Raw genomic sequence first — 70,558 nt, 5'->3', positions numbered from 1 at the left:
AGGTGACCCTCCGCAAATTGGAACAAAACACAGGTCACCTGCTCTTGAGGAAAAAATACTTTACTTTCCCCATGAGACATATATCATCCAAATAATGCCAGCTCCTTATGGGAGGCCTGACAACACACATCTCAAAAGAGAAGCTGTATGAACTTAATATTCAATGTATTTGTGTTATTTCTCTACCAACTTGAACACACAATTGACAATTACACACAAGCGATTGCTGAGGACAATTGCCTTGCTTTACTCTAGAACACATCATATACATGATGGCATGTTGACAGGGAACAGACAAGACAGTTGCATGGAGATGTACAAGGAAGAGAAGACACTAACACAGGCACAGGCGTATTCCAGTGACAGAACTTCTTTTACACTGAGCGGCATTGGCACCACCAAAATCACAGCATGAGGTGAAGGGAGTGATCTTTCTGCCAGAAAGAGGGAAAGGAGCTCGCTGACCAGGCTGTTGATGACACCCAGGAGACCACTGCAGCCTGTGGTTCTTGTATGATCCCAGCCAGTGCTGGTTCAGGGCTCCTCAATAGGGCAGGCTGACTGCTGCCCCTCACCCCAAAGGAGAGGAGGCTGCCAAGCTGTTCCTGCCAGTGGGAATGGGGGAGCCCCAGCAAGCTGGGCTTGCTGCTCCTGTGGTTGCCACGGACAGGTACAAGTGAGGGGCAGATATCTCTCCCAGCGGCAACAGCCCCGTAGGGACTCCGTGCTCTCTCTTTGCAAGGAAAAGGTGGCTTCCCAGGATTTAGGCATGAACAAACCCTGCAGCACAAACACAACAGTTTTGTTACTCCTGCTGCCCTAAAGAGCATCCCCTGTTGCCTGTGACCTGGTTGCCTGAGGCTGATGGTCATGTCCTGTGGATCTGAACCCAGCTGCCACAGCGTTGTCCTCTTGCCTCACCTGCCTTCCCTGACACTGTGGGAGTCCCTGTGCAAAAAGGAGCAGGGTGGCAGAGATTGCCTCCTGCTGTGTAGTGACAGCGAGGTTCTTGTGCTGCACTGCAGTGGCTGCAGCATCCCTGCCTCAGTGGGTGAGTTATTCATGGGGCAGGTCCTGCAGTTGTTTGGCACAGCTCAGGGGAGGGGGAACAGAAGCACTGGGCAAGGCAAAAAGGGAGATCTTGTGCCATTGAGCAGAACAATCAAGCAACACTCTCCCTGTGAGAAATCTGAGGCTTTATAAAGCCAGACCTTATGGATAATCACTTTCACCTTCATTTTCTGGGCAGGACTTGGGTTCAGGATCCTGTTGTCCTCAAAGCAGTTGTTGCTATGTTAAGGAGCTGAGCCTCAGCCAGCAACATACCTTCTACGGCCTCTACTAGCACAAGATCAACGCTCTGAAGTGGACAGTTGCTGCTTGGATTTCTCCCACGGTACCAGACTTAGCTCTTCACAGATCAGTATCCCAAGTATTTGATATCTATGCAGTAACTCAGACTCAGGACCTCACCAAATATTCTGAGTCTCTGGGAAAGGCAGGCACTCCTTCAGAGACTTAAAAAGAGCAGCCTGTATTTTTTTTTATTTTGCAATTAGGCCTCAATAATCATAGTCTGCTATTGAGCCGGGATCCAAACCAAGGTCTTACAAACAAGTTTAAGGAAGAACCTTCCCCTGTGCCTTTCAATACGCAGAGCATCCTATTCATTAACTGCAAGGTTAAGTGTGCATTTTTCAAGCCCATTAGAGAGTACGTAGCTCCGCTGCTCATTTACAACTTAGGATATGGATTTTCTGTTTCATTAAAATTTGAAGGAAAAAAAAAAGGCTATTTCAGGAAGTTCTCCTGACATAGGCTTTTTTCTTCTGAATAAGACAATGGCTTCTGAATAAGACAATGGTAAGAAGCTCTTGTTCAATTCTGAATTCAGTGGAACTGGAGCAGCTGATGGGCAGTGAGCTGTGAGCATCCACAGCTCTTCGCTGAAATCCAAGCTCCTTGTGGGTTGGGTGACAAGGTCTCACAGCTCCTGCTGGGCTCTGGCAGCTGAATGATTCTCTGCTTCAGTTTATCAATGATATCTTGTAGCTGTGACAGCCCTGGAGCCTGGGCCATCTGGGGACAGGGCTGATCCTGAGGTCCTTCAGACATCCCCAAGGAAGCCTTTCCCCCAGAACACAGTGACATGTCCTTCTTGAAAAGGTGGCAATACAAAATGCCACTGCACAACATTCCCACTAAACCTATCACTGCACTGCACAGCACACTAAACAGTGTAGCATTAATATGATGAGTTGTTAGCAGTGGTCTGGGAGAACTCGCATTTCCGTTGCTTTAAGCCTACAGAGCCTTTTTGAGGTCAACTATTGTACAATACCAGCAATTAAGATATTTGAAATTCATTTACAGTGGTCCTGTAATAGCTGCAATAGTCTGCACCAACTGCAAGGAAAGAGAAGACTCAGCAAAGTGAAAAATGCCTGGAAAAGAAGTATTTTGCATGCGATTGAAAAAATAATGTTCATCTCATTTTCACAATATTCCTAAGCTGAAATGGTGTCAGCACCCACAACTGCAAACAAAACTGTTTCCTTGACAAAAAATGAGAAGTGTTACAACTTTGTACATAAGGTGCTGGTTTGGTGAAGTACCTAGAAATGCAATTTAAGGAGTATGAAAATAGGCAACACAAAGCGATTTCATGGTGTGAACAGCTGTGTTAGAAACCAGAGGTCTGTTCCCAAACACTCAGACCCCAGACTCTACGAGTAACAACTGCTTCTCTGTCTATGATATTTCAGGTCTCCTAACTCTCATTTTAGTTATCCGGAGTAAGGTATTGGTATTCTCTTTTCTCAGCATCTGAATCTAATGTACAGAGAGGGTTACCAAGGCATTCTGGAAAAAAACTAGAACAGAACAAAACCTCTGGTAACCAGGTACATAAATAACCAAATTTCTCTTTTCCATCTCACACTATTATATTCTTCTTGGTTTACATGATTACCACATCTTTGTCCTGCAGACAATTTTGTGTGTGTCGGGAACAAGTTGCAATGGGCCACTCTGTACATAAGTGTTCACAGAGTTCTGGGGTCTCTAGTTTTTTGGGAAAGGATAGATAAAAGGCTTTGCATCGGCCTCGGTTCAGAGGCAGATAACTAACACAATACCTGGTTCCAAACATCTGTCTGCTCTAGATATATGGGGGCCAGAAATTCTATCTCTGTTACATTACACATCATTACACTCGAGAAGAGCATTAATATCACCAGTTCCTGGTAATAGTGATATCTGCATCCAGCTGTCCTGATTTTTCTAACAGTAGGGAAACAACTGACAGTGACTTGGTACTGTTGGAGACAGACTGGGAGCACTGGGCTGTTTGCTAGAAGCACACATCAGACTGTGGTTGGGTGTTCTTGTGCAGCTGAGATCCTGTCACACTGGACCTGGGCAAGATGGAGTACACCCCATTTTGAGAAGAGCTGCTGGTCAGGTTGTTTCCCTGTACATATTCTGTTCCCCAGCTTTCTGCTTCTTCTTTTCCCAGCTGGTCTAGGCTCTGGGGGAGTAGCTCTTCCTGACTGGGTTCTTCCCCCTGTGAACCAGAAGAAAGAGTGAGCTGCACAGTTAGCAAGCTACCAAGCAGTCTAGCAACACTCCAGGAGAGAGGCAAGGTGTGCAGGATACTTAAATATCTTCCCACATTCTTCCAGAAATTAGTGCAACCTGCTTGTCTATTAAAGATCCAATATACTGTTTGCTGCAATACGCTGATTAATGTACCTTCCAGCATTAGACAGTCACCTCTTTTCACCCTCTACAAGAACATTGACAGAAATCCCACGACAAAGCAAATCTGCAAGCAAACACTCAAATAATCTTCTGGGTACAGCCACATGCAAAGCAGGACCCTCCAAACTAGTCTTTTAGATGGGAAGGGATCACAGAACTGCTCTGCGAAAGAGAGAGGCTTCTTTCTGATTCAGCTAGGTCACCGTGTGCTGTTGGACTATTTTTGTTATGAAAGCCATGAAGACATGAAGTAATGACACGGCCCCTGCATGCCTTTCTGCCTTTGACTTTAAAGCTGACGACCCAAAACATGCTGGCTGACTGAATACAGGCAGTCTGGCAAAAGCTGTAAGTCTGCAAAGAGGCGCTATGTGGGCATGTTGCTAACAATCTTCCACCTCATGTGTGATAAATAATCCACAGGCAAGATGTTAAGATCACAGTCCACAACACTATCATGAGCTGCTCTTGCTGGGAAGGACAGTATGATCTTTTCTGACATCTGAGGATAGGTAGGTGCAAAGAAACTGAAGACAAGTTAATTGCATCCACTGCCATAGGAATGAGCTTGGCCTCAAAGGAGCTGGAAGGTGTATTTAAGGGTACCGTGGTCAGCTGAGGGGAGCATGAAAGCAAGAAGCTTTTTGTCACTGTGCTTGAACAGAAGAGGCTTGATTGTACAGAACACTGACCCTGCCCAACCCTTTTTGTCATATGTCCATGGGGACTGGGAAAGCAAAGATGATACCAGGTCCATTCACACAGCAGGACTGGTCACCTACCCTGAATCTGGTTCAAATGAATGGTGGAGGGCTACCAACCTTGTTCACATTATCCAGTGCCTTGCCCAGCAGGTCGTTCTTCTTCAGCTTGTTTCTTTCCAGCACATCTAGCTTGTTCACCACTGCATCAATCTTGGAGCTAATGCTGTTTATGGACTGTTCCAGCTGCAGCACACGTTGCAGGAGGCTGAGGAAGACATGGAGAGCATTGGCAAGCTTTTTCTTGTGATAACCAACAGGCTTTGCAGCAGAAATCTTATGGACAATGGGCCAGACCTCAAACAGGAGTGAATGCTCCACACTGAAGACATAATGCCCTGCTGCACTGTTTCCATCTGTAATGAGTGATTCTGCTTAAGATGGATCCCATCCAGTCTGGATCACAATGTAATCCCATTACTAAATATTGCATCTGCCTCTCCTTTGATATGGGTCTATGTGGGTTGCTCAGTGTTTCTCAGTAACAGAATCAGGATCTCCTGATTCTCTGTGCGATACTTATCCCATACTCCTCCTATGGAAGAAACAGCCAAGTGTTATTCTCAGACCTGGAGAATGAAGGCCAACTAGGCTATAAATTAAGGATATTTATTCTCACAGGACCTTCTGTAAAGGTATCAGCTTCCCCTGGCCCAATTATCCGGGCTACCTTCCGACCTGAAACATGACAGCATATTGCTTGTGGCCAGCTGCAGAGGTTACTCAAGAGGCAGAAAGCAAAATTTCTTAACCCAATCTTTTACAGGAACAAGCAAACTGCATTACAAGAACTGTCCCAGTTCTCTCTTGACCTGCTCATTTACAAGTGTGCAAGATAAAAAGGGAGAAGATCTTACTGAAACCGCCCAGCACCAGTGTAAACAGTTACATCAGGGAAGGAAGCAGCAGGGAATCAGACCCCTCGTGCAGAGGGGTTAAACTACTGCCAGCACAAACATACACTTGGAACTCTTCTTTGGAGACCCAGCTGGCCTTATTGGCATGGTTATTCCTTGTTTCCACATAGGTCAGATTCTCATCCAGGCTGTTGTCACCATAGGATTTCCCCAAATTTTCAATCTCTGTATTCAGAGCAACCTAGAAGATAGATAAAGAAACTCCTGCAAAGCTGTACACAGTGAAGCTGACACAGAGTTAGTATAGAACAGAGCTTCACAGGCAGTGATACACTCAGCTGCCATCCAGGCAGAGTTGGAGCTGTATTTGAGTTGCCTGCTTAGTTTATACCACAAACCCAAAGACTCCCGAGGCCAGTTTGGAGTGATCTCTACCAAACAGAGTTTCTTTCCTTGCCTTTTTTTTTTTTTTACCCTTTTTGCCTCTAGGTCATGCTTCATCTGCTGTTGCTCCTCTTCATCAAGGATGTAGTTGCCATCTTTGTCGAACCTGGAGAAGGCTGCTGTGATCTCATGGTCTGCATGGCCCAGTCTGCAAAATAATGGAAAGAGAAAGCTCAAGGCACTGAATTACACTCTGTTAGTCTCTAGCAGCACGGGAGCACACCTTTTGAAATCAGTGTATTGTTTTCTCCTGCCAGGGACAAATCTAAACATCTCAAATGGGAAAGAGATAGCAACACAAATCCACTTAGAACAGGAGATTCAACATGTGAGGGAAGACTATAATTATTTTTCTGAGTCTTACGTTGCCCAGATTGCCCAGTTAACTGCTCTCCCAGTCTTGAAAACCAGATAATTTAAACTACGTGTATGACCAAGAGAAAGAGATAAACGGGCATCCCTCAACCCGATTCACTTACTCCTTCAAGCTGTTCTTGAAGTCTTCAAAGTCCAGTTCTTTTGTTCCATTCTGCAATGCTTTCTGCACATCGGAAATCCGCTCCTTCTTCAGCTTCAGCCTCATGAGCGTCCGGTTGTAGCTCTGTTACCAAAAGGTGCAAACAGACATGGAATCATGCAGGCAGAACAGTGAAAAATAGGACAGAGTGGACAGTGTAATACAGGTGAGCAGATGCAAAGTAATACAGGGAGATTTTAAGCTTTCCAGAAGCAAAAAAACAACACTGCTGAATAAGCCCCATCTCTAAACTAGGATCATGCCTTCAGAGCAACACCAACGTGATAGCCAGGGTGTCCATTACAAAGTTTGCTCTCTTGTTTTCTCCTCCTGACTCCCTTTGTCTGGGCTCCCAGTCATCTGCTGTTTAAGATAATGTCTTAAATACCATTCTTCACAGAATATTGGTCCCACAGCACAGAGCTGTGAACTTTCAGGACCTTTTCTGGAATTTGCCCATGGGAAATACAGGCATAACCCTCTAGATGTGCACCAGTGTAACATGCTCATCTTAGCAAAACAGGACCTGCCATTTTATTGATCAAAGTGCACTCTATCAAGGACTGAAAGAGCTTTGTCTAGAGACTGTCCTGGGAAAAAAAGTCTCTCAGAAACACCACTAGCATGCTCAGTTAACAGGACTCCCCCAACCCCTGTTTTCTTATCTTCCCATTTTCACAGGATCTGTGTGTTTGACTTATCCCAGAAAGGAACTGTGACTCCTATGACCACCAAGAAGGTAGATCTGAAGTTACTAACCACTGATTTTCTCTATAAAATTCCATGTATGTCAGGGACTTCCAGAAAAATGCTTCAGGATTTAGCTAGAAAGTAGCATAGCTTTTACTATTCATCACCTGCTTCAAGATGTCTGAGAGCTGCAGTTCATCCTTCTGGCTTGAAAGCTCCTCCTTGACTTCTGAGTAGGTGTCATTGATGATGGCCAGAAACATGTTCTAGAAAAAGTGGAAGAAAAGAAATTAATAAGCATGAGGTACCTTTCCTGCTTCAGCAGCTGAAGCAGCAAGAGACAGGCATAGCTGTGCAGAGTTTAGTTAAACAAGGAACTTTTTCCACATGGGGTATTCGTTGGGCAAATTAAAGTGGGTGAAGGGAAGGCCCACTTCAGCCACACAGTGCGCTCTCACTGAGGACAAGGTACTTGCAGTTAAAGCAGTGGCCAAAGGTACATTTGTTCTCAGCTCAAGTACCATTTTTGGTAGCCTCTCCTGCAAGATCTTATGTCACATTTGGATTCCTAGCACTGGGTACTTAACCTGGTCATCAGGAGCATCCCTCTGCATCCATTGCTTAGGAAGCCAAAGAGTGTCCCCAGTGCTTTGTTCACCGCCTGCTACGGAACAGCTGAACTGAGCCCCTTGAATTCAGCTACCACATCAGTGGTACTCCCAGTCAGTTTTAGTCTTCACCTTAAAGGATGTGAATATGGCCCTTAATCACCCACTGCAATGACATGCTCTTTGTCTACTTTGGTCTATTTGCACTATGAAGCTATCGTAACAGAACCTTCCTTTCTCTCTAAGCATTCCACTGCACCTAATTCAGGGATTATTTGGAAGGGTCTCTTGAACACTGCTGTAAATACAGGGGCAAGGAGGGCTTTCCTGCTTACCAGGAGCACAAAGAAAACAAAGAACACGTAGGTGACGAAGTAAATAGGCCCAAGGACCCTGTTGGCATTGTCAATGGAATTGTAGTCAAAATCACCGAGAATGATCCGAAACTGCGTGAAGCTGGAGAGGAAAAGCACAAGGTCACACAAAGGCACATCCATTTATCTTACCTCCTCAGACAGTCCTGAGGTGAATCTTGAACCTGCCCACAGCCCAGACGGTCACAGGCCAGAGCAGGGACTAAGTCGCTCAGTCTGACTGATGTCTTAAATGTACCCATAGTATTTCAGGGCTGAATGGAGCTGATCTGGTTAGAGCAAGAGCTAGCTGGGAAGTAAAAAATGGTTTCCACACAAATTTCTGGTTGTCCAAAGTGTATTTTGGTCTAAACAGGAGTTAAAAACAAAAACATGAGTTTTCCCTTATAAAGGCATTTGACTCACTGAAGCCTTCTCTGGCAAGAGTGTTCCTGAGACTGTGGAGAGGACGTTAGTACTGGACAGTGCTCTTCTTTTGCAATTCATAGCCCCTAAAATGATGCTAGTTTAAGTCTATTGATCAGAAGTTTGCTTATCTCAGTTATCTCTTGTAGACCCCTTAAAAGCAGGACCAGGATCCCAGAGGTCTGTGGAACACAGGCTGAAAACTGCTGCTCTACCAGGTACCTGGCTTAACATCACACACTGCCTGAGCAGGCCCATCAACCGAAGGGCTGTCTGAGACTGGAGATTTTAACTCACTTTCCCAGCATCCCTCTTCTGTGGGTGTTTATCCACCCACTGGTAATCCCCCATCTCAGGTATCTTGACACATTATCTGTGGGACTTCTCTGGAAACTGATCAGTGAAATGACCCTTGTAAAAAATGTATCCTCTAATTAAGAAAAAAATAAAGGAAGGAAAGGGGAAAGAAAAAAAAAAAAAAAAAAAAAAAGGCAGACAGAAAGATGAACACAGACTGTGAAGTCATGTGCAGGGAAAAGGACCTTGAGAGCCCAGAGCCTGAAAATCCTGTATGAGAAATGCAAAGCTCCACTTCTAATTCCTTGCATTTGGATTATTTAGGGAGCTGAGAAAGTTTTCCAGGTTTAAGGAAGAGGAATATGGCATTGCTTCCTCTTCTTTGGTTTAAATTGTCCCAATTCCATGATATTGAAATGTCTCCTTCTGGTAAGAAATTCTTTTTATCTCTTTTGCTTTGAACGTGTCTACTTAATCTTATTCAGATTATTATACAGCATATTTTAGAAAATTTCATGCTGAATTTGTATTAAAATTAGAATATCATACGACTACCAACTTTCAGAAATGAAGTAGAGCTGCTATCTTATAAAAATCAGATATATTTATAAATAATATAAATATGAAGCTCCTGACTTTTTCATTTCAGTGTTTAAAGGTTCCATCTTGAAAAGATAAATGCATTACTTCTGCTTTTCCCTGTGAAAACTCTGTAGCAACAAACAGTATTAATTCAAACAAAGATTTGGAAGGAAAGTGCATTATCTGATGAAAAACAGAAAAGTTTTCATGCAGCTGCTGTGCAGACACTAAAATGATGTGATCAGTAAGTGTATTTGGAAGCCAGAGAACTTCAAAATTCTGGAGCTTCTATCTGGGCCTCTTCCTTATTAAAAATATAAAACCAAACAAACAAAAACCCAACCAAATAAACAAAACATTATACTCTGAGCCTACCTTAGAACACTTATTTTGAGCTATTTAGTTCTTACTGCCAGAATTATAGAAAAGTTTAACCTAACTAACTAACCTAATGCCATCTTCTGGTGTATAAAAAAGACAAGTTTGCCAATGTTTCACTGACAGTCAGACCTACCACCTAGAACAACTGTCAGAAAGACAGTCATTCTACCACCCACAGCAGGTGAGAAGGCGACAGAAGGTCTTGCAGAACAGAAACTGAATTATCAGCTGAGCTGTGATGCTTTTCTGCAGAAAGATGTTAAACCACTCTGCATGTTGAGTACCCTTGGCATGCCTAACCACTCCACATCAAGGAAAAGCTCTTTAGGCTTCAGCAGACTGAAACTTCTCACTTAACACTCCCATGAAAAGGCTGGGCTTTCCTTTGAATTGTAGGGCTGCAAGGAGTCTCAAAGTCTGTAGGATCAGCTACTTGTGTCCCTACTGATAAACACCAGACAATCAGAAATCTGTCTGTAATCCTCAATTTTCTAGCTGCATTCTTTTGTCCCTGAAAATGTCACAGCTGGAAGTTAATGGCGACGTATTAACCATTATGGCTTTATTACAATGACATAGAACAACTGTCTGATTGACGTTCAGATTTGCAATTGGGGACAGGTTGGAAAGTAGTTAAAATTATTTTGATGAAATGGTGGAAGCTTTGTTCTGACTTACACACTTACATGCATTTAACAAAGGTACTGAAGTTTTCCACTTGTGTCCCAAAAAGAAGGTAACCCAGCTGGGCATAGGCAAAGAAGACAATGAAGAACATAATGGCAAAGCCCAGGATGTCCTTGGCACAACGTGCCAGTGTTGAGGAGAGCTGGGTCATTGTTTTGTTAAAGCTAATATACTTGAATATCTGCAAGAAGAAAGAACGAGGACAAAGTTAGGTCAAACCATCAGCTAGGTCAGTCTCTCTCATATACACACATGCTTACTAAGTCAAGAGGTTCACTATAGTACCAAAGCACCGAGAAAACAACCAGGCTAGAGGAACAGTGGCTTGGTGTTCAGGATGTTTGTCCCAGGTGTGCCACCATGTTTGTGTGGGATCATAAACATATGACTTTGTTCTCTGTGTCAAAGGAAAATATAAAGAGGGGCTTCTATAATGACAAATGTCTTGAGGCTAATGAGGAGCCCCAAGAACTGTATGGCTTTTCAGCATGCCAAGATGCTTTGCTTGAAATGCAAAGTCCATGCCAACAGCTGAGTCACTTTCAGTTGTGGGTGGCCATCATGAAAGGAAAACATGGTTTGCCAGATTATCCTCCAAAATACTAAAATAGTACAGGATGAACAAAATTACATTGTATTCAGCATTTCTAAAACCACTATTATGCCACAACGTCTGAGCTCATCTCCCTGTCTGTTATCTCTAAATAACTGGTCTCAGAATGCAGGGCAAAAAGTTTTCTGGATTTACTGCAAAACAGAGCACACGACTTTGAGGAAAACTTTTCTCTGTTATATAGCTGTTACTCTCATTCACCCAAAGGGATGGAAAAGTCAACCTCTAAGCTATCTGGAGGAAGAGATCTGAGATTGGAGGCCTGGCACCATCCAGACCCCTTACAGTACCTTGATCCAAGCAAAGAATAAGTTAACTGCATTCATATTGTTGTACTGTGTCTGCCAGAATGCCAGGAACTCAAAATCTGCGTAGGTGTCAGGGTGTTTCAACAACTCTCCCAACAATCTGTTCACCTCGATGGTGCGAAAGATGTGAAACCCAATAGCGATGATGGAGAGCTGTGAAGAGAAAGAGTCTGCAGTGGCTGCTGTGCTTATGCTTTCTGCAGAAATTAAAGTGCCACTGAATTCCTCGGTATCACACATCACAACTGCATTCTAGTGTAGGGGTTGGAAATAAGGTCTTGTCTTATCTGGACCAGTTTCCTCATTCCGTCATTTCTTTTGGCTCTTATACCTGTCTGCCATTGTTCCCCCTAAAAAAGTGTGCAAGGATCCTCACCAGAATGACGACCACATCCAGGATGTTCCAGATGCTGGTGAAGTACTGAAGCTTGTGGATACGCAGCTCCAAAATCTCCTCCACCACATAGTAGAAGATGAAGACACAGAAGACAATTTCACAGGCAACAATGAAGAAGTCCCATGTGCTGACGTATCGTATAAGCTTGACTGTCCGGATTTGCCAGGACGGAATGGCACCACCAGTGGCTGGAAACTCAACCACTAACCTTGAAGGGGACAAGAAAACTCTGATAATTACAAACAAGAGGAGGGAGGCTCTTAGATAATTTTGAAAGGCATCAAACCTGAGCATGAGCTATCTATCAAACCATGAGTGGAAGAGTTGTGCATGTGTTTATGCAGCCTTAACTCTGCTACTTCACTGCCCATGATAGGAAAAGGTGAAAGGTGAAGAGAAGTGTGACTGATTATGTCAGAAGACCAAGTCTTCTTACTAATCTATGCAACATCTACTGACACCACTCAGTCCTACTCCCCTGGTGGACCATATTAAAATATTTGCATTTTAAGAAACTGTGGCATTAAGGAAGAAGCAAGAGGCAAAAGAATATTCAGTGGGACTCAGCTTACCTCAGAACGCAGAACAGATTGATATTTGCATTATACACAGAGAAATCAATGAAGACAACTCGTGTTCCCCGATCCAGCCACAACTTCTCCTTCAAGACTCGCAGGGCTTCAGCACTCTCTTCTCTGGTCAGCTGGAGATCTATATAGTATCCTCCCCCACTGTAACTGGTTAGTCTTCCCCAGTGAGATGAGCCACCCAGCTCCTGCTCAGAATGGTATCTCCACCTGCAACAGACAAGCAGCAAACGCGTCACCATCCCAGGCTCAGATATGACCTTGTAGCCAGGAGCAAGTAGATTATATCTTCAAGGGACAGAGCAGTTTTTAATTAAAGATTTGGCACTTAATTCCTATTCCAGATCTGAGCCTACATCTGTTCTTTATTATTGATAGAGTCCTGCTCTAGTGCTTCCCAGCAGTGATACAACACAACTTATGACACTATGGAGGGAAAATTCTGCAAGTTTGTTGGCTATGCCACAGTCTTGTTTGTGTGGAGGTTACTCCCAGAATCTGCTGTATTGCCTTCTACCATGTTGCACACAACCCTCTTCTTAGAACACACTTGCACTCGTATTTCTTTATGGGCAATAGCTTCTCGTTCACAGATCAAGACTCATGCAGCAGGCAAGGAGTTATTAAACTGCAGCTGCCTCACATTATTATAGAGAATAGGTTTTTAAGATGAAAGAGATGTACTCCCTCTGGGTGCTGTAGCTCCTGAAATCCAGGAGGGAAACAGACAGCACAATCCATTTGATAGGTCTGGTCCCAAAGGTCTCTATTTATCCTCATCCTCTTAAAACCAGACAGCAATCTCTACCTAGTTCTCCACTGGATTTTTAATGACTCTCCCAGCAGGTTCCACTCTGCCACTCATTCTGTTGTGCTTTTCCTCAAAGAGACACTTGGCCTTATTGATAGACAAAAAGGACTTGCTGACACTGACTGTAAGGGGAATTCCAGCCTTATATGAAAAAATCAACTCTGGTATCTTGTGGCTCAACAGATTTTGTTTTAAGTAGAAGAGACAAATTTGAGGCAGCTAAAAAAAAAAAAAAAGGCAGTCACAGATTTTCTAATCCCGAATAGCAGAGGATGTACTTACGCCGTTCCATTGACAAGTCCAAAGGAGACCCTTTCTTCCTTGTCTTCTGAATATACATCATAGCAGCCTGAGATTTCCTCCTTGAAGTCATCATGGACCACACAGGAATTATTCTTCACCTTCAGTTGTCGCATGCGTGGGACACCCAGCAGCAGGTTCTCATAATAGATGTATGACTGGGTGCTGTGAGCTGCTAGAGACTCGTTGTTGTACCACTTTGTCCAGTAAAGATTATCCAGAAGGGGACCTTGCGCATACTGCAAGAGAAAGAGAGGAGAACAACTTCCTCACAGCCTGCACATCAAAGGAATTTTCTTGGCCTGAGCTTGAGATAGTAAGACCTGACCCACTCGCCTTTACTCCCCAAGATGGAAAGTAGTAGAAGCTTGTGTTGGATATATGCTAAGGAGGGGAAAGACCAGGGCTGGTGGAGCACACAGGATGGAGGAGGGATGCTGGGCAGCAGGGTCATTGTTGGCTTCTCACAGGCCTGTAATACAGTTGCTGCACCTTGTTGGGTTAGTAAAGAGACAAAGGCCCCGCAAGCCTCTCTGCCCCTTCACTTCAGTGAGCACAAGTCTCAAGGAATTGTCCTGGCATGAGGTGTGAATTATGAAGAGGGGGTGTGCCAGTGCCCTGGAAACAGTGAGGGAAAAACAATAATGCCATAATGCATTTTACTTTTTTAAATACAGCAGGAAAAGACAAAGCTAACTAACAAAAAAAATTTCTGGCTGACTGTCAGAGGTAAGTGGTTGTACTCTCGACAACATTCACTGTAGCTCATCTTATGCCTTCACTAGGTTGACAGAAATGTATTAGACTCTAGACACCTTTTCCCCTCGATAAAAGTCAGTGCAACTTTTAATCCAGCTTCTTCATAAAGAATCTATAAATCAAACCAGCCCAGGCATGAATTACAGGCAGGTTAAGCATGCTGTTCCCACAGTAGCCCATGAAAATGGATGTAGGCTTATTACTAAGACACCAGCATGAAGACATTGGACTGTAGGATTCAAAGCCACTTCTACCATAAGGAAACCAGAGTAAGTCACTTGGCCTCTCCAGGCTGGTACTCTCTATCTGTGCAATGGGCGTCATATTGTAGCAATTTCATTTTGCTGTGCCTGCCTATCTGGGAAGTTTCTGGCGAATGGACTCTTCTGGGCACACACGGCACTTAGCCAAGCCAGTATTCTGGCCACAGCGCTCAGAGGGATAAATTATACTTTTAATCACTGGATATTTTGCATGCAAATGATATTGTAACTATTGCTAGTAGCTGACAAAAGCTTGTGGAAGCAAAATGCCTTGCTGAAAGCACTAGGTAACACATTCAGAGGGAAATGAATATCCCAGTCTAGCTGAGATTTCCAGGGCTCCCCACGCTGGGCCAGGCTTGCACTCACCACCCAGAAGTCAGCCATGCTGCCGATGGACTGGAAGGAGACACGGCCATCTGTAGAGGTCTGCAGGAAGAGCTCAGACATCACTTTGGTGTAGTAATAGGTACTGGAACTTGTCATTCCATATGTTACTAAGAGAAGAGACAAGAGGAGGGTCCTCCCTTATACCTGAATATTGGAGCCTGACATAAATGTATGTGTGTAGTCACTTTCTGTGTAGTTTGTACTGTCACAGGTAATCTGAGAAAGGCACAAGAGAAGAAATTTTGGCAACTCTAATCATATTACTTTCTGCTTTCTTAGGGATTTACACACTTATCTGTTGTGTGTTCCAGAATTTAAACTGGCAGACTGACAGACTATAAGAGTGTAAAAGCCAGAGAAGACCACTGGATGATGCAACTGAATATCCTGGGTAACATTTTTTTTTTCCTCAGAAAAAATTTCTGAGAGAAATTTGCTTTCTCAGAACAAAGTCCATGATCTGTATTTTGAAGTTCTGATCTGAATCCATAAAGACATAAAAACCATCTCATTTCCCCAGGCAGAAAGCTCCAGTCAGGTTCTCATCTACCGAGAAACCTCAAACAGCAGCAGGCTCTAGCTTCCTTGAACATGTTTTTTCAAGTCTTCAGTGTTCCTTCCTGCGGAAAAGCATCCATCATGGTGATCATTAAGAACATGTCCTACTATTGAAAGGGCATCATGAAAATAAAGTCGCTGACATTCAAGACCCCCCCCCCACCCCCCACTTCTGCATGCGTCAGTGTGCGACTACACGTATGCCTGTGTCCTTATCTTTGCTCTTTAGGAAGAGTGGCTGAAGCACTGGGCCAATGTGATGGTAACTCAGGTTGGTACTGTCTGTCTATCTCTCCTGTCACAGGAGCCATGAAATATAGTCCTCTTCACTGTCCCATGCCACAGGTGCTCGTTTGTGATAATGAATGAATCTTCCAAAAAACAAACAGCCATTGTTTTACCCACACAAAGCCCATTAGCATTCAATACAGGGATACACTAAATCTATCCAAGAACAACAGTGTGAGCTGCCATCTGCTTTATCACCTCAGCCACTGCTCCAGTCCCAGAGGTGAAAAATCTCTCTGAATCCTGTATCTTTGATCCCAGGAAGTTTCTAGAGCTGCTCTCTGTGGTTTGAACATTTGCTGTGAAACTGAGAAAAGACCCTGGGAAGATTCTCCCAGGACTGTGGAGGTGATGGCTAGAACTGATAACACAGATCAGAAAATACTGCTTAAATATGACCAATATCAATTAGGTCTTAGTCATTTTACTTGTGTGCAGCAGCTATTCTGTAGGTTAATGACTTAATGCAGCACTTGCTTGCTGCAGTGAGTGAATGTACAATAAATTTAACACCTACAGCAGAGTGAGGAAGTCTAATAATAAAACCTCACATTATTCTCCTAACATTGCACACAGAAAAGACGCCTATGAGATGTGACTTACGTAGACAGATGTCCACCAAGAACACAATATAGACTAGCAGCTCTCGCAGTGTGGTCTTCACGTAAAGCTCTCTGTTTTCAGCTGTGTTCTCAGTCAGCGTAGTGCCCCACAGACCTGTTGAGTGTAGAGAAGAAATTGGAGAGTTTTGATGGCTGTTCTCAAAGGCCTTGTGAGACGCTGAAGTTCCATTCCCAAAGAATGCTCTTGGGAGTTGGATTTTTGTTACTTTTCAAAGCAAACCACTTTTCTTTTCAAAATTTGACTAAAGGCTGTAAAAGTGTGTTAAATAACCCCTAAAAATAACAATTCCAGTGTGAACAAAAGATTTGGAGCTGACCAAAACTGAAATATATTGTTTTTCTTATTTTGCTAAATCACTCTCCAGTCTTCTGTTTGAGTTCAATATGGACTGATCTTTTCCTGCCTGTTTTTCAGCTTACTCTTTGCAGAAATTCAGTCTTTGTCACAAGTACTCTTGAAAACACAAAATTTAATCTCAGTCATCCACATGCCAACAGCTGACCTTCTGATAGGACTTCTATAGCAGAACTGCATCTGATGTTAGCTTAATACCTATTAGGCCTTTTCGTGTATATTGAACCATCAGGCCCCAAATATTTGTCCCTTGCTTACCTAAAAACTCTTGCAGATTTCTTGTAGGTCATAAGACTCAATCAAATAACCCAACTCAATAGTTTCAGCATAAAATTTAGAGCCAAATTATCTTCAGGACATCTGTCAATCAAGCTCTGCTGACTTCAATACAGTTATGCCAATTGCACCAGCTAGTGATCCGATTTCTTCACACCGTGAAAGCAACTCATTAAATGGCACCAGGGTTGATCAAAAAGACAGAAACGCTTCCTTTAAAAGAAGCCTTGATATTTTGTGTTTGATGAACCACTTGACACCATTAGTGCCTTTGTTCTTGATGTAATGACTTTCTGTTGTGATTTCTGAAACACTCCTGAAGTTGAAAGGCATAAGAACTTCCACTTGAAAGCCTAGTGATGGAAGCCATGTCAATAACCACAGTCTTGCTGCTTTCTGCAGCTCCTAGAGAGCTCAGCCCTGATGCCCATCCCCAGTAGTAGGCAACAATTATATTCCTGCAAGCCAGCATCAAAGCTGATCAAAGGCCACACATTTGAAGTCATCTCTGGCAGAGGACGAAGAGCTTTTTTTCTTTGGAGCAAGCAACAGTAGTATAGTGATCTGTGCACATTTACTCCCGTCCTTTCGATAGCTCTTCAGCATCTTAACAGATTAGAGAGCTTTTTGCACCTTTAGCTACCGTAGTGCTTATTGCAGCATCCAGCCTCACTCCTGGACAGACAAACCAGTAGCTTGCTCTGGACAAGCCAGACCAGCAAGAGACATGAAAGCCTGGAGAAGATCGAGATTAACTCGTGCAGGAGAGAGTAGCATGTGGTCTACAGGAATCTCCACAACAGAGAAAACAGGGGACAACAACCATCCATATGTTCAGGTCACTTTTAAATAACCCCCTTCATCTCTAGATGTGACTACACCACAATCTTTTAACAAGTTTATTTGGTTTTCCATGAGGCAGAGAACCCCTACTATCCGCAGGTTGGGAACAGAGGCACAGACTTTATTTGCTTTGGGAGCAGAAGTGTACTTGGGAGCACCTAAATTCAGGGACAGTCAAATATCCTTGAAAATTTGGTTCAGAGACTTGCCTAAAATTATACCTGGAGGACCATGAGGCTGGCCCAGTACCCTTTCAGATTGCATCCAGTAGCTGTAAAACTATATCAGTTGTGGTTTGGTTTCAGCTGTTTATTTTAGGAAACCTCATACATGAAGCATGTCCCCATCTGTGTCTCCTGTGGCACCACCTATTCCCTTGGGGATGCAGCTGTTTTGGACATGACGTTTGGAGCAAAAGGACGCTTAAGACTAGAAGACATCCAGGCTTCCTTACGACAACTTGCATGAGCTTGCACTCACAAGGCAGGGCAAAGAAAAAAACTCAGAACCTTGAAAACAGGCAATCAATGCAATTTGTTTGTAATTCTTGCCTTCCTGATACTAACAAGTTACTGATAAGAATTAATGGCAACATCTAAGTTATCTTCTGAGGCTGCTTTTAAACCAGACTTGTGACTCAGGTGAGTAACTAGCTCACAGCCTCAGGTACAGCCTTCCAAAGCCAGTGGAAAGCTGGGCGCCCATCACTGGCCATCCAGATACCCAGCAAAGTCTGTCTGTAGGCTGGCCAGGAGCAGCCGAGGTGACGGGAGGTAGGCAGGAACTAGAGGACCCAGTTGCTTGGACCCAGAGTTGCTTGGACACAGTTTAGAGAAAAACAATCTTGAGCAGTGGCACAAGGTGCAGCAGCTACTCACTAGTGGTCCAGGCCAGTAGCTGGTGAGGACAAGAAAATAACTCAATAAGCCAATTATGACCAGTACCCCAAAGAGCTATGGACATGTAATCCCAAGGAATGTTTTTTAAGCAAAAAACCCCACAAACTGTCCTTGGCTAAGCAACTTATCTTTACTAGCTCCATTTTTCATGTGAGATACTAATGTGATTAAATGGGGGCGGAGGGACCAGCAATATTTGGAGAGGCAATGAAAAATAATGAGCACCTAGTGAAGATGCAAAGGAAGGATGCAAATTCTTCAAGGAAGAAGTTCCCATCTCTGTGAGGCTGATCAAGGCCTTTCTACTGGCTGCACTGGCTTTTGGATCTCATCTTCCCAGCTCTGGTCTGTCCTACAGCCCTGTTTACTACCCTCACTGTCAGGACACACGGCTGCAACAGTCACAGAAGGAGGGAATGCTGTGGTGTCCTGACAGGAATTTTCATTTGCATGCTCTGATTTGAACCCCAGCATCTAACAAATAGAATTTTGATGTTAAAGTATGGATTTGTTTTTTTTTCCTCTTTAACTCTCAAACAATGCCTAGAAGAAAGGATATCAGAATAAAACAGGTAAAGGATATACTGCCTCTAAGCAATCTGTGATCACCCACCAAGCCCATCCAGCACTGCTCCTTGGCCAGGAGAAACCTCTGAACTCTCAGCTTTGGTTTCCATGTGAATTAATAGTGTTAGACCATAACTGCAATGATAAGTAAGAAAGAATTGATCATAGAAGGGCTGTGCAATCCAGGACCAGGCTATACTGCTATTCACTCACATGTACTGTTAGAGGGCACATCTCTGAGAAAAGTTCTTGCAAGACCAGGAAGCAGAGCTCCTGGTGTTGCTTTTCTTCTAAGTCAGAAAGACACATTGTCAAGAAAATAACAGTTTCCCTGAGAAAGAGTTTATTGCCTTTTCTTCCCTGTTTTTACAGCATTAGGACTTTATGCCTTCTATAAGAAACTGTTCAGCAAATGCCCTTGCCCAGGGCTGTACCCTTACAGGAGACCTAACTTGCTCCCAAGTTTCTGATTGCCTCTGAACAAGCCTAAATAATATTTCATTCCCCTTTTTCTTTTAAATTGGAAACTAGCACCTCTTTCTTTCATGTATCTTCAAGAAAAGCCATCTTTAATACATTTCTATTAGCACCTACATTTCAGTTCTGACAGCGCTAGATTTTCTCTTGTGGGTATTTATGTCAGTTCTTAATTTACTGTAACACAGGGGCCAGTACCACTCCACCTAGAAAATGCACACAATGACAGAATAGTCTCATAATCAGAGCGATGGCTCCTGTGGATACAGGACACCTAAGCTCTGCCGACAGATTCACTGCATGACCATGAGCACATCACTAAGTCCATCTGAACCTCCTGCCTTTAGCAAAGGCAACAGGACAGACCCTGGAGCTACAGCAAGGCACACAGGATGAGGATGCTCCCTCCAGGTCAGCCACAGATGATCTCTGGGGTAATGCTGATCTATGTTGAGCAGGTTCCTGGGCTACACAGATGCTGTGGGGTTTTCTACCCTCTGCATCCTCACACACCACCACCCCCCTCCCCATACCATTGTTCTTCCCAAGGGCTAGTAAATCCTTTCAGGTGAGATATCAGAGCTTTACCTCGGATGCCTCTGAAGATGTAGAAACAGCACTTGAGGAAAGGACTTGTCTTCCTATCCACAGCTTTGCTCTGCTTTTCCTGGTAGGGCAGCGGATCCCCCACCTCTTCAAAGTTCTCATAGGGATTCTCCAGGATGGACTTGGGGTTGTAAATGGCTTGAATCTTCAAGGAGGTAGAGGGAGAGCCATTGTAAACAGGATTATCCCAAGCTTTCTTCCCCACTGCCTCCAGTTCATGCTCTTCTGAGGCTTGAAAGTGGCTCTCCGCTCTGTTGTTTAGGCGAGATGAGCTCATGGCTAGTCACCGCCAGCAGAAGAACTTTTTAACTGGAATTGTAAAGATTGCCTGCCCAGCCCGGAGTTGTAAGCTGGCAGAGAATCAGTCAATGCTGAACAGCTTGTCTGCCTCAACAGCCCCACAAAGAACCTCCCAGAGACAGCACGCGTCCTCTCTCTTTTATACCAGCCCAGCTGGTGACAGCCATCGGGGGGTGGCACTGCCCGCTGTTGGGAGCCACCGTCAGCCCGGTTATCCCAGCAATCCTGGGAACACCGTCACGTCCAGCAGACCTTCTCTGCTTCCCAACGGGGATAACAGACACCGATGCCGCCGTGGGAAGCGGAGGCTGCTAGGAGACGGCCCCTGAACCGAGGAGGAGGCGGCTGGGATTTAATTGCCCCCCCCCAGCCCTGGCTACCCGCCGCCCGGGTCAGCCCCAGGTGAAGCGGTGAGGGTGAGGAGCCGCTGCGGGGGTCGGGGGAGCCAGGGGTTTCCGGTGAGGCGGGGCGGAGCTGGGACCCTCCGGCGGGCGGGGGCACCGGCAGCTCCCCCCGGGCGGCTGCCCGCTCTCGGGCTGGGAGGCATTGCCGTTCGCGTGCCCAGCATCACCGGCACTTCAGGAAGGAGCGGGGTTTTGGCTTAAAATGTGGTGCGGGTCAGCGTTTTCCCAGCATCCTCTTTTCTATCTCATTGTTAAAAGCAGGAGTTAAAAAAAAAAAAAAAAGAAAGAAAAAGAAAAGGGAGTAAACTTCTAGTGCTGGGTTTAGAAACCAAGGGCTGGACTCTTCTGCTCTTCCAGAATTTCCACACGCCCTGCAGTGCCTGCTGGCTCTGAGCTGAACCTGAGAAAAGAACAGTGTTATACCAGGCAAAACTGGGAATAATTATAGCCAGGTGTTACCAGCATTCCCCCGCGCCACGGCCAGCAGCAAGTGGTCCCAGGTACCCCCAGAGGGGAGGATCAGGCAATGGCTTAGCCCAGGGGTGACAGGGATGACAGTTTCAGTGATGAGATGATAAATGAATGTATGGCCTGAGCCTGGTCCTTTCCCAGGTCTGAATACGAGATTTGGAAGAGATGCCTCTGCACAGGTACTGATGGTAGCTGTTTTTCTGACATTACCCAGGGATGCAACATGGCTTTTGCACCGGTAGGCAAGGGTGTTTTCTCCGGCCTATAATGTTTATACCAGTGATGTTGCCAGGCCAGCTGGGATGTGCAAGGATGTCCCCTAGGTGTAACCTGCTTGATGACGGCACTAAATAGCTGCTTGAACAGCAGTAAGGCAAGACCTAATTCGTCACAGGGCACCAAGAGGGCAGCAGCTGGTAATTTGGTTGGTAGATTGGAAGTCTGGACTGGATTCTTGGAGTGAATTTGGTATTATTAATGCCTTTTGTTTTTTATTACTCCATAGCAAAAGGAGATTAGTGGAATGGAGTCAATGGCATAGATAGGTGGAAAGCATTTGTAGAGCTCTCCTGCAGCTGGAATGTGGAGGGAGGATACCTCAGTAAAAAGTCACATACTAGGGCTGGGCGTCCAGTCACACCCCTGGGACCATACAGCTGACATCCCTGCCCCTGCAAAAGCAGCACAGCTTATGGTGCAGAGCTGCTGCTTCAGGAGATCATGCAGGGTTTTCCACAGTGCATCTCTCACTGCATGTGGCACAGCACCACTTCACATTGTATCACATTCTCCAGCGCTCAGGTACATTGCAGATCTGCTTTCTTGCTGGCTAGGGCACAGAGCAGGTGGTGAGAGGGGGGACCTTGAGCTTCTGTGCTGAATGACTGAGTCACTCACCTAGCCCAGGGGACAGGTTGTGTCTATGTCACCTGATTTTGAACAGCCTAACACAAGACAGGACAAAGAGCACCCCATAATTAAACAAATACACATAGTGTTTTGCAGGCAGGCTGGGGTGACTCATTGATTTATGCAACTCTGTAAAGGTCCCTTTCAGCCGGTAAACTTGAACTGTATTGTTAGTGCACGCTTCAGTTTTGGAGGGGAATCTAGATGGGGCTTGGGTTGTCTACCTGGCTTGCAAAAGGGTAGGATATGCATTTTCTTAGAAAGCTGCCTCATTTTAGGCTAGATGGTGCAGGGAGATATATCAGCTCAGGGAGAATATGACCCAAACCTTAGGATCTCATAAATCACCATGCTGTATGATGCTCTCTAGGGTATTTGATATAAAACCCTATGGAGCACCAGCATTTGTTGGCAAAGGAGCAACTCATCTGATAGCACCTTTCAACACTTACCTCATGTATTTTTTCCTTCCAGTGCCTTGGGCCTCATTCACCAACCTTTCATTCTTGTGAAAACCAGCCAACAGATTTCCTCTTCTCCATTCTCTTTTTACCCTCGGTGTTGAGGTCAATTTTTCAGCAGGCTTAGAAGAAAACTTTCAGAGGTAACCAGAGAGGACTGTTTCTTAAACCAGAAACCACCATCACAGTGGGATTCAGCATGTTAGGATAACACAAAGGAGCATAGCCCCCGAAGTTTTCCTGTCAATAAATTCCTTAAAATGTGATGCAGATCAGTGTAGCTCCTGGATTGATCACTCATTCACTGCACAGAGAGGTTCCCCAAGCAGGAAGACTGTCAGCAGAACTGCTCACACCCAGCCACAGAAGAACAAAAACAAAATCATATGTATTCACTGCACTTACGGTAGAGGAACTCCAGGTTTGGCACTCCTTTTTTCAGTGGCTTGTTTCTAAGTGTCAGTTCTGATACTCTGAGGGGAGCCTGGAAGTTTGTCCTGGGGCAGAAGCAAGCACAAGAAAACAACACAGTAAGTGTTCTGTGGTATAAAAAGCCACTGTGAAGAAAAAAGATAGTTTGTTGTGGCCACAAGGATGAAGATTGAATTTAGACACTGAGGGAAGCCATTGAGCAGGTGAGAGGAAGAAAGCTGTGGAAGAGTTCACCTAGGGAGCAGGATACGTTCCCTGCTGTGGAGAAAGTTGTTATGAATAGGCAGTCTCTTAGAGATGACAAGGACTGAGAGGAGGGAGATGGCCTTTTACAGATCATCTAGCTTCTTTCCATCGTGGAATTACGTGATGCTAGGGTTAGGCCTCCAGTCCCTGTGAATTGGCCAGCAGCTTCGTTAGGTAACCTGTGTGCTATTCATCCCGAGGGTCTCGAGCCTTGCAGTAGGCTCCAGCAGCACACTGCTGGAACAGCATCCTGTCAGCTGGCTTGCATTCACCCATGAATGAGAGAGTACTTCCACACTGGAGAGAATAAGGACTTTTTAAAATTAAAATATTTCATCTATTGGAAATCATGTGAAAAGAGGAGAAAGGAAGAAGAGTTACATTAAAAAAACCCAACAAATAATCTTAATCACGGTATAGTGTTTGTATAATGTTGTCAGTGCTCTGGCTTTGTTTGAATTGCTGATTCAAATGGCTAATTGAAACAACATGCTTCACATAAACAATATGAAGTTATCCTGATGTAAACATACACAAACACACCCACTACAATTTTCCATTAAGATCCCCACCAACTAAAAGCATTAGAGCCACTAATGAGCAGTGCTACATAGGGTAAAATATAAAGATACTGTCTACTAAGTAATGCTGCTATCACAAAAAAAAAAGGCAGTCTGTAAGAATACAGAATATCCTTTACTATACTGCCGTAGTTAGGAAACAACAGACCTGCTTCTGAGTGCATCAACCCTCCTTCAGTCCTTCAGGTTCCTGCAAATCTTCTCACTTAAAAAAAAAAAAAAAAGGCTTGCATTTCTAAAAATATATTTTTCCCAATGATGCCTTCTGGCCTAATAAAATATATTGCCTTTCCCCACATTCTGTGTCTTGTTTATAGCTGTAACAACTCTGTTACTATAACAAGGTTAAATTCTGCAGCACTTACACAAAAGTTAGCAGCACCAGGGTGGGTATTGCAACTCTGGAAGCTTTGCATCCTTCAGAGATAGTTCTCAAATAATCCTGTGCAAAGATCTCCAGAACATGAGAGAATGTGATGGTGGGACAAGTAACATTCGTGCCAGGTACACATCCAGCACTCATGTCTCTTTCTCCATTTGCTGTGCAAGTTTGTGAATACTGAGTGTGTATTGCCGTGAGCCTGTAACCTGTCTATTGACCTGATCTGAACCTACCCTTTTTCACCAGCTTCTTACAGGGTCATGAGATAATCTGCCTGGGTAATATATTTTTTTTCTTTCAGTGGCATAGAATCATAGAATGGTTAGAGTTGGAAGGGACCTTCAAAGGTCATCTAGTCCAACCCCCCTGCAAGGAGCAGGGACATCCCTGACTAGATCAGGTTGCTCAGAGCCTCATCCAGCCTGGCCTTGACTGGCATCACACAGTTTGTCGTACCTGTGTTTGTAGTTGTGGGGATATGCCCTCAAAGGCTCTCAGGAAAATTGACATCACAGCACATAAAGGGCGGGCATGCAGGAACCTTTGCAGTTTTTGTGTGGTTTTGTTTGATTGTTTTGGTTTTTGGTGTGTGTGTCGGGGGGGGGTTGTTGGGGTTTTTTGTTGTTATTTTGGTTTTGGTTTTTTTTTTTTTTTTAAACTGTTCCTCTATATTGCTAATCTATGGTGCTTATAGAGTATGAATAAATCTACCCTGCTTCTTCACAGGAGATGACAATTTTTCTTTAAAACAAGAGATCGAATCTGCTATAAGAAAATTCAACTACATTCATATAGCAAAGGATAAAAGAAAGTATGGATTTTTGTTGCATCTAAATAATCCAAATAACAACTTAAAAAATATATTAGCAGCAGGTTCCTTCAAATGTTCACTGTGAAGAATGTTCCTGGCATGATAATTGTATTATTATATTTGTAAATGTTTACAGGAGAAATTTAAGGCACAGCAAATTTTGCCAATAGCAAAATGATCACATCATGCATGACTGTGGTGAACTTGGCTATAAGGCCATTGTAAAGGAAGATCAGGCAGCCTATGCAGAGCCAAAAAAAAAAAATCCTTTTCAAACAATCCAATTTTAAAAAGCCACAAATAGTATAAAGCAGAGGAAAGAGAAGGGCATGTGTATAATGACAAAATACAATGTTTCTTCATTTTCATGCTGTGCTCTTTTACTAAAAAAAAACCAAAGGACGTCTGATGGAGCAGATATCTTAGATACCAAACAAGTTATGCTGAGAGTATGGTTTCTATTGTATAAGGCTTAGATGTATTCTATTTATTATTCTATTAATTGACTGTGAGGAGGATGTCAGGCCTTAAAATATACACAGTACACTGGGTGGCAATTAATCACAGTAAAATACTCCAAAATAATGAGATGGCATATTTGATTTAATTTTTATGAAAAACTACACATGGCAGTTGGCAACAGCTCCCCAGCCTCCACAGCTCCTATCGAGGAGAGCCTTGTGGCACAAAGCCTGCTCTCAGCAGGCTGGCAGCGGTCCTCCCTGGCTCGGGCTGCTCGTCTTCCTCCTCACTCTTAACTCGCAGGTCTCTCTGCTCTTGTCTCGCGGGTTCCACTGCCGTCCTCTTATTACTTGACTGCTCTTGACTTGCAGGCTCTACCACAATCCTCTTCCTTCTTGACCACTCTTGACTCGCAGGCTCCACTGCACTCCGCTTCTTTCTTCTAGATGGCTCTTGACTCGCAGGCTCCAACGCTGTCCTCTTCTTTCTTCTAGATGGCTCTTGACTCGCAGGCTCAACCGCCATCCTCTTCTCTCTTCTGGACCGCTCTTGACTCGCAGGTTCAACTGCTGTCCTCTTCTTTCCTCTAGATAGCTCTTGACTCGCAGGCTCAACCGCTGTCCTCTTCTATCTTCTAGATGACTCTTGACTTTAAGGCTCCAACGCCGTCCTCTTCTTTCTTCTTCAAGTCTCTTGACTCGCATGGTCCACCGCTGTCCTCTTCTCTCTTCTAGAATTGTCTTGACTTGCGAACTACACTGTCGTCCTATTCCCTCGTCTGGAATGCTGTTGACTCATGGGCTCCACCGTCATCCTCTTCTTGACCGCTCTTGACTCGCGAGCTCCACCGCCGTCCTCTTCTATCTTCTGGACCTCTCTTGACCTGCAGGCTCCACCATTGTCCTTTTCTCTCTTCTGGAATGCTCTTGACTCACAGGCTCCAACGCCGTCCTCTTCTTACTTGACTGCATTCTCATTCACCCCCACTTTACTGCAATGTGTTCCTGCAGAATTTTCTGTTCTGAACACATTCTTGATCCACCTGATGTGCTTCAAGGTTCCTACCCCAAAATTGCTTCCTTCAGGTACCCCAGTATTTCCCTTTAAAACTACGCCTCAGTGCCATCCTCTCCTTGAGGTTCCTCAGCATTTGCTGCTGAAGCCTCCCCTAATGCCGTCCCCTCCCTGAAGTACCTCAGCATTTACCATTGAAACCCCTTCCAATGCTGTCCTCTCCCTGAGGTCACTCAGTGCGCCCTGCTGAAGTCCCTTCGGTGCCATTCCCTCCCTAAGGTACCTCAGCGTTCCCCATAGAAGCGCCACGGCAATGCTGCCCCATCCCTAACGTACCTCAGCCTTTCCCGCTCAAGTCCTCCTACTCCCCCCGCAGTGTCGTCCCACCCCTGAGGTACCTGAGCATTTCCCACCAAAGCACCCACCCGATACTGTCCCCTCCCTGAGGTATCTCAGACTTCCCAGCCAAAGACTACCCTGGCGCTTGCCCTCCCAAAGGTACCTCAGTCATCTCCTTCATTCTTCACTGCTCTTGTCTCGCGGGTTCCACCGCCGTCCTCTTCTTACTTGACTGCACTTGACTTGCAGGCTCTACCACAATCCTCTTCTTTCTTGACCACTCTTGACTCGCTGGCTCCACCGCCGTCCTCTTCTCTCTTCTGCAATGCCCTTGACCCACAGGCTCCACCGCCATCCTCTTCTCTCTTCTAGAAGTCTCCTGACCCGCAGGCTCCACCGCCATCCTCTTCCCTCTTCTAGATGGCTCTTTACTAGCAGGCACCAGCGCTGTTCTCTTCTCTCTTCCAGATGGCTCTTGACTCACAGGCTCCACCGCAGTCCTCTTCTTTCTCCTAGATGGCTCTTGACTCGCAGGCTCCACCACCGGCCTCTTCTCTCTTCTAGAATTCTCTTGACTCGCAGGTCCCAATGCCGTCCTCTTCTCGACCCCTCTTGTCTCGTTGGCTCCACTGCCGTCCTCTTCTCTCTTCTAGAAGTCTCTTACCCGCGGGCTCCACCGCCATCCTCTTCCCTCTTCTAGATGGCTCTTTACTAGCAGGCACCAGCGCTGTTCTCTTCTCTCTTCCAGATGGCTCTTGACTCGCAGGCTGCATCACCGTCTTCTTCTCTCTTCTAGAATGCTCTTGACTCCGGGGCTCCACCGCTGTCCTCTTCTCTCTTCTGGACAGCTCTTGGCTCGCGGGCTCCACCGCCATCCTCTTCTCTCTTCTGGAATGCTCTTGACTCACAGGCTCCACCACTGTCCTCTTCTCTCTTCTGGATGGCTCTTGACTCACGGGCTCCACCGCCGTCCTCTTCTCTCTTGACCGCTCTGACTTGCAAGTCCAATCCCATCCTTTTCTTTTTTCTTGATCACTCTTGACTCACAGGTCCACTGCCAGCCTTTTCTTTCTTGATTGCTCTTGACTCGCACGTCCACTGCCGTCCTCTCCACCACCATCCTTTTCTTTCTTGATCGCTCTTGACTTGCACCTGCACTACCTACCTTTTCTTCCTTCATCGCTCTTGACTCGCAGCTTCACTTCTTTCCTCTTCTTTCTTGCTTTCCTCTTGTCAGGCTGCTCCCCCTCAAGCGAGACACACGCAGGTGTGAGCTACACCAACTCCAAACCCCTACAGGCAGCCAGGGGCTGACTTCAGGTGCCGACACCTCCCCGCACCCCTCAGAAAGGCCCCCTTACCTTCGTCCGTGCTCTTCTCAGAGGCCCTGCCCCCAACTCAGCACCTCTGCAGCAGCACAGCTGCCCAGCATGCCCCCTACAAAGGCTTTATTTGACCCCTGCTGACCCACCCACCTCCCAAACCCTAGCCAACTGCTCCCCGGCCTCCGCAGCTCCTATCGAGGAGAGCCTTGCGGCACAAAGCCTGCTCTCAGCAGGTTGGCAGCGGTCCTCCCCGGCTCGGGCTGCTCGTCTTCCTCCTCACTCTTGACTCGCAGGTCCAGCACCGTCTTCTTCTTTCTTGCTTTCTTCTCCGTGAGCTGCTGACACCCAAGAAAGACACACAGAGGTCTAAGCTGCACCAACCCCAGGCCCCTACAGCCAGACGAGAGGCTGGGTCCAGGTGCCGATACCTCCCCGCACCCCACAGCAAGGCCACCCAGCCTCGGTCCCTCCTCCTCACACAGGCTTTCACCCCAGCTCTGCCCCTCCGCTGCAGCAGGGCTTCCCTGCACACCCCTCACAAAGCAGCCCTCAGGCTGAACCCAAATTTAGTGTCTTATAGACGTCCTAGCTCAATACAAATTTCCATAGTCCTTACCTGTTGTTTGGTATTTGCGCAGGGGTTCAAGCTTGCCGTGCTCCACTCTGCAGCGCTCCTCAGCACAGACGGGCAGCAGCAAAATGTCTATAGCTGCCAGCTGGATCTTGAGTTTTAGGGTCACTTGCAAAAGCCCACTTCTCACTAGCTGTCCACACCAACTCAATTGCACCACACAAAGTCAACTGCACCCTCTACCCTACACCTAACTTGTACCTGTCCGACCAAAAACTTTCCAAAGTCCGTATTTCATCATTTCACATTAAACTGCTCTCCTACTCTCTACACCATCTCATAGACAAGCCTTCGCAAACTAATCCACTCGCCCTGCAATAATACTCTGACATCAACAAATGCCTACATGAACACTTCCACAATAACACTCCAACATCAAATAGCTCCTGCACAAAAAAATAATTTCCCTTTCTCCTTAAGATTCCGCCCTACACCAACTGCTGACAAACACACACTGTCCGCAACGAAGCCAAACAGCACAACAACTGGTGCCGAGTTAAAATTGCGTGTGCGGTGCCATATTGTAAGTGTGAGCTAATGCAGAGGTGGGCTTGGAAGTTGCAGAGTGCACACCCTATGGTGTAATATGGCACTTTGTTGTGGAATCTGTGTTCTCACTGGGAGGAGCGCATAAGCAGAGGCTGTTTAAAGGCAAGATGGAAATTGTTCTCCAGGTCTCTGAAGCTGAGAGTAACAAGTGGTATCTGGGTTTTGGCGCAGGATCTCCCTGTTCACTTGCTTCTCTATCCGACCAGGTGCTGCAAGAGAGAAACAAACAGAAGTAAGTATTTAAGACAGGACTAACAAGCTCAACATCCCTCTCCTTTAGCCTGTAGACATCCGAGGAGGCCTGATCAGATTTTTCCCACTCACCCCCACTTTACTGCAATGTGTTCCTGCAGAATTTTCTGTCCTGAACACATTCTTGATCCACCTGATGTGCTTCAAGGTTCCTACCCCAAAATTGCTTCCTTCAGGTACCCCAGCATTTCCTTTTAAAACTACACCTCAGTGCCATCCCCTCCTTGAGGTTCCTCAGCATTTGCTGCTGAAGCCTCCCCTAATGCCGTCCCCTCCCTGAAGTACCTCAGCATTTACCATTGAAACCCCTTCCAATGCTGTCCTCTCCCTGAGGTCACTCAGTGCGCCCTGCTGAAGTCCCTTCGGTGCCATTCCCTCCCTAAGGTACCTCAGCCTTTCCCGCCGAAGCTCCCCTCCCCACCTTCACAGGGTCGCCCTCTCCCTGAGGTGCCTCGGCGTTTCTTGCCGAAGCGCCCCCTCGATGCTGTCCCCTTTATGAGGTACCTCAGCATTTACTGTTGAATCCCCACTGGCGCTTCCCCCTCCTTAAGGTACCTCAGCCTTTCCCGCCGAAGCCCCCCTCCCCCTCTCCAGTGTCTTCCCCTCCCCGAGGTATCTGAGCCCTTCCCGCCGAAGCCCCCACCGCCCACCCCCCCCAGCGTCGCCGCCTCCCTGAGGTCCCTCAGCGTTTCCCACCCAAGTCCCTCTACTCCCCCCGCAGTGTCGTCCCATCCCTGATGTACTTGAGCGTTTCCCGCCGAAGCGCCCACCCGATACTGTCCCCTCCCTGAGGTGTCTCAGCCTCTCCCGCGGAAACCCCTTCGGTGCTGTCCCCTCCTGTCCCGCTGAAGTCGTTCCCGATGCTTTTCCCCTCCCCTACGCACCTCACAATTTACCGCCGAAGCCCACCTCACAGTGTCGTCCCCTCCCTGAGGTACCTGAGTGTTTCCCGCCGAAGACCCTCCCCCGCCATATTGTTCACCCCCTCCCTCAGGTACCTGAGCCCTTCCCGACGAAGCGCCCCCCTCGATGCTGCCCCCCTCCCCGAGGTACCTCAGCCTTTTCCGCTGAAATTTCGCCCGTTTCTGTCCTCTCCCCGAGGTTTCTCAGCATTTACCGCTGAAGCCCCCGTGACGCTGCCACGTTCCTAAGATACCCCAGCCTTTCCCGCCGAAGCTCCCCTAACCCCCCCGTAATGTCGGCCCCTCACTGAGGAGCCTCAGCCTTTCCCGCCGAAGCGCTTCCTCGATGCTTTCCCCTCCCCGAGGTACCTCAGCATTTACTGCTGAATCCCCACTGGCGCTTCCCCCTCCTTAAGGTATCTCAGCCTTTCCCGCCGAAGCCCCCCTCCCCCTCTCCAGTGTCGTCCCCTCCCCTAGGTATCTGAGCCCTTCCCGCCGAAGCCCCCACCGCCCACCCCCCCCCCAGCGTCGCCGCCTCCCTGAGGTACCTCAGCGTTTCCCGTCGAAGTTCCTCTAGTCCCCCCGCAGTGTCGTCCCATCCCTGATGTACCTGAGCGTTTCCCGCCGAAGCCCCCCTCCAGTGTCGTCCCCTTCCCGAGGTGTCTGAGCCCTTCCCGCCGAAGCTCCCACCGCCCATCCCCACACTGTCGCCCCCTCCCTGAGGTGCCTCAGCGTTTCCCGCCGAAGCTCCCCTCCCCACCTCCACAGTGTCGCCCCCTCCCTGAGGTACCCCAGCCTCTCTCGCCGAAGCCCCTTCGGTGCTGTCCCCTCCTCGAGGTATCTCAGCCTGCCCCGCTGAAGTCGCTCCCGATGCTCTCCCCTCCCTTAAGAACCTCGTCATTTACCGCCGAAGCCCGCCCCACAGCGTCGTCCCCTCCCTGAGGTACCTGAGTGTTTCCCGCCGAAGACCCTCCCCCGCCATAGTGTTCGCCCCCTCCCTCAGGTACCTGAGCCCTTCCCGACGAAGCGCCCCCCTCGATGCTGCCCCCCTCCCCGAGGTACCTCAGCCTTTTCCGCTGAAGTTTCGCCCGTTTCTGTCCTCTCCCCGAGGTTTCTCAGCATTTACCGCTGAAGCTCCCGTGACGCTGCCCTCTCCCTGAGGTACCTCAGCCTTTCCCGCCGAAGCCCCCCTCCCAACCCTCCAGTGTCGCCCCCTCTCTGAGGTGCCCCGGCGTTTCCCGCCGAAGCGCCCCCTCGATGCTCTCCCCTTTATGAGGTAACTCAGCATTTACCGTTGAATCCCCACTGGCGCTTCCCCCTCCTTAAGGTACCTCAGCCTTTCCCGCCGAAGCCCCCCTCCCCCTCTCTAGTGTCGTCCCCTCCCCGAGGTATCTGAGCCCTTCCCGCCGAAGCCCCCACCGCCCAACCCCACAGTGTCGTCCCCTCCCTGAGGTACCCCAGCCTCTCCCGCCGAAGCCCCTTCGGTGCTGTCCCCTCCTCGAGGTATCTCAGCCTGCCCCGCTGAAGTCGCTCCCGATGCTGTCCCTTCCCTTACGAACCTCATCATTTTCCGCCGAAGCCCGCCCCGCAGCGTCGTCCCCTCCCTGAGGTACCTGAGTGTTTCCCGCCGGAGACCCTCCCTCGCCATAGTGTTCGCCCCCTCCCTCAGGTACCTGAGCCCTTCCCGCCGAAGCGCGCGCCCCCCCCCCAACCCCCCGATGCCGCCCTCTCCCCGAGGCATCTCAGCCTCTCCCGCTGAAGTCGCTCCGATGCTGTCCCGTCCCTGAGGTACCTCAGGCTTTCCTGCCGAACTCCCCCTACCCCCCCCCCCCCCGCAGTGTCGTCCCCTCCCTGAGGTACCTCAGCGTTTCCCCCCGAAGCCTCCCCAGCGCCGCATCCCCTGCCCCTCGCGCGCTCTAACGTCCCGACGGCAGCGTAGTCCTCGCCCTGCACCACTTCAGCCTTTACCTTCTCCTCTCGGCGCTGCCCCTCGCCTTCTTTCTTCCGAAACCACCTCGTCCCCCACTCTCCAACCTCCCCCATCAGCCGCCGGCGGGCTAGGCCCCCCCCAGTCACCTCAGTGCTCGCCCGCTAACCGCTCGCTGACCGCGCTTCACACCTCCTGTTGCTGCTGTTGCGCGCGGGCGCTCCCGCGCGAGGCACCTGGCAGCACGCGCCGCCCAGCCCACGCGGCGAGCACCTGCGGAGCACGGCCCCGCCAACCCCGTCCGAAACCGGCACCGGCCCCCGCCTCGCGCCGGCGGGCCCGGCCCGGAGCGGCGCTGACCCCGCTCCCGCCGCTGGACACCGAGCGGGGGTCAGGATGGCCTGGGGTCGCCGCCTGCTCGGGGCAGAGGCAGCCCGGGGACAGCCTGAGCTTGGAGGCTCCGCCGTCTGCACCACTGCAGGAGGGAAGGGGCCGCAGGACAGCACGAGACGGCAGGTTGTGTTTGCAGGACCGCATCCTTTCTGCTGGTTTAGCTCAAGCATCTTTCATACTTCCAATTGCACAGCAGCTAACCCTTGCAAAAAATCATTCTGATGAGCTTTCCACACCAATCCAATTGCACCACACAGAAAGTCAACTTTGTGCCCCGTGCTGTACTCTTTTCTCCCCAGCTTCAGCACTCCCAGTGTCCCACACTCAGACATCAGGTGAGAAAAGCAGCTGGAACACACACGACTCCAGTGCTCGCTTCCACACTACTGGTTAAGGCAGTCTAAAGGACAAGATGATCAGAGATGCTGAAATACAATAGGGAAGATGTGAGACAACACACTCCACACATCATGAAAAAAAAAAAACTATTTACTGGTTGCTGTGTCAAGCACACATATCTTTAAACAATGTCCCACTCTTAAATCCTCAGTGTAAGGAGAAGAGCACCCAAGAGCTCATAAATTCCCCAAAACAGCAGTCTCGAACACTGAGTTACAACTACAAAGCATTTAGATTTCATGGGTAGCAAAAAAGTTCAATCAGCTACTAGAAGAGAGACACTTGTTCTATCTGGATTTTAAACAGTCATTTCACTTTTCTTCCAGGAGCTTAATAATCATCACAGAGGTAGTGATTATTCCCAGATGTCTCATTCTTTAGAAACTTTCTATAACAAAGTTACAGCACTGCACAATATACTTCAGTCACTCTTTGCTGCAACTAAAACAAAAAGAGACACAGCCATGGATAAATAATGCTACACCCAAGTTCCCGTTTTGTTATTTACGGTGCTATGTTCATTCTCTTGGCAATAATCCATTTTCAGCAGGTTCCCATGCAATCCATATACAAGCACTTGGTTCCCACTTCTAGACAATGTGAGCTGAGCTATAACTGGTGGTGGTTATCCACAGGGATTGCACCAGGGTGAGAAGACTGGAAGGTTGTGGTGGCACTACTAATAAACTGTTAAACATCAGAAAAAAAAAAAAAAAGTAAACTTCCAGGCAGAGTACCTCAGTGCTAAGCTGTTTATTCTGCATGTTGAACATTTTCCCAGCACAGTCTATTCAGATAGATATCTTTTTGTTACTTGTCATTTAAGCCAAGTGTTGTAGTTTAGCCTCACTCAGGACCAAGCTATGCAGTCTCTTGCTTACTCCCCCCACCCTCCAAGGGAGCAAGGAGAGGTAATATAACAAAAAAGGCTCAAGGTTTGCGATAAGGACAGTGAGATATTCTTAAAGTTACCATTATGGGCAAAACAGACTCAGCTTGGGAAAAAAACTATTCATTTATTGTTAAAATCAAAGCAGGATAATGAGAAAGAGAACAAAATAACTTCCCCTCACCCCTCCTTCTTCCCAGGCTTAAGTTTATGTCCAGTTATCTCTACCTGCTTCCCCCTCCAAGCAGCACAGGGGGGAAGAGGGAATGGGGGTTATGGTCAGTTCATCACTTTTCGCTTTACACCACTCCTTCATCCTCCAGGGAAGAACTCCTCACATTCCTCCCCTGCTCCAGCATGGGGTCCCTCCCACGGGCTGCAATTGCTCGTGAACTGCTCCGGCATGGGTAATTTCTTCCACGGGGTGCAGTCCCTACAGAACAGCTGTCCCAGAGGGCCCTCCATGGGCCACAGCCTCCTTCAGGCATCTGCCTGCCCCAGTGTGGGGTTCTCCATGGGCTCTAGGTGGATCTCTGCTCCTCTGTGGTCCTCCATGGGCTGCAGGGGGACAACCTGCTCCACCATGGGCTGCACCACAGGCTGCATGGGAATCTCTGCCAGGAGCAGCATTACTGCTCCCCCTCCTTCTTCACTGACCTTGGCGTCTGCAGCCGTTCCTCTCACCAGAAATTCTTCACAATCAGCTCAGGCAGATGCCTCTCAGGTTCTCTTCACTTCTCATCTCCTCTCCACATCTTGCAGCCAGGCCGAGCCGAGTCGGGCCCAGTCGGCTGCCTGGAGGGAAGCCAGAGGGTGAGGGCTGCAAGGCCCACAGAGCTTGCGCCTCCCCCTCTCTGCCCCCACTTCAGCTTCTTCACATCTTTTTTTTTATATTTATTTTTCCCCTTCTTAAATACATTATCGCAGAGGCGTTATCAGGGAACATTCTGCTACCAATTGGCTCAACCCTGGCCAGCAGCAAGTCCACCCTAGGCCTGGCTGAGTCCACTGGACAAAGGGGAAACTTCTAGCAGCTTCTTGCAGAAGCAATCACTGTAGCCCCCCCCCCCCCCCCCCCCCACTAAAAAAGCAACACACCAAGTCTTCTGTGGCTATCTCCATTTTTTTCATCAAATTAATAGATTTATTCTGTGTTTGAATCACCTGATGCGCAGAGTCCAAGATAACCAACCATCTCATGAAAGACTCATTGAGGAACCAATATGAAAGGTGAAAGCTGCTATCTTTCAGACCAAGATGTAGGACCCGTGTCAGTAAGCATCCCTATGTGTCTCCAATCCATCAAGATAAATCTATATGAGGAGGAGAAGAAGGTGGAGAGGGATAGAATTGCATCTTAGACAAGCACAGATTGAAATCGAACTATAGAAGTGTATTGCTAAGTTGTACAACACAGCAACAAGTTTTCATAAATATTTGTATATGTATAAACATAAGTTTACTTACATTTATATATTTACTAACATTCATATATTTTCAAACGCAGTAGAGAGCTCCCTTGTGTTCACTTACCTGTGCAGTAGCCCTCAGTGGCGACTTCACCAGCTGGCTGCAAACTGACAGGGAATGGCACGTGCGACTCCAGCTGAGCAGAAAGAAGTGAGTACAGGAGAAAGTTACAAGGTTCTTTACAAGATAATGGTCAGTTTTCCTCTTTTCAGAATATAATAAAACAACAGATCAATAATATTTAGTTACTTAGATTATTCATAACCTTTACTATTGCTCTGCAGGGTGTTGTTTTCTTAAACCTCCACTGTAATACAGGCACACATACACGTATGCACACACATCTACTACAGAATTTCCTGTTGAGTTCCACATCAGCTAACAGGCATTGAAGCCTGCACTTCCAATCACCATTCCCTCTCTAAACTTGAGGCCTTACAGGCATTTTTCACCCTGGTTTTAGCTAGGACATTCAGCGCAGCAGTTTCGGTTTGCTGAAGCAAACAGGGTCTAGGATGGGAGCCCCCACGCCTCATGGGAGCATGGGGGGAAGGGGGGCACTGACCGCCTAGGGCCTTGAGCACTCCTACGCCAGTGACTCTCCAGCAGCATCCCAGCTCCTGTAGCCCCAATTCCAGTAGGTCTGGTCCAGCCTTGGTGAGCGCTGATGTGACATGATGGCTGTGAAATATGTTCACCTGATTCGTGTTAATTTGGAGCAATACTAGGGCTGTATCCTGTTTATTCTTGTATAGTCACAAGCCCAGAGGAAACAGGATGATATCTACATAGTTCATGTTTTGTAATTTTATAAATAGTGTACAGGATTTTGTTTAAGGGTTGTTTAAGGTTTGGGAGGTTTATTTAAGTTTGGCAGGATTCACTCCTGCCTTAGTAGTTTAACATGGTTAGGGGCTTTACCTGCTTAAGCAGAACTACAAGGTTATAAGAAAGACATTTGACAGTGGAGCAAGCAAAAGGCGGGAAAACAGGCTAAGGGCTGATGACCACGAGCACGTAAACAAAATACAGGACCAGCCGCTTCTATACTCCTAGCCAGTTAACACCTGTATAATGCCTGGAGATATGCTCTTAGCCAATCAGCATCTGTTGCGAACAGGGGAATGTAGATTGTGAGCTCCTAAGGGGGAGATGGGCAAGGCGGGAGGACCTGGAGAGGTTATAAATACTGTAACTGTGAACAAAGGGGTGTGCGTCTTGGTGGAGCGGAGACTCCTGGTGCACCCAGCGCTGTTTGCTTGCCTCTATTTGTTTAATGAATTGGAAATTGGAATTCAAGTCCTGTTTGGGACTAAATCATTTATCACAACTGGGGGCTCGTCCGGGATGGTCTTAGTTCCTGAATTCTGACTTGATCCAGGAGGGGTGCCCCACCATTTTGATGCCTCCTGATCGGGTCGGGACAGGACTAACGCCATCCTGAACCTGAATAGGAGCAAGCAAAGAATTTGATTTTTATAAGCTCCCTTGCCGGCTGCAGCAGTTTGGTTCACCCGTAAATTCTGCGCATGAAGATCCGAACAAAGACGACGGAGTCGTGAGTATTTAAGGCGTATACCATTCGGTTAGATCCGAACGAAGATTTAAGGTGTATACCATTCGGTTGGATGGGATTCGGTTGCCTGTGTGTGTAAGAGTGTGATTGAGACGGAACCTGGTTCCGAAGCGAGTGCTGAGGTCTTCTAACCGCGGTTCCGATCTTCCACGAGGGACTTGGCCGGTGAATCTTCTAATCGCGAGGGACTTGGCCGGTGAAGGACCGAAGCAATTCCTATAGGATTCGTGGGTGGGTGATAGGTCCTAAACCCCCTGCAAGACACTCTTACCAGTAACCAAGGGCTGTAGGAATTGCCACTGTCCTAGATGGGTCAGACAAAATCAAAGACCAAGGACCAGAAGAAAGGGAGCAAATTACTAGATATACCATTAGAAAGTCCATTAGGAATAATGATTAGGAATTGGAATGAAAGGGGCCCCAGAAAAGGAAAAAGTAAATTAAAATTGATACAGTACCATATGATTGAATGGCTGAAGGAACCTTTAGAACCACGTGTCTTTTTGCCTGGTTTTGGATCCTTTAAAGACTGAATTTGCAAGGCTTTAAATATATATATTAACTCAAAGGAACCTTTTAGTCAGGAGGAGACTGAGTATGCAGGATTCCGGATCAGGAGCTCGCATCCTTTTCCAGCCTCAATACTTACATTAAAAACAAATGAGGAGTTTGAGGAAAAAGATAAAAGAGATAAGAATGAAAAGGGGAAAGAGAAAGATGATAAGTGGGAATCACTGGATAATCTACCGCCTCTATATTTTAATAATCCGGCTCCAGCGGCGGCTCCCCGTCCGACAGCCGTAGTATCCCCACCACCAGCAACACTGGAAATAGAACGGCCTCCGGCTGCATGTACAAGAAGCAGGACTGCCGTATCTGAGGGAGCATCTTTATATCCCTTACGAGAGGTACCCCTCGGAGGCAATCAGGGAGGCATCGAGTTCGTGGCAGTCCCATTAAATACCACAGATGTAAGAAATTTTAAGAAAGAAAGACCCTATTAGGTGATCCCCTAGGAGTAGCTGAAAAACTGGATCAATTCCTAGGTTCTAATACTTATACCTGGGAAGAAATACAGTCCATTTTAGGGATCTTATTTACTGCTGAGGAAAGAGGGATGATCAGGCAAGCCAGAATGAGAATTTGGGAAAGACAAAATCAGGCAGCACCCCCGGGAGATCAGAAATGGCCACATGTGGATCCCCACTGGGATCATCAACAACCCCAAGGGAGACAGAATATGAGGGATTTGAGAACACTAATTATACAGGGAATAAGAGAAGCGGTTCCCCGAGGGCAAAACATGTAACTGTGAACAAAGGGGTGTGCGTCCTGGTGGAGCGGAGACTCCTGGTGCACCCAGAGCTGTTTGCTTGCCTCTATTTGTTTAATAAATTGGAAATTGGAATTCAAATCCTGTTTGGGACTAAATCATTTATCACAATGGCAGTGCAAGAACCAGAATCTGGCTAACAGGTCTGATGCATCATCTCTGCAGCAAGCATGCTCTGTGCTCCTAGGAGCTGTGCCTTGGCAAACGCACTGGCATTACCTAGAGGAAAGCCCGTCTTTGAAGCACTGTGGTTAGGGATGAACACCCAGGTGGGCACCACACCTAAAGAAGCACCAGTGCCTGAAGGGGTCTGGCTTGAAAGCAAAAGGTACTTCCTCTTGTGCAACACAAAGAGGTGGAAACCAACCAGCAGTTTGCTCCCAGAGGTGACCCATGCATAGAGAGCCAAGCAGCTTCCTTCAAGGTGCTCAAAGAGCAGCTTCCCGCAGCCTAGGCTGCTATCAACGGCAGAGTGGTTACAGGCTGCTCCTTTGACCCAGATTTAGCATAACCAGCAGAGAGAAGGACACACACAGCCTGTGTCCTGTGGCATATCACACGCAAACACCTGTCACTGTCCCCGCAAAGACAAAGTAGGATTCAGAGATCAAAGATGTCTTCCTGACCCAGCTATCTGCCAGATGCACATGAGTCCCTGCATAATACCACTGAGAATACAGCAAGTTGCAAGCTCGTGTTGAATAAGTGCAATGAGAGGAAAGGATGCTGATTACTGTTTCTTAGCTTGCTCCTGAAAGAGCATAGGCTGTTTTTTAAACACATGTTTGGAAGGCCTGTTCCTCTGAACCCTTCATGCGAGCCACTGACTATTCAGACAGACTGCTTGCTGCTTTCCCTCAGTGACTCTGCGCACAAAGTGAAGAACCAGCCAGTAAGTGGTGTGTTATACAACTAGAGAAAATCATTATAGCATAAAGGCCTTGCCAGTAAACAGGAATCCTTAGCCTCTGCATAGCCCATTCCCTTAGAGGACTTAAAGGTTACATGATTAGGAAAGAAAATAAAGGTGAAAGAAAACAGAAGTTAAGAAACTGGCTGGAACTTCCACGGCAGGTAAAGAGAGCTGAGCAAGGAAGACCTCCAGACTCCCATCCCACAAGGTTGCTGGCAGATGCAGTCTGCCTTTCTGTAGCTCAACCTCAACAGGAAGAGGCTGACATCCAAGAATACACCACCTTGGTTTTTTAGTCCCAAAGAGGCCTTCCCTACTAGCACTCAGTATGCTTCTGTTCCAAGGTAGCAGTTTAAATCCATGGAAGTGGGAAGAGCTAGTTGAAGAGGAGAAGGAGCTTACAAGACAGTACAGGCCTAAACTTGTGAAAACTGCACTACAGCATAGGCTAATGCATAGGAAAAAGTAACAGGAAGCATAAGAAGTGAGAGATGAGATGGGAATTCCCATCAGCTTTGTTAACAGAAGCAAGCATGATGGAAAACAGCATCACTACATCCACCTTCCTGATGGAGTACCATAATTTATATAATGGGAGTCTAGTAAAAGAAGGTCTCTGCTGTGACATTGTTTCCCTCTTACTGAACTTGTGTTCCTGCTGGTGTTCCCACCTTTAGACACATTAGCACTTTTCAAAGCATTTAGTCTGAAGCGTAGGTAAGGCCTATGCTCTTTTCAGTTTATTCACAGTAAATTTTGCATCAAAATATTTTGTGGTTTCACTAGCTATTATTTGTACTTCACTGCTTTTCATCTACTCACCAGTCACACACTTAAGAGTTTAGTAAAGCTCTGGAACTCACTATTGTGACCACCAAGCTTTGCTGGGCAGCTCCCAGGAATTTTATAGCACGGGGCTCCTGTCTACAAACTGTCACAGAGCCGCTCTGTTTGGGAAAGCTCACTGGGAGCACCATTGACCTTTTCTGACATTCTGGATGCATCTCATGAGGATGGTGTTCAAACCCCTTACCAATCCGGGTCCAGCCTACCTCAGACACTTGCCCCCCTGGCTGGGGTACAATCCAGCAGCAGAGATCTCTGCAGGATGCTTCGAGGGCTGCAGTCCTGTACTTCCAGTTTTTGCTGGTCTTTGGCAGCCCTGCAGGAGTCGATGGACCAGATATGTCTCTCAGCTTCTCCCCTTCTCCCTGCAAACAGCCAAAAATTTAAAGTTCTCTGTGAAGGAGCGAACTGCGGGCCTTCTGGCTGCACAGCACCGCGCTGAGCGGGAAAGCGGCAGCTCGGTGGGCAGGACCCGGCCGCCGGGTGGCAGCAGCGCCCCGCCCGGGGCCGCCGCGGGCGGCAAACCACACCCCCCCCCCCCCCCCCCCTCCCGCCGCCCCGCCCCACTCCGGCCCCGAGAGGCCGGTAGCGCCGTTCTCCCAGCAGAACCGGCACTTCGGGCGGTCCTTCCACAGCAGCAGAGGCGGCCCCGGCCTCCGGTGCACACAAAGCCCGTGTGCGAGGACAAACCTCTCCTGCTGTCCCAGGGGCCACCCTGTAACAGAGCTTCGGGGCTGCCGCCTCTTCCAGAAGGCCCCCGCCCCGGTCCCAGCAGCGTTACGGGCAGAAGGGGAGATGGCATTTCTGAGTGACTGCCCCAAACGCTTGCCACGTCTGTCCAGAGGGAAGCACAGGCTGGACTGCCATCCCATCAGGCTGAGCATGGTTTGTGAGCCTGAGTTAGGCCTGATCTAAATCTCACTTACTGCAACACAATCCCATTCCCTCTTGTTCAGTGCACAGAGGGATCAGATTATTGTCTTCTTCTAGCATTGTCCTCGGCTCCCTTCATTTCTCCTGTGGCCACCACCAACCACCTCTTTCAGGCTGAGCACACATCTTGCATTCCTTCCTATTTTCCTCACTCCCTTCCGAACTGTCCCAAAACTTGCCCTCTCAGAGGGCGTGGTGCCCACTGCTGAGGACATTTCTCCCACTGGAGCCTTCCCAGTGTCAGGATGACTTTACGTAGTGACCTCTGCTGCTCCTGCTGCCACAGCCCGAGCTTTGTTAGCTTATTTAGCAACCCTCTGGCACTTCTGACTTGAGTTCAGCTGCAGCCCCACAAGGCCTCCTGAGCCAGGCGGTGCAGAACAGCTGCCTGGGCACTCACTGCCATGTCCCCTTTGCACAGCTGGTTGGCCCTGCCTGGACGGCTCCCTCCTCACTTGGATCCTATTGCCTGGGACCATGCCTCCCAGCAGCCACAAACCCTGAGAATCCCAGCCCCACCAGTACTGACCTCTCACACCAGACTGATGGTGTCCTCTGCCAAACTCAGTCAATTACTGCCTACTCTGTTACCTTGGTTAGTAAAGACAATAAGGGCAGGACCAGCACAAGCCCAACAAGACCCACACTATCTCCGCCAGGACAGAGCTGCAGAGGCATCTACTAACCAAGCAAGAGGCAGCCAGTCTTCTCCAAGAGTAGTCAGAGCACTCAGCTATCAATCCTGCCTGAGGACCAGTGCAGGTGTTTGGAATGAAGGGAGTGCAATTTATTCCACCTGGGAAATCTTCTTCTGACAGGTTGCTGCTCCCTGCACATCATTTACATGCTGCAGCATGAGGGACAGATGTATGCCATGGAGGGCAGTACCGCAGTCCCCACCAGCAGCTGCCTGCTGAAAGTTGCCAGTCTCTTTGCAGTTAAATCATTGCATGTCGAGAGGACCTGGGTGAGACCTTGGGAACATTCCCACCTCTCCCAGCCTTCTGGTAGGGGCAGACAGTGCAGATAATTTAGGGAATGTCCAAGGGGTGAGGCTGGGGGAATAAAACTGGATTAGCAGTTCAAACTTAAATCCTCAGCACTGTCTAACTGTCATGTAACTCATATCCGGCCAGGGGAACTCACCCTGCCTGTTCCTGGCATGCCTGGAGCAAACTTTAGAGCTGAGACACAGTGAGATCAGGGACCTCCAGAGCAAAACCTTGAGCATCTCTGACACTTGCTGCAGGAGTATCCGTCTCCCTCAGATGTCAACTGCTGACATTCTGGTGCTGGTTTTTTTCCCTTAGTCCCTGGCTGAGATTCACACTAGCACCCACATGCTGAAGAGGAGAGACCTTTTCCCCAAGGGTGAAAGAAATGTCTGTGATAGATCCAGCAGCACCAGGGGAAGAGCTGGGTCCCAGCACCTGAGTGAGCCCCAGGAAAATGCAGAACAAGAAGTCCTGACATCTTCGGAAACCAAGGCAAGGACCCGCTGGTGACAAAGAGCTGCCCTAGTCCTATCCCAGCATGTCCTGAGCTCACTCCACTGACTTTTGGGGAGATGATGCTGTCCAAGTCCTGGCTAGAGAGCAGAGGGTCAGATTCCTCAGGAGCTGCACGTGATTCACCATCTTTCTACCTTTGTCCACTGGTTTTCTCTAATCAAACCATTGTTTAGATGAAGATCATTTGTTCACAGTGCAATTATATGAACTCAACCTGCACAGTCCTATGCTGCACAGTACTCGTTTTCCTCTACTCATTCCTGACCATGTCATTCCAAATAATCCACGAAGGTCACAATTTATAGGTAGGAAAACAAGATAAGAAAGGGACGGGTGGCCATTTGAAAAGCCAGAAGCTGCTGTCAGTTTTGGCATTAGATGCTAAATGTGCTTGATATTTAGGGATGAGCCAATCACCTGGTTGAGCCAGCTCTTTAGGGATAAACTTGACTGATGGAGAAAGACAAGGTGAAGGAGGAGTTGGGGCCCTAACTGGTCACTGGCAATGTTGCATGTTTGCACACCAGCTGTTATCTGTGTTCCAGCACTTTCCAGACTCATCCTACTCCAGTATTCAGGCGTGTTAGCTGGGATCCTGGGGTCCCTGTAGGGGGCTCTCAGCATATTACAGAAACTGTGATAAGGTGGGGACATCCTCGAGGGCATGATGTTGCAGTACCTTGCTGGTGGATTGAGAGGTGCCATCCTGACAGGCATCCACCCCCCAGAGCTGCACAGCCTGGTGTTACAGGTGCAACCAAAGCTTTGCTGGGGCAGGACAGGGTAAGTTTGTCTGGATTATTCCTGTGTGTTATTTTTTTCTGTTCAGGGAGGCTCTTCAAGTTTTAGGGTTGTTAATCTTTATACATAATTCCTTTTGCAGAGTTGTTATTCCCAAGGCACAACACGGAGCCAGCAGACTATTTAAAAAGCAGAATGGCACAATGGACAAACAAAGCAAAACCTCAGAGCTAAGGTGTCCCCAGTGCTAAGCAGAACCAGATTGTTGCTCCATGTGTCTTCCCTCTGCCACTATTTCTACATAAGCAGCTTGCTCTGCTCGCAGTAGCATGATATGGTGAGCAGGTGCTCCACTGTTGCCCCCAGACCCTTATCTGCAGAACTGCTATCTCACCAAGTTACTCTCCCAGTGCAGGTTTGGACAGTTGACTCTTCCCCTCAAGCTAGAACTTTGTACTTATCTAGTGAATTGCAACCTATTTGTTTCAGTCCATGTATCCCACTTGCCAAGATCTTATTGGAAATCTAAGCAGGGTGACCTTCAACATATTTTCCATTCTTCTTAGTCTAGTGCAGTCTGCAGAAGTAGGAATCTGGATCTGTCTTCCATCACAGATATCAGCAGGGAAATTCAAAGCAGCTGTACTACAGGTATGGATGCCAGCACCATTCCAGCAACCCTCAGACTGAAAGTACATGCTCTTAGACCAGTTTCCCAAAATCTCCACAACCATCCTCATCTAGGTAAAATTAGGAGGGTAAGAACTGTTGTGATAATGTTGTGTAACTGTACCAAATACAATTCTGCTACTTTGCCCTTACCTTACTTTCTTTTCTCAAAGACTCAGGGATAAAATCACCTGACATTATCAACTAGAGAAGGTTGAAGTCATTTCTGTGCCCACATGGGTTCTTCTTGAAGTTTATACCTGAATTCTCTGCAAACATGACCCTCTCAAACATAGCTCAGATGAAGCAAAACGCATGCCTTCCAGAACACACCGAATGCCTGCTCTGTGAATGCGTGGATGTCGTAATCCATCATCTGCTGCAGCTCTCCAGTGCCATGAGGACCAGAGTTTTTAAGAGGCCTTTGTAGATTGACTTTTTGAATGCGATTTCTATGTTAGCACTGCCACTAGACATAAGAGACAAAAAAAAGGACACTTTAAAAAGTGCTTGGAACAATCCTGAGGAGCAATCTCAGAACAGCGATTCCTGGAAAAAGATAGAACTGCCCACCAGCCAACCCCTACTTATATACCGAGCATGGCATCTACGGTATGGAATAGAGTTCCTTTGGCCAATTTGGGTCAACTGTACTGGCTATGCCTGTCCTAGCTTCTTACACCCGCACATTAGTGAGACCTGGAAAGATGGACAGTGTTCTTGGTCTCTTTAGCAGCGACTAATAACATCAGTATATTATCAGCTTCTTCACACACCAAATTTCATTGTAAATCCAAAACATAGCAGCTACTGGGAAGATAATTAACTCCATCCCAGCTAAAACTAGGACACAAGATATGCCTGCTTCCCCTAACAGGAGTCTATCAGAAACCTCTCCAGAAGGAGAATAAATATTTGTGATCCAGCCGGCAGCTCAGAAGGGAGATGTCTCCCTGATCTCTAGAATCCAGGTTATTTTTAACTTTTGGAAACCATTTTGGTTCTCTTCAGTGCTGGGCAGCCCCCAAATGCCCAGGCTGCTACTGTAGCAAGGAGACAGGATAGAAAGCAATGAGGCAGAGCACACACATGGACAGGATACACAGTGGCATGGGACACTGCACTCTGCCCAACAGAAGCAGCAGCAAACTGACCTTGGATGTGCCCTCATCCTTTCCCGGTGCTGCAATTTGCCCCTGTGCTGACTATGTGGCAATCCGTCCCTGGGGCTCATGCTTACAGCCCCGCAGCATCACCTCTCTCCCCACACAGATGGAGATCCACCCTGAGATGCTGCAATTTGTCCCTGTGCTAACTATGCAGCAATCCGTCCCCAGGGCTCACACTTACAGCCCTGCAGCATCACCTTTCTGCCCACACAGATGGAGATCCACCCTCAGATGCAGGTCACTCATCTAAACCTGGGTGACACCACAGAGCAGGAGACAGTGTGGCAGTGCCCATGCCACCTCAGCTGGGTCAGAAGATCTGCCACTGGGAGGTGCCACTTCTCCAGGTTCCTGCTTGGCACTTCCACGGTGGTAGCAAGGGATGCTTGAGAGGATGGCTTCAGGTTTCAGCCTGAAGAGAAGGGGCGGGAGGTGAGGACTGCAGGTGTGGGAAGGAAAGCACAGAAGGCCTGGAGGAGGAGAAAGGACAGCTGAAGTGACCGGAGCAAACTGTATCCTGAAGAAGAGAGGCTGCAGAACTGCAGAGGGTGTCACTGCCTAGCGAACACAGGCCAAGGAGGGTGGGCAAGGGCACTCAGCATGCCAGCTTCTTGGCACCTGGCCTGCCATGTCTGATGTGGGTAGAGAGACACCAGAGAGCACCAGTGCTGGAGAGAGGGTGGCAACACAAAGACTGCTGTGTTCCTCTGCTCCCCATCCCTTTCTCCCCCTCCCCTCCCAATTTATTTACCCGAGTTCAAAAGACAGCCTCACAGTCCCGAGGGGCTGGCTGAAGTGGCTAGGGGTGGGCTGTGAGGTCATCTTTAATGAGGGCAAAAATCCAGTGTCAACAATGCTGCCCATTGTATGGCCCTGTTTAGACAATACTGGCTGGGTTCTTGCTGCTGGCAGCCCCAGGACTGGGAGCAAAGCCTATCTGGGGTAACAGGAGGGGAGGAGGATGGGCAGGGGGTCTGGCACTACATCAGGCAGCAAAGGATGGGGCAAAGTGCAGAGATAAGCACCCTACCCCAATCATCAGCCTAATTCTTAGTGCTGATAAGATTACTGCACCGATGACAGGAAATTTAGCCATCCTGGTCACAGCCTGGAGGCATGGGCCCATCACCCCAGTGACACCTGCTTTCCCTTCTGACCTTGGCAATGAGACAGCAGTGATTTCTGCTACCTTATCGCCTCCCTCTAACCTCACATTTCCCACTGAGCAGCAGTGGGGTGGCAAAGTGAGCACCAGCTTCTTCTTTCAGCCCTGGCCCTTCCCCGGGCAGCTGTGAGAAGGCATCTGGGGGTTTGGCTGCTGCTGCTCTTTTGGGAGCTCCCAACAGCAGCTGTTAACTGAAGAGTCCAGGTAAACCGTACTGAATTTAGCCATGCTTTAAGGGTGAGGATGGAGCAGAGAATCTTCAGGAGCTTGTGGGATCCACCAACTTTATGGAGCAGCGGATGATGTTTTAAGGTGGCGGGGAAACATGATAGAAAGCAAGCAAGTAACCAAGATGATGCCACTTCTTGTAAAACATAAACCTCACTTTTGGTAAATGCCATGATATCAGACTCCTCACGTTGCAGTTTCTGGAGCCAAGTGACTACACAAGAGTCTTAGCTTTCCATTTCAGAAAGAAAAGCCATTTGCTACTTCTTCTGGCTGAGGAAGAGTGTGTGAAAATATAACACAGGGTCACCAGATTCCATAAGAAAGCATGGGGGAGAAAGAAATATTAAACAAGAGCAGTGACCCCATGAGCTGGTATCTGATCCCTTGGCATCCTAACTCCTGTGACCGACAATCCTGAAAGACCTGCAGCTGCCATCACCTTATCTTTCAAGTAAGCATTAGCTGTGAACATGTGTAGTCTGAGCCAGGTCTTGTCCCAACTCACTGTGTAGCCATGGGCCACCACCTCATTTCTCTGCAACATCTAACTGTGCACAGAAGTCAACCCGTCAAAAACGGGGGGACTATTAACCTCACCACTGCTGGTGTTCATCTGCTCTACAGAGGGCTCGATACCTTTGAAGGGCTGATTCTTTAAGAGGGAAAGGAGGAGGGAGAAAGGAGTATTGGCAAAATGACAGAAAACCACTTCTCCTTGGATGAAAGACCCATAGCATGATTCTCCTATCCCTAGAAAAAGCTCTAAAGTGGGAATTCCTTCATACTTCTTCAGGAAAACAATGTAAGAGATACAGAAAATAATCCTAGGATAATTATTGCAAACCTTTGTTTTTGGCAGAAGAGAAGGCGTAGTGGTCAGCTCTTTCCCCAGTTTTCAGCTTATTCCCTCTTTATTTGAGTCTCCTTTTCTTTTTTTCAACTTCCAGTTGTGAAATAGAAGAAAAAAGGAGAGACGGGGAATGCTGTTAAGGAAGATAAACAAACAGCATGAAACAAATCTTGCAAAGCTCTTGCAGCAAGCTTTTTTTGTGTATGTGGCTTTTTCAACATTTTTGGAGGGGTAACTGAGGATATTCAATAAAATTTCCAAGATGTCAACACCATATGAAATCTCCTTGCAAAACTTACTGCTAAATAGAAAAGCAATATTTTTTTTTTTTTGAGAGGAGAGTAGGAAGGGAAATGTTTTGGTGACACGTCCTTAGCTTAGCCTTGATGCTTTTTTTCTGCATCCTGGCACTGTGGTAACAAACCCCAGCTGGTTTTGTATCCCTCCATCCTGGGAGAGGGATACAACTATTCTTTCTCACATGGGTTCTGCTCACAGATAGTGTCTTGTGAAAAACCGCACTGATGGTTTGTGCCTCTCTATTCCTTAACCTTGATAAAAAAAAACTTTGAAACCCTCTGAGAAAAAGTAGTCTGCAAGAGCTTTTCACTAGCACAGTGCCTTGGCTGGGTCATAAATCTGTGGGGAGGATTTCGCAGGGGGGTGGAAGCAGTCCTGCATTAGCCCATGTATTTCTAAAGAAACCCCATGTTGAACTTCATGGCCTGTGCTGCCCATGGCACGGCTCTGCCTTGTGCCATGGCCCTGGCATTGCATCAGCTCATTTATGAAAGACCATGACCTCAGGCAGCAGTCACCAGATGCAGAAGAATTGAATCCGTTTCCTGGGGACAATGGCTGAAGCTGAATCTTTGCTAAGCAGTGCTGGTGAACTCCACCAGCGACGTACTTCTGCTGAAGGCTCAGCTGGGCAGCTCTCCCTGGGAGGGAAAAGCCTGTCTGGAGAGATGCAAACTAGAGCAGAAAAAGCCACTTGAAGCTTTATTGCTGTGCCTATATTAGACATTTCTGGTTTTTCACCTGGGCTGACCAGTGATCCCCCCTTTTGCCTCAAGCCGTGAGCAGTAGAGACCCATGGGCATGGCCCGGGGGCCAGGGGTACACAGGGTGCTGGCCATCACCCCAGCCAGCAGCTCTCCATGGGAGGAAACCTGGCTGGGGTTCTGGCCATTGCCCTGGCCAGCAGCTCTCCATGAGAAGGAGTCTGACTGGCACAGTGTGGCCAAGTCTCCAGCCTGCCAATGGCCAAAAAAGCCTTTTGACAGGCAAGACTGGAGCTGCTGAGTTTAAACACTGGGAAAGCAAACTACCCTGTGCACCTCACCAAGATGTCAATGCCTGAACCTTGTGGCCACATTCAGGAGCATTAAGCTGTTTCAAAAGTGATCAAAATGCCAGCTGGAGAAGTGGACTATGCTGTGAAGGGCCTTCCTCAGGGCTGTCCTTAGTGCATAAGACTTGAAACTTGCACAGCCCCAGCGATGGTCAAGATCCATCTCTCCCTCTGTACAAGAAAAATGTGAGACTCACCTCTAGGATAACTTGTCAGAAAACGTACTCCTGTTGTGTGGGAGCAGCCAGACGTGGTGTTAATTTTAGAGGATGACAAAGTCTAGCTGCCCTGTAAATTCCCTTTTAGCTGTGCTCTAAATTCCCTTTTAGCTGTGCTCTGCGTCTGAGGAAAGAAATGGGTGGGAAAGGAAAGGGCTCTGGTGGGTCAGAGTATCAGCAAAATGACAAACCTTGAAGCCCCAAAAGCCTCATTGTCACCCACTGGTAGCATTTCCAGTTCTCCCTCTGGTTCGTGGCATTAAGATTATTTTCCCGATGTAGCATGAGCTGCAAATTATTTTTTTTTAAATCAACAATTACTATTTATTTATTTATTTATGTTCTGTTTTTCTTTTGGAAATAGCAAGAGTCTGATCACCTTAGCGTAGTTTTTAGCAGTTTATAGTTCTTCCAATACTCACATAGAAAGTAGGTAGAATCTTTAATCAAAACATAATTTCTCCCCAGTGTTCAGTAACCCTCAGTGTTGTTAACCAGACATTTAACAGAGAGTCTTAAAAGGGATGGTTAAAAGTCCCTCTCTGACTCACATCAGCTTTCACCATCTAGGAACATCTTCTGACGTGGGCTCTCTGTCTTCATACTGTGTCTCAGAAAGTAGGCAAGGCTCGAGTTCCTAATGTAAAACTAAAACACAGACTCTTCTCAGAGCTCTCCATCCATCACTGTGAAATTAAAAAGGAGAGACATATTTTTTTCCCCCTTTGCTGTGCACTCTATGTCCAGAGAACAACTGGACTACTGTTATTTTTCATTGTCACTTTTCCCTCCCAGTGATTACAATGCCGCTCACTTTTGACAGCTGCTACTTGAACCAGCCCTGCTGATCCAAGCAGGACCAGCCCAGGGACGGACTCTGCAAGATCTTGGTTGCCCGTCTGCACCTCGTGTGATCAGCTCCATTGCCACAGGATAGCTGCCTGGACAAGATATGTGTAAGGGCATATGGGCACACTTCAAAATGGCTTTTGACATCTCCGTTCCACTCCCAGAATGACTCATGTGTCAGTGAGGGGCAGAGATTGAACACGGGACACACCATGAGTGGGGGAAGGAGCTGAAACAGGTCCTGGCTGGGGTGACGGCACCAGGGCACCCCGAGCCTTGGTGCTGAACGGCTGAGGGTGCCTGGCACAGTGCCGACATGGTGGGATTGGGAGAGCCACCACAAGCAAGGTTTTATTTGTAAGGGCCCTCTTTCTCACTTTTAATGGTGAAGGTCTCCTTGGGATTTTCCTGTGGATTTTCCTGTTGCTGGCATTACTGGCTAGCGAGGAGGGTGTTATGGAAAATAACTGATAGCAAACTGAGCTGCTCCTTTTTCCTTCCACTCTCCGCCAAAAGAGGATGTTTTCTGGTGGGAAACGGCCAGGATTCTTTTTAAAACTTTACAGCCAACATTTTCCAGACTGATCTCGCATATCGAGATGAACGCCTATCCAGATACACATGCTGATCCGGACACAGTTGTGGGTGTGCTTTTCTTTCCAGAGATGTGTAAGTTACACATACATATGTGTACAAAACGCCCCCCATACAGATCCCCTATACACAGTAGATGTTTGACGCCGAGGCCCCCCTCCTTCCCCGCTCCCCAACACCGCTCTAGCGCCTCTTCTTTCACGGGGGGCAGCCCCCGCGGGGGGCGCGCACCTATACGCGGAGCCGGGCGCGCAGGCAGCGGCGGGCGCGCAGGGTGCGTGCCGCGGGGAGCGAACAGCAGATTGCGGGCAGCCAATGGCGAGGGCAGGCCGAGGTGGCACCAAATTTCCCGCAGCCAATCGGCTCGCGAGAGGGAGAGAAAAAAAAAAAAGAGGAAAAAAAAAAAAAAAGAATTAAAAAAAGCAGCCAGGCATCATGAGAGAGCCTGGCTCTCGCCATCCTCCTCTTCTTCAGCATCCTTCCTCCCGCCCCCCGGCCCGCCCAGCCGCCCCTCCCCTCCCAGGCACACGGAGAGCCGGGCCCCCGCCGCGCTGACCCCGCGCATCCCCGCCGCGGGCAGGGGGTCACCGGGAGGCCGGGGCGCAGAGAGCCCGGCCCCGCCAGCCACCGAGCGAGCAGCCCCGCTTAAATACCTCGGCGCCCGCCTCCCCGAACCGCACAGCTCGCCGGGCGAGGGGCCGACAAGCGCCAGCCTTCTCCCGCCGCCACCGCCGCCGCCGGGGACCTCCGCGCCCGCGTACCGCCGCATCTGCGTACCGCCGCCGGGGAGCACAGACCGGGCAGCCCCATGCCTGCGCACTTGCTGCAGGAGGAGGTAAGCGGGGGGCTGCCGGCGGGCCCGGGGGTGCGGGTGCTTCCCCTCGCCCCTTCCTCCTTCATCCCCGCGGCTCCGGCAGTGCTGCACTGCTGCTGTCTTAGGGGAGGGGGAACAAAGGTCTGGGCATCCACGCGTGTCCGTGCACGCACGCACACACGCATGGACACACATGTGTGTGTGCGTGTGTCCTCTCTGTGCCGCTTCTCAGTCGTGAGGCGAAGTCATTCGGTGCTGACCTAAGGCATCACACGAGCCTCACCGGGAGCCCGTGGATGTAGCGGGGATACGGGCTCCCCGGAGCCTGTGCCCTGGGATAGACCGAGTATAAAATACAGGTTTGTCTTAAAAACATCCACCCAGCCATGCTGGTAAGGGATATTCAGGAAGATCTTTTGTGCCAAGAGATCGCGGGGGTTTTCATAACGTTCAGACTGTGATCTATTTATTTATTTATTTATTTTTCCTTTTTAATAAGGAAGGGCTTTCACTTGCAGCGTTTTTAAGACAAATGTTATTGCAGCAGGGAGCGTCTCTAGGACAGATGCAAGGTGAAAGTGGCCAGCTGCCCAGATGAAATGAATGACTGTGTCGGCATTGCCTGAGCCAAGCAAACATACAATAGGGAGACTGCCCAGTTTTGGCATAAGAAGGTCTGAATAACAACCCAGCACCAGGAAGATACATAGAGCTGTTGAATCTTTAGAGATTTTAATATTTTTTTTCTGCCCCTCCTGGCAGCCACCCTTTGCTCAAGGGGAGGCAAGGGCTCGGTTCTGGTATTCCTGCTCACGCCTTCTTATCCATCCCTCTTCTGGCTGTGCCAAGGAGTGGAGGTAAATCACAGCCCTGCTGTCTTGCCTGGCAGCATGCAGAGTCTCCCCTGGTCTTTTTGTGCAGGTGCCATGACCTTCCAGGGATGCTGTGATGTAAAGAACTTTACTCCTTTCCCCACCCAAAACGGATGCCAAGGACAGTGTGCTCAGACCACATTTCACGGTCTTGGCATGTATTTTGAGGCATATCCAGAGGCTGGAAAGAATCCTGTCCCTGGGCCACGTTGGGAATTTTCCAATATACTGGACCTGAGATGGAGAGCCCTGGGGCCCCTAGGCTGAACCCGGTGCTGGAGCCTTTGTGCTGCAGTTGGTTGTGTAAACTGGCTGGGTGCCAGGATCACCTATGGCGTGTTCAATACTGGTAGGGTATGGGGCGGGGGGGAGACGTGTGGAGATGGGGGAACACATCTGTTCTGCAGATGAGAGCTGCAAAGTCATTCAGAAATGAAAATGATTTAGCTGGCCTCCTCCCCCTCTCGGCTCTAGACCCTACATCAATCCCCATCCCGTTTTCCTCAGTAGAAGCTGCAGGAGCTGCTATGGCCATAACAGGTTAAAAATCCTCTTTCTTTCCTCCTCATTTCCCCAGTCTCCAGCTAAATAGCTGCCCACACTCCCTCCCTCTTTCCCCCATGCTCCCCCCACCAAGTCTGTAACGGTGGAGCTGTGTTTAACCGCTGCTTTATAGCCCTTTTGATTTAAGGTTAGTTTACATGTGAGAAATGACCAGTTCAATTATATCAGTGTAATTCCAGCAGCATAGGTATGGTGGTAAAATTTGTCCTATGACTACTATGACTCTGGAAGAAGAGGTTTTTTTCCTCTCTGCTGTTTCCTTTGTGCTCTCCCTCCTCCTCCTTTGCCCCCGTGTAACTTTGACAGTGACATAAGCTATCGCGGAGAAGAAAAATGCAACTCCAACCCCACATTCTTCCTCTGGAAGCAGCATGTCCATATGGGGAGGGTTACCCATCTAATTATACCACCAGATCTCTGCTGGGAATTTTTCCTGCATAGACAAGTCTTAGGTCTTTTTGGTAGATTGTCTTCCAGCCAAGGAAGAAAACTGTGCCTTCTTGCCAAAATGACGGATGAGAATATCTGACACTTTGGAATGGGCAGAACTTTTCCTTGCCTAATCTCTAGATCAGAAGCCATTTCTCATGGCTCTTTTGGGGGGGGAGAGGGGGGGGAATTGCCTCTAAATTCTCCAGCAGCTCAGAGTATCCTACCCTCAAAACATTAATTAGGAAAGCAGGCAGACACAGCCTAGAGCTGGGATGCAGAGGAAGCTGGTCCCAAGCTCAGCAGCTGCCTGGGTTCAGAGAAAGCAGCAGGATACTTCGTGTCCAGGTTTTTTTCCTTTCTAACCTTTGGTTCCAGAAGGAAAAACTTAGAGGGCTCCCTCTGTAGAGATCATTTTACTTCCCAAATATAGGGAATCTTTCAGCTTTGGCAGCCCCTCCCTGTAGGAAGGTATGTCTGTAACCCTCTAGTTCCTACCCTTGGGAAAGGGAGGAGTTGGGGTGGCCACGTAAGCTGCCTGGCCTGATTTTAATGCCTGCCTCAGGAAACTAGGCCATGGCAGGACGGTGGTCTTTTGTGGATCCTGGGTGCCTGGGTGGGAATCTGGTGTTAATTTAGGAGAGATTTCTATTGGGAAAGGAGCTTTTCCAGCTTGGCCACGCTCCCTCCCATGGTCCCAGCTGTCCCGTTCCTGCTGGCTGGCCTTTAGTGCCCCTTCGCACGTGGAGGCAGTGGCACGGGCCACGATGGACGTGTCCTTCGGGCAGGTTCCCGGGAGGTGAGGGGATGGGGGCTGCATGCCCTCCCACCCCTCGCATCCCACATGCATGGCACCCCCAGGGTCGAGCCCAGTTGAGCGCTTGGGCTCAGCTCTGACAAAGGGCTGCGAGCACCAGCAAGCACGTGGCTGTCATGATGGAGATGGAAATCGGTGATGCAGGGTTCAGTGACCTGTCTCATTAGAGTCAGTCCTGCCTGCTCCTTTCGTCACGCATGACAGATCAGGCAGGCTGTCACTCAGCCAGGGCAAACAAGCGTATGCAGAGGGAATGGTGTGTCACAGTTACAGGAGGGAACTGAGAGCCAGACTGAGCCAGCTCGCTGCTTAAAACTTCCTCTCTGCGTGCTGGTGGCCTTGGGTCAGAGGATTGTCTTCCCGTGCCTCCGTTTGCCTGTGGGTGGAAAGCGGGAGAGAGATAAGAACCTCAGCAGCAGCCGTGGGATAGGAGTCTAACTGGAAGCACACGCTGCTCGACTGCTTCCATCTGATGATCTCCAAGCGTGTTGGTCTTGCCATATTCCAGCCTGGAAGGTGAGGCAGGGGGAAATAAGGAGGCACCCCAGAGGAGTTCCCCTGTGGCTATTCCTGATGTAGGGTGACACAAACAGGCAGGATATCAGGAGAAGCCCAATGATTTATAATAAAACCGTGTTTCAGACTGTATTCCTCTCCCACCTCTTTGTTCATTCACAAGATTTCCTTTATTGCATCTGCTTATGCACAAGCCCACCTAAAAACGCCTACTAATAAAACTGAAGGAAAATGAAAATCCTTGCAGCCTGCAAATGATCTCACTAGAGCCACTGGTGGAAAAAAAGTACTGGCTTTCAAGTCTTTTACTTTACTTTCTGCACCCTGTCCACCATACACCTCCTCTTTCCAGAAAGATCAGGCCCCCTCCCTTTCAGGCCATGACTCGGTGGGGCCAGAGCCGGCTCTTCCTGGTGCCAAGGGCTCAGCTGAAAGAGTGGAGCTTGCCAGGGAAACTACAGGCTGGAAGTCTTGGTACTGCCAGCCTAGCTGCTTGTATTTCAATTCCCTGCATTGATAATCACCAACTTCTTGTTTTGTTTTCCCTTTTTCCTTTCTTGAAAATGTCCATTGCCGCCTCTCCAAGGAATTCTCCTCCACTCCCAGCACCACTGCTGTTGGCACCGTCACCTCCCGGGTGACCAGGAATGGGGATGCCGTCATGGAGAAGGACTTACTCAATCATGAGGACTTGGCAGGAGATCGGGGCATGGTAGATGATATCTTTGATGAGACCTACCGGGAGAAGGAGGGTCCCAAGCCCCCCATGCGATATGTCTGGAGGAATATCATCCTCATGAGCCTGCTGCATCTAGGAGCCATATTTGGGTTGACGCTGATACCTTCTGCAAAGATCCAGACGTTGGCATGGGGTAAGCATGTTCCTCCACTTGTTTCCTGGCATCTGCAAACCTGTTTGTTGGGTGGTATTTTTTCCCTTCAGGCCCACAGACTCAGGGAGAAGGAAGGAAGCGGAGGTCTTCTGTTAGAAGAAGCTACTCAGTCACCTTTGTAGCAAGCTGTGGGAGGGCTTGCTGGTGTCTCTTGTAAGACCATGCATGAGAAGGGAGGATTTGGCAGAGGACTGTTTGACTGCTTGAAGAGTAAACTTCTAAGGCACAGGCATTAGGCTTGGAAGTAGGCCACACCTGAATGTGCAGCTACTTCTGGGGTGAAGTACAGAAAATGTCTGATGGAGTACTGTGACGGCCCCAGAAAGTTAGGAAGAGAGGTGCTAGCAAGAGCATTTCAAGGTGTGGCTGGGGAGGCAAGGTACAGGGCATTATTTGGCATGAGGCTGCTGCCCAAAGACAAGAACCATTCCTGTCCTTAGCAAGGCAGGACAAATCCTGCAGAGCCCCCACATGTATATTAGGAGAAAGAGACAAAATACGGTTGTGCTGAAGATAAAAGTCAAGAGTTAAATCTGAAGCTCAGGTCTTTTATCATTCTTACAAAAGCACAGATTAGCCCCCATCATCCCGGAACTAAGCCTGACAACTTTCGAAAAATAAATAAGCATCTCTCCAGGCAGCAAATTCCATTGGAAAGCACAACCCAGCAGAAGGTAGCTAGGCGAAGCTCCCCTTTCTCAGAGACCTTGCCCTGGGTAGGAACCAAACTTCTCCTTTGACTGCTTGAAAGGCAGCTGGGCCCAGGGCCCAAGCTGCAGGGGAGCCTCGCTTTCCACGAGCCTTTGTGTGGACCCCTGAGGAGTCCAGAAGCCAAATGGTTCCCAGTGGGGAGGTCAAGAGATTGCATCCAGCCCCTGCCTTCCTGTGAAACAGCATCCTGAAACAAAAAACAACAGTCTGATTTGAGACCTGCTGGCATGGCTTTTGGTTTCAGCAGCGCTCCTGTAAAGTGCTCGTCTGGGAGCAGAGTCCTGGCCAAGCCAGCTGTGGACAGGCCCTGGAGAGGTCCACCTGGTTTGTCATGCTCTCAAAGTCTGTCCTCATGATGGCTGTGAGCAACAAACATGACAACCAGATTGGGAAAGAGATGGCTCCCTGGATGGCCAGGCTGACTCTTTCCCTCCTGGACCACCGCAGCTTCTTACAGGCAGAGGCCTAAAGGATGAGCATCGCTGGAGGCCACAGGAGTCAGGCGGAGGCTGGCTACAGCATCTGCAAAAGCAGAGGCACCAACATGGTCCCTGTGCAGCCAGCATGGCCTTTTGAGGGGCCGTTATGAAAGACTTTGCTGGGCCTTTCCCTTCTGAAAACCTGACAGGCTGAGCTGTTCCCCAGGCTAGCAGGGCTGGGCAGAACATGCAGCCTCAGCACAACCTTGGAGAGTGTTTCAGGTCTCTCGGTCCTGCTCTGTGGGTCCCATCCCCAGGCTTTCAGGTGGAGGCTCAGCAGGGGCTGCTGGTTTCTTTCACTCATTGAGCTGACAGCCTGGGTCCTCCAACTCCAGCCACATATCCTCAGGGCTTTGAGGCAAGGAGGAGGGAAAAGGTGAGTCGGATTTACTGGTTTCATTTCCAGCTGCTGAGATGCACGGTGATTTCCAGATCCATCCAGCCCTTCTCCCTTGAGCTTCCTTGAGATACTTAAGTGGGCTTGAGCATCTTGATCCAGAAGGTTAATGCTGCTTTGCATTCTGCTAAGCCCCACCTTGCCCCAAAATGTTCTCTGAGGCAGTGTCTTTGCAACCATGTGCCTGTTCAGGATGTCTGTATGGCATCCCATGGCATTTTGTGGGAGTCTGCCTTGCTTTTTACCTGATGCCAGCCCCTCTTGCTCTCCTCCCTCAGTCAACTTTGCTGTGACTCTGCCAGTTGCTCTCCTGCCACTGTGAGGCACTGCGAGATTCCTCGGTGGCTTCTGGAGTGATGGATGCTCTGGGAATGGGAGAAGGTCACAGAGTTTGGGGGAATTGCACTGGTTTGGGCTGGCTGAAGATCCATCCTGCTTTACCAAAGCTGGAGTAGCTCCACAGAGCTCCCTGTCCTGCATCCCTGGCACTTGTTCTAGGAAAGGACCACTCTTCCCTGCACCCTGCAGGCAAGTCAGAGCTTTCCCCTATAGTCCAGTCTCCTCCAGTGCTGACTGGAACTGGGATACTCTGATCCTCCACACATCTGGCTTCTCAGCAAGGCTTCTTGCTCCTTCTTGCTCTTTTCTCAGTTCGTACCTTTCTTTAGCACATACACGGCACCTGTGGCTGTCATCTCAGTGACTTGCTGTTATTTTCCCAGCACCCCCTGGTAGCAAGGAGAGGACTACAGTTCCCGTTTTCACACAAGGATAGAGCAGCAGAAACTTGCGTTGCTCCTGGCAATACACCACGGGCTCACGGCAAAGCAGCTCTCTCAGTGGTAGTTCTAGAGCTACTGGGGTTTTTGCTTCTTCCTCTCTTTGTTTTTCAGATCATTCCTTCCTTAGGCTGTATACATATAATGTAAAATTAACATGGCCCCAGATGTTCTCTGCTGTGATGCTGCAGGCAGCTGTGGTGCCTGATAGCTGATCTACCTTCTATATTTTATTATAAGGAGCAATCCTCTGCTTACACCCTCTTCATCCAGGCCACGTCTCCTTGATGTTCCTGTCCCTCTGAAACCAGTTATATTGGTAACTGTGTCCTCTTTTGTTTTCGTTTCTCTGTGTGCTAATTCCTCTTTGTCTCTCAAGCTCTCCAGCCCTGCCTTCATCATTGTTTGCTGTTCTGCGTTGCTGTGTGCATTGTATCCCCTGATCTCTTTCTGGTACAGAGCTTCCCAGAACGAGCCAGGGCTGTTGATCAGGTGAGAGCTCACCAGAACAAGAGCTCTCCAAGCCCTTCCAGCACTATGGCTTTCTAGCCAGCTCCCCTTTTATATACTGTCTTCTCCACTGCACTTGACAAAGCCTTGTGCAGTTTTTTGGGGGATTATGGGCAGATTTCACGTCCTTTGCCAAAGAGCATAGAGATTGAGTCTGGAAGGGCAGGGTGCAAAGGTGATTGACAGTTTCTCCTCTAGCTGCTCTGAGTCTCCCTGAAAACATGATTTGCAGGTTGTCTTCCTGGCCCGTGGGTGCAGCAGACCAATAATATTTGTGTTAACCCTTGTTGTCCTGGCCAATAATCTCTATTAACATTAAACGTTCCTCTCAACGTGGTGCTCTGACAACACCGCAGCTCCCGAGATTGCCCGTGTGGGCAGCAACATGGGTTGATACCATTGTTTGTTGCTGCTGCTTTGGACCAAAGAGAATCTTGCTGGATAATTTAGGCAACTCTCAGTCAGTACTGCTCCCAGGGATGTGTCCAGCAAAATACATACAGAAGTTTTTTGTTACTTTCCCATCAAGACTACTGCTGGCAACACCTCCCCACTTAGTATCCTCTCCAGGCTTAACTAGCAGGTGGTGTGCTTCTCCTCTGAGTGTTGGGGGGAACTTCTGATTTTGCCAGATAGGGAAGTTAGGTTTTAGCAACAATAGCTCCTATTGCTCCTCCTAAACACTGTTCCCCTTATGCAGCCTGCACACGTTTCCTTGCTCTTGGTATTTTTCTCCTGAGAGCAGGATGATCCACCTGGCAAGCAGGGGCTGGGAGGCAACGAGGGAACAGTCTAAAGCTGTGGTTTTCCCTTGCATTGAGCAGAAGCTCAAGGACACCTGCTGGAGCAGGGACACCTCTTCATGTAAACATCCTTGGTGTTGACTGCAGGTGACAATGCCTTTAGCACATTCCTGGCTTCCCATTATAACTGGAGGTCTGAATCTGGGCCCTGAAGAGGTAAAGGCTGGTGAGTCATATAGACATGACGGAATCTGTAATGTTTTGGGTTTAATTTTTGGAGCACTGAGTGCATATTACTGCCAGTGGTCATAATTCTTTGTATTCCAGTTGAATTGGTCATTGGGAACATCACCTGTGAGCTGACAGTCTTTTGGATCTTGGGTACTTCAGAGCATGGTCTGGAAGATGACTGAAACCTCAGCTGATGGAGTCCTTAAGTCCTTCAGTTTGGGGCAGCTCACAAGGCACCTGTGAAAATCTGTGCTACTATATTTCACGTTATCTTTCAATTTCATTCCTAGTGGATCATCTTGGATGAGATTTTTTTCTTCCTTCCCTGTGAAATGCTCATTCCCTGGCTATGCAATGATCATCAATGTACCTGTTGTGGGAATGAACCCTCTGAATCATTAGGGTGCTAGATTCTTCTATTTTCCACCAGGCTTTTCAATCTTATTGTTCATATCCTGTCACTGTCACAACAATTCATAGGTATGGCTGATAGTCCCCAAGTAGGGTTTGGGTTTCCATGGAGCTGGGTGCCATGTATGCATAGACTGAGAATCAGCTCCTTTCCCACAGAAGGTGTCTGCTCCTTAGGTAAACTATGGCTGTTGTATATGGGCAAGAGGCAAGGCAGCACAGGATTATAATTGGAGACTTGTCTCTGTTGTAGTGACCTGGCATGCAGCTCCAAGAGAAGTCAACACAAGCTGCTGAGGTTCATGGGCTTTGGATGAAGGCCATGACTGTTCTATACCCCACCTGAAAGCAGTGGGTACTCTTCTAAGTTTTTTAAAAAAGCTTTCAATTGAGGCTACCCGAAAGCAAGTACTGGGTTGTCTGGTTTCTGGTTCTGTCAGTGTCCCCACCACATCTCTTCTGTCATTCCTTGTGCTTGCTGATATGTCTTCACTGCTGGTGTCATCTTTTCCCGAGGGGGATATCCACAGGCAAATTCTGAGAATTGCCTCTATAAAAGAGATACAGATCAGTTTCTTTCTTGCAAAGCTTAAATACCACAGTCCTCAGCCAGAGTCATCTTCTTGGAGGCCTCTTTTAACCAAAAAATTCCCAGTCAGCATGTGAGGATTCCACTAGAGAGGGAAGCCTGAACTCAGGGCTATAAATAGGGCCTATATTCACCTAATCTGGCATTTAACTTTCTAGTGCCATTGAAGATCATGAAAGATTGCAAAATTCATTTCTGTCCCCAGTGCACCTTTAACTCATGCCTACTTGCCCCACAGTGGAGAGCTGGGCTCTTTCCCCAGCAATTTGCCCACTACATCCATTGCAAGCTGATGTTGTTTTCCACAGACTCCCTGTCTGGTGTTTCTCATAGCATCTGTATAGGTTGGAGGTTAAATCCAGACTCCTGGATGCTGTTTTCAGCTCTGCCATAAACTGATTTTCACCCTTGGAAAAATACTTCAGCTACTGAGGTGTGCACCATAGCTATGAAGTTGCCCAAAGGTTGTATGAAATGCGGTTTACAGGGTATAGCTGCTTATGTTCGAGGAAGAATGGTGATTGAGTCACGCTTCTGCCGCTAGTAGGAAGCATCTGAAACATCCAGGAGCGGATTTCGTTGTTATTGCAGTATCTGAGGCCAGAGAGGTTCTGCAAATCAGAGTCATATGTTAGGTGCTTTTTCAAGGTTTGCTCTTCTGTATGAATCTGTGGGGATAGTGGCAGATTTAAGATGAGTCTTAAAATCTAAAACCAACAGGGAACTGCTCGTGAGCTGGTTCATAACTTTCAAGTCAGCATCATGGGGCTGGGTGAGACCTTCAAGTACTTTCCTGTAAGGAGGGCCAAAGGGAGACCTGAACCAAAAGCCCTGCTCCAGCATCCTTCCCTTCTCCCCTTCTAGGTTTGTCCAGCTTTGTGAGCTTTGCTTAGCTCCATTGTCTCTTGCAAAGGCTGGATCCTGCTGCATTTGCATGCGTTTTCATCCTTCCTCATGCTCTATAAAGCAGCTATGACCAGCAACTGCTTGGCTCCTCTGCAGAGGTGCTGGGTGACAAGAGGCGGAGGTGTGCTGCTCCAAGGCTTGCACTGCATTTGGCAGCAGGCAGGGAAGCCAAGGCAGAAGATGAAGATGGGAAGTCACGGTCAGATCAGCAGACAGGGAAGGTCACTGTTACACAGCAGGATGGGAGTGAAGAGGGTTCATGCAAGTTTAAGGGGCCAGGAGAGGATGCTAAATCAGCTGAGACTGGCTTTTAGTGGATAAGAGATTAGGTTTGGAATGTAGAAAAACAAAAAGGAGGTGACAGAAGGAAGAGGGAGCAGAAGAAGATAGGAAATAAAGCCTGGATTATTTTGAATGAAAGAACAGGGCGACAGTGCCTTGCACATGTCTCAGATCTCTGATTCCAGACAAGTTTCTGGCAGTGTATCTATTCTCTGAGTTCAAGATAAGCTTGATTAGAGCCGTTTGGCTGGACTGAATGCATACCAACAATTCCTATCCACGCTTGCAAGAATAAGGAGCTGTTTTCATTATTGATCCAATTGGCTGAAATCTGCAAATTTATACCAAGGAAAGAGTTTCCCCTGGGGAAAGGGGAAGAAGGTATCCCTTTCCCCAGGGAACTGAAGGTCGATCAAGTTGTCCTATGCACAGATGCGCACTCTTCCCTCTCAGTGTCTTAGCTTGCAGGGCAAACCATCTGTTGAATGCCCTCCATCTTTCAGCCAAACTTCCTGACCCTTCCTTCCTAGAGAAAGTTAATTTTCAGATCCAGTTTTCTTCTTATCCCCAGCTTCCTAGAGTAATGCTTCTATGACCCTATTGGGGTTGTCTCTCCATTTCAGTTCTAGGACCAGATGCTGGAACTCAGGTTAAATTCAGAGGACCCAGAAGGACATGTGGGAACACACAGACCAGGGCAGACATAAACACATGATCCAGAGGGAGAGGGATGTGGTTTTTTGATAGCTGCCAGAGGGCCAAGGAATTTCTTCTGACCTGTGTGGAGAGGGGACGCATGAAGCAGCCTCAAAGCTCAACTGGGCCCAGCAACGTCTGCCTCTGCCATGGGCACAGCTTGCAGTGAGTTGTTGGCCTTGGAGTTGCCTTCCGTAAATGGTGCAGGAGCTGAGCAGAGGCAGGGATCAAAAAGACCCTGGGAATGGAAGCCTCTGGGCAGATTTTAAGTCAGTGGTGGAGCTGAAGGTGAAGCCAAGGCTTCAGTGGGATGGTAGGTCAGATCTTTTTCTAGCCAGCTTCTGCTCAGAAAGGGAGCAGAACAGAAGCCTAACCCTGGGCTTGAGTTTTTTTTCTTCTGAAGAACTGCAAGATCATCTACCACCTCTACGTAAAAAAGAATGCAAAAGAGATTTAGTGGGGAGTGGTGAGATAGGAAAGCAAGACTTTATTATTTGGGGTGGGAGGAAAGAAGGAAGCTGTTCCCTGGTGGATTCCAGAGCTGTTACCACAGGGCCATATGGAAGCAGTCCCTTTATACAACTTTGATGATCCTGCACCATGACAGATGGCACTATGCTGAAGAACCAATCCTTGTGACACGTCTTGTAAGGGGGAGCCTCCTCCCTTGTCAGAGATGAAGAGTTGAAGTGATTTGCCCCATGTTGCTTAGAAAGCTTGTGGCAGCTTGGGCACTCTGATAGTGATTTTTATTGCCCCAGTCTGTGCTCTCCTCTCTTGCTTACACAGCTTTGGGGGAAGGCCTGCCTTTGTGTTGCTCTGCCTGAAACTTTGTTGCAGGCTGATTTTCTCTAACTGCTCCAACACTTTCTTTTCCTCTCTAGCCCTTCTGTGTTTCCTGGTGAGTGCTCTGGGGATAACAGCTGGATCTCACCGCCTCTGGAGCCATCGGTCCTACAAAGCCACGCTGCCCCTGCGCATCTTCTTGACTATTGCAAACTCCATAGCCTTCCAGGTAAGCACCTCCTCAGTGTGCCACTGGTCCTCAGAAGGAAGTCCTCCCCTCAATCTCTGTCTCAGATGTGGAGCACAAGCTGATTGAGAGGTTCTTCTCTCCTACTACCTCTTGTTAGGAAACAATCTGCCCTTTCCATCTAACACTGTGGTGCTAAAGTCCATCTCGTTGTCTTCACCTTGTCAGAGGATGACTCTGAGATGAACTGAGTGGGGAGAGGACTGTTGGCCAAGACCAGGGGTAGGAAAGCTCTCCAAAGCAGGAATGTACCCTTCCCTGGAGGTGTGGTCTCCCTGTGGTTGCTCCAGGTCCTGTGAAAAAGGTGTGGAAGTGCTAAGTGCTCTCCTGGTGTTTGGCTTGCCTCACCCTCCTTTTGCTGCAGGGCTGATGAGGGGGGGAGACATCCGCACAGCCCACGGAACCAGGCTGTGGAATTTGCTGCTGCAGAAAGACCAAGAATTTGTTGAAATGATGCAGTTAGGATGATGCTTCTCTGGTTTGGAAGAATGATATTTAGGAATAACCCTGTTATAAGATTATGTACTTGTTATAACTGTTACACACCTGTTACACACTGGCTTCCAGAGAGTCATCCCAGGTCAGTAATGTTTTAGGGAGAGAAGGGTTGGGCCCATTCAGAGTGGCACAAGTGACTGCAGGCAGCTGATAATCACCTGAGGATATTGCTTAATCACTCACGAGAGTACTTCAGTCCACAAAGCAAATGGGGAAGTCCTTAGGAATTGTAGAAAGTAGCAGAGATGGCCCTTTAGAAGTTAGAGTGAAAACCCAGATTGGCATGGCACAGAAAAATCCTGGTGGTCTCCCAGATTTGCTGCTGTGAGGCAGCTCTAGCAGCACTCTGTCCTCTAACTGAAGGGACTTCATGCAGGGCTTGTTTGTGTGTGGGAAGACTTGGGAGGGTGGCAGGGTCCAGAAGACTCTGCTAGAAGGTAAGCAGAAAAGTATCAGTGCTGTGCCCCTAAGTAATTCTCCAGCTGAGGTATGGGGGATGGGTAAAGCCCAAGTGGACCAGGTATTTTAGAGGTATTTATCTCCCTTTCCCCTCTGTGTAGCCGTAGAGGATATCGCTTAATTGACAGGTAATCAGAACAGAGTGGGGAGGTTTTTTTCAGCTTTTCTAAAACACGATTCACTTTCCTGTTCTCTGTTAGTAACAAACCAGAGTATTTCATGAGGAAGAGGAAGGACCAAGCTGCTGATTCCAGCTACTGGTCCAGCACTCAGCAAGGGAGCGGGATGGTTTGCTGTGCATTGGCTAGTCCCACACAAAGACCATCTTTCACAGGGTTATAGGGCAGAGGGGGAAAGAATTTGCTGAGCTATTGCTGTAGGGGATAGGAATAGACAAAGGTGAGAGACAGACAGATATTTCAGCTTCAATAGGAAATAATCCAAAGTTTTACTGAAAATTCAGTACATGGATTTTATTTTTTTAGTAGTTACTTTCAATGAGATCAAGAGAAGGTCCATTTCCAATTTACCTCATTCCTGTTAGTGGCAGCAGCTCTAAGGTCAGACTGGTAACTTTTAAGGCCAGAGAAGACTATAGATAATCTTATCTGAGGTCCTCCAGAAAATGCCTGTTGGCTGCTGCTTGTGATTTCAGCTAATTTGGGAATTCTAGGAGCCCTAGTTGGCTCCTCCACCTGCAAGACCCAGCAGCTGCAGCACAGCAGAAGCTCTCCTGGTTATAGCCCGTAGCTGGAAACTCCCAAGGAAGGAGGCATTCTCCTAGCCTCTGCTTGCTGGTCTCAGAAAGCCATGCTTTTCAGACAAGGTTACAGTTTGAAGGTGGTCCCAAAACAAGATCTGTAGAAAAAATAAGTGCTAAAGTTTGGGTCAAGATTCTGACTCTTCAACTTTGAGACCTCTGATTTGTGGTTTTGCAGAGGGTGTGGTGGATGAGGCACTCTAGCCTGGGGTACATAGTCTCTTTCCAAACTTGTGCCCCGTACCTCCAGCAGAAGGATTTCCGGGAGACAGGGAAAGCCTCCCCAGATGTGTAAACCCATGCTCTCTGTCAGCTTTCAGGCTGGAATTTCTCATGTTATGTGATGCTGTGTAGGGTCCGGGATGTGAAAGAGACTTTGCATCACAGGTGAAACATTTCCAGCATAGGTGCTGGCTGTGTTTATCTGCTTACTAGATAGGGAAGGCTGCTGGGCCACCCTCTTCTGAGGGGATGCTGAGTGACCAAGCTCCAGCTAACATCAATGAGGGCTGGTGATACTTGGAGGTGCTCAGGATTTGGCTGGAAGGCAGGCAGCAGTTTGCAGCATTTGGAAACAAGTGAGAGTTGAATTCTGGCCCATGTCTATCCTTGCCTTATTGCATGGCCCGCAGGTAAATAATTTTATCTCAGTTGGATGAGGAGTGGTTACAGCACTTGAGACGGACTTGAGAAATTGTGTCTCTGCTACAAGCTCCCTGTGTGGATAAGTCACATGGTCTTTCCAGGCAAGAAATAGGGATGATTATGCCGCTTCCCCGCCTTAAAAGTGTTTTGAGGAAAAGTCCTATGTGCTTATGAGATTAAGGAGCATCTTGTGCAATACAGGCAACAGAGGTGTGCTTGGATCTCTGTTTCATGTTTTCTAGGATGATGTAATACATGGCTTTAAGCACATAAAAATCTTGATGTAAAGGAATGAGTACAGGCTTATTAAAATCTATTCTTAAAACTAGTCAAAACAATCATTTCTTAATGCAAATGATGAAATGATCAAAGTTTTGACATTTTCCAAACTATTGATTTTGCAGCTTAAACAGAATGGTTATGGGTCTGAAGGGAGGTATTTTTTATAATTGTCCTTGAAATGGTGTGTTTATTCTATTTCTAAAGAGAGTCCTTCGTTTAAAAAGCATTTGATTTCCAAGGAAAAAAAAAGTTTAAAAACTCACCCCCAAGTTAAACAGATCTGATTTGCTAATCCCAGGAAAACCAAGGCAGGTTGACCCATGGAAAATGTCAGGGCAGAGGGAAGGGGCAGGTTGATCAATCCCAGCTGGCACCATGTAGGGATGAGGACAAGTGACCAACAAGAGCTGAGCCTGTGAGGGAGGAGGCACTGACTGGCCAATGAGGGCTGGCTATTGCAGGGGTGGGGGAACAGACTGACCAATCAGAGCCTGTGATGCTGTAGAGCATGTGCAAACCAAAGCCTAAAGTTAACCAATTAAAACAAAGAGAAAAGGCAGGCCACCAAAGAACCAGATTTCAAACAAAATTGAAGTGGTAAGATAAAGTGACTGATACGAGTTCAGGTCAATGAGATTCAGGTGTCTAAATGTTTTAGGCCTTTTGTGAATTTGAACATCTCCAGCCCTGGCTCTAAGTCTCTGCTCCTGTTGCCTTGCAGAATGACATCTACGAGTGGGTCCGGGACCACCGTGTCCATCACAAGTTCTCTGAGACAGATGCGGACCCTCACAATGCCATGCGGGGCTTCTTCTTCTCCCACATCGGCTGGCTGCTGGTGCGCAAGCACCCGGATGTCATAGAGAAGGGCCAGAAGCTGGACCTGAGCGACATAAAGGCTGACAAAGTGGTGATGTTCCAGCGGAGGTGAGTAGTGGGGTGAGCCCCAGAACAGAGCTGTGTGGGACAGAGCAGGGACCTCACAAATGGGCTGGGGACCCCAACGGCCTTTGATGGAACATGAGGGGATTGAGGGCATCACATGAGAAATGTGAATCTTTAGTCTGCCTGAGGCTTTGCTGTGAGAAGAACTGTGAGAAATCAGCTGTGCCTCTCCTATAGGAAGTATTTAGGAGCTAGTGCTACCTCCAGGCCTCCCACACCCCTTTCTTGCCTGCCTACCCTGTAACATCTTGCCAGCAGCAGGCTAAGCTTCCCACCTCCATCCTTGCCTGTCCACAGCCCAGCTGCTGCTTTGGCTGGCGCAGAGCCCACCACCCATAGGTGCCTCTGGGCCACCCTTGGAGACGCTGTGGTACACCTTCTGCCCCGCTCCCATTAGTCTCCTGGAAACAGTGTGGTGAAGGAGTTGAAAATGGGGACATGAGAGAGGCAGTCACTGGGAAGGACAGTCTTGATTCACTGGTGCCTTTTGGACGGACTGTCTCTCAGGAGTCTGGGGCTGTACTGGGACTGATACCCAGCAGAGGTGAGCCTGTTACCAGGGCTGCAGGGATGGGGGACTGAACCCTTACAGTAACCACCCTCACTTGGGAGGTCCCTAGCTCAGTCCCAGATGAACTAAACAAGGTTTTTGGCCCTCTTCCTTTCTGTGTCTGGGATTTTTCTTGTGGGTCATCAGAGTGGTTCAGCTTCCTCCACTCCCATCCCTCCAGTGTGAGAGACCCCACATGCTCATCTTTTTGACGGGGCAAGCATCCCTTGCTTGCAGTTGTCAGTGGGGTGTATTGGTAGGCAGAGCCAAGTCTGCAAGGAGGAGTTGCAGCACTGGGCCAGAGCTGGAGAAGGGATCTTCAGTGGGACTCTGCAAGCCTGAGGTTGCCTTTATGGGGACCAGCATAACTGAGAAGCAAATGAAAGATGAAGCCAAAAGCAGGGGCTGGTGTCTGGACTTATGGTGACAGGGAAATTTCTTTGTGCACATGCGAAATTGAGACATGGAGAGCAGGAGTTTAGTCCAAGTCTCCTGCCTGGTGATAAAACTTGGGAGTCTCCAGGAATGACTTCTATGCATCCAGGGCAAACAATGCAAGGCTCAGGGGTGAGGTATTTCTACACTTGATTCTCTCTGTACAGCTGAGCATGAATCCTCTGAAGGGAGGACTGAACTGAGCCTTCCTGTCCTGCTGCTGCCACTGAGCACTTTCCTCTTGGTCCCTTCCTTTCCAGATACTACAAGCCCTCGGTGGTGTTGCTGTGCTTCACAATGCCCACTGTAGTGCCCTGGTACTTCTGGGATGAATCCATCGTCATCAGCTTCTTCATTCCAACCATCCTGCGCTACGCCATAGGGCTCAATGCCACTTGGCTGGTGAACAGTGCTGCTCACATGTTTGGCAACCGGCCGTATGATCAGCACATCAACCCACGGGAGAACCCCCTGGTCAGCCTGGGGGCCCTAGGTATGTTCAGCATCCTTGTCTTTTGGTGCGGGTAGACTGTAGAGTGGCGATTGCCCCTTGGTCCTGCCGCTGCTTCTTGGAATTTCTGTGAATCCACATGTCCCCATTTTGCCCTGTACCCTTGCCATCCAGCCTTTGCATCTGGGGGTGTTTCCCAGGCTGGACAGTGAGTACACAAGGGCAGTGGGGTTATCAGCTCCCACCAGCCTCTCTCCAGGCTGGAAAGGACTGTGCTGCACTTAGCACCTCCTTATCTCAATAGCAATATTTTATTTACCCTGCTCGAAGGTCTCTCTGCCCCATTCACCAGACTGAAAAATGTGCACTGCAGTCTCTGTTTATCTGGCTTACATTTTTCAAGTTGAAAACCAGCAGGTGCACATTTGGACATGTTCTCAGTGCAGCTGGTGATTTTGGGGGTACTTGAGGATGCAACAAGCCAGATCATCTCATGTGTTTTCCTGAAATTTTGGGGACCGGGGAAAGTACATCTCAGGGTCAGCATTTGCCCTGATCTGTTCTCCCAAGCCCAAATCCTCAGCTGGTTTGCATCACTGTATGTCACTGGGGCTGCACTGATTTCCCTGACTGAAGGATCTGCTCCTGGATTTTCAGTAGGGAGAGATTTGAACTGCAGAGGCTCAGAGGGGTAGGAGCAGGAGTCGAGCCGATGTCACTGGAGGCGTGAGCACTGAAGCCAGCATTAACAGTTTGCAGAGCAGAGGGTGGCTGACTGGGGCAGATTGCTTAGTAGAAGTCTGTCTGCATTATTGCAATCTGGAAATGCCCTTTGGATTTTGGCATTAGGACTGCCAGTGTTGTAGGAGTATTGATTGATCTGGCATGAGGGGACTTGCTGCAGGCCTAGCTGGTAGCTCAACCAATACTAGAAGGTTTTTCTTGGTGGCAGAGGAAAAGCTGGTGGGATTCCCTTGGTGTTTTGGTGTAGTGAGTGAGCCAGAGCCTTTCCCAGTTCTTTGCCACACACTCGTTTTCCTCTAAAGCACTGTAGGTCCTCTATGATTGTCATTGCCTCACTCAGGCCAGCACGGGCATGCTGGACCACACCCAAATAAGATGGGATAGATGATTGTAGAGAGGTAGATGATTGTAGAGGGCTGAGAGGAGAGAGGAGTCTGGACTCAATCCAGACCTTGTTTCAGGAATGTGGTGCTTTGGGCCAAGAGAAAGGGGCAATCACCTACAGTCACCTGTTGCAGTCACCTGCAACATCCTCTCCCTGGTCGTGTTTTGCAGGAGAAGGCTTCCACAACTACCACCACACCTTCCCCTACGACTACTCCACCAGTGAGTTTGGCTGGCGCTTCAACATAACCACAGCCTTCATCGACCTCATGTGCCTCCTGGGGCTGGCCAGCGATCGCAAGAAGGTCTCCAAGGAGGTCATCCTGGCTCGTAAAATGCGGACTGGAGATGGGAGTCACAAGAGTGGCTGAGCTCCTGCTCCCCTTCCCACACATATCCACACCTCTCCTTCCTGCTTTTTTTCCCCCTTTCTCCCTTCCTGACCCCTCTGAACACGCTGGACAAAGGTTTAATGTTCTGTTTACTAACTACTGAATAATGCTAGCAGTTTGCTTAAGATAATGATAATGAGTTTTAACCCCCCTCCCATGCTGTATTTTATGTGATGTATTTAAGATCTAGAACTCTGCCTTTATAACGCAAAGCCACCCCTTTCCTTCTTCTCCTTTCTGTTCCTTCTCTCCAGCCCCTCTCCCCTGTCTCCCACTTTACATCGTCCTGGTCTCTCCCTGGCAGGGGAGCTGGTAGGAAGCAGCCCAGGAAGGCCCATCACAGCCGGCTACGTGCCATGGAGTTAAGGGAAACCTGTACCAGCCAGCTGAGGAGTTGAGCCAAAGTTAGTTACTCTCTCCCCACCGTCTTTCCCCTAAAACTTCTTCCTCTGTCCCTCCTCCTTTCTCAAGGGCTGCTGACACACGTGGTGTGGCTAAACTGGGCAGCCCTGTCCCCTTCCCTTACCATTGGAGAGTTGTCTATTTTCAAGACGT

At 48.2% G+C, this 70,558-nt stretch overlaps 2 protein-coding genes across 2 annotated transcripts; one reads left to right on the top strand and one right to left on the bottom strand.

Moving 5' to 3' along the window:
* Positions 1 to 3,031: 3,031 nt before the first annotated feature.
* On the bottom strand, positions 3,032 to 20,562 carry PKD2L1 (polycystin 2 like 1, transient receptor potential cation channel). The gene is made up of 15 exons (XM_010124662.2): positions 20,268 to 20,562; positions 16,243 to 16,356; positions 14,773 to 14,900; positions 13,364 to 13,620; positions 12,256 to 12,480; positions 11,663 to 11,891; positions 11,269 to 11,439; positions 10,365 to 10,546; positions 7,975 to 8,095; positions 7,199 to 7,297; positions 6,304 to 6,425; positions 5,855 to 5,972; positions 5,485 to 5,621; positions 4,584 to 4,731; positions 3,032 to 3,565 (listed from the first exon to the last, which is right to left on the bottom strand). Exons 1-15 carry the CDS (start codon positions 20,560 to 20,562, stop codon positions 3,353 to 3,355), a joined length of 2,559 nt encoding a protein of 852 aa, XP_010122964.2. The 3' UTR covers positions 3,032 to 3,352.
* Positions 20,563 to 51,212: 30,650 nt separating this feature from the next.
* On the top strand, positions 51,213 to 70,158 carry SCD (stearoyl-CoA desaturase). The gene is made up of 6 exons (XM_086751741.1): positions 51,213 to 51,621; positions 55,385 to 55,670; positions 63,310 to 63,440; positions 66,824 to 67,029; positions 68,293 to 68,525; positions 69,783 to 70,158. The coding sequence occupies exons 1-6, from the start codon at positions 51,595 to 51,597 to the stop codon at positions 69,980 to 69,982; spliced, it is 1,083 nt and encodes a 360-aa protein (XP_086607867.1). The 5' UTR covers positions 51,213 to 51,594; the 3' UTR covers positions 69,983 to 70,158.
* The last annotated feature ends 400 nt before the right edge of the window (positions 70,159 to 70,558 follow it).

This window comes from Chlamydotis macqueenii, chromosome 7 (assembly GCF_036417535.1).
Source record: "Chlamydotis macqueenii isolate bChlMac1 chromosome 7, bChlMac1.mat, whole genome shotgun sequence".
NCBI classification, from domain to species: Eukaryota; Metazoa; Chordata; class Aves; order Otidiformes; family Otididae; genus Chlamydotis; species Chlamydotis macqueenii.
The sequence above is the reverse complement of the archived record's forward strand: the minus strand, read 5'-3'. Positions and strand labels throughout refer to the sequence as shown.

What these genes read in the sequence shown, in the direction of transcription:
- PKD2L1 (XM_010124662.2), bottom strand. Translation starts at nt 20,562, where the DNA reads ATGAGCTCATCTCGCCTAAACAACAGAGCGGAGAGCCACTTTCAAGCC. An exon ending in TGGATGTGGTCGTCATTCTG is followed by an intron (nt 11,440 to 11,662) that starts GTGAGGATCCTT and finishes TTCTCTTCACAG; the next exon opens with CTCTCCATCATCGCTATTGG. An exon ending in TCTCAGACATCTTGAAGCAG is followed by an intron (nt 6,426 to 7,198) that starts GTGATGAATAGT and finishes TTTTGGTAACAG; the next exon opens with AGCTACAACCGGACGCTCAT.
- SCD (XM_086751741.1), top strand. Translation starts at nt 51,595, where the DNA reads ATGCCTGCGCACTTGCTGCAGGAGGAG. An exon ending in CGCACTTGCTGCAGGAGGAG is followed by an intron (nt 51,622 to 55,384) that starts GTAAGCGGGGGG and finishes CGCCTCTCCAAG; the next exon opens with GAATTCTCCTCCACTCCCAG. An exon ending in CAAACTCCATAGCCTTCCAG is followed by an intron (nt 63,441 to 66,823) that starts GTAAGCACCTCC and finishes GTTGCCTTGCAG; the next exon opens with AATGACATCTACGAGTGGGT.